General features: G+C 42.9%; 6 protein-coding genes across 14 annotated transcripts; all 6 read left to right on the top strand.

Annotated features, from left to right (window-relative positions):
* Window positions 1–11,964: 11,964 nt before the first annotated feature.
* Window positions 11,965–21,233, top strand: LOC310811464 (uncharacterized protein). 7 transcript variants are annotated; one of them, XR_014554470.1, is made up of 8 exons: window positions 11,965–12,552; window positions 13,014–13,376; window positions 13,571–13,667; window positions 14,068–14,275; window positions 15,073–15,774; window positions 16,094–16,495; window positions 16,737–16,833; window positions 17,155–17,826. XR_014554470.1 is itself a non-coding variant. In XM_083679634.1 (7 exons), exons 4-7 carry the CDS (start codon window positions 15,423–15,425, stop codon window positions 20,932–20,934), a joined length of 1,089 nt encoding a protein of 362 aa, XP_083535760.1. In that variant the 5' UTR covers window positions 11,965–12,552; window positions 13,014–13,376; window positions 13,571–13,667; window positions 14,068–15,422; the 3' UTR covers window positions 20,935–21,233. The 7 variants fall into 6 exon arrangements, 5 of the variants coding, with proteins under 5 accessions (XP_083535760.1, XP_083535759.1, XP_083535761.1 ...); XR_014554471.1 differs by having other exon boundaries at window positions 14,068–15,774; XM_083679634.1 differs by lacking the exons at window positions 16,737–16,833; window positions 17,155–17,826 and adding exons at window positions 20,304–20,400; window positions 20,697–21,233 and having other exon boundaries at window positions 14,068–15,774.
* Window positions 21,234–26,517: 5,284 nt separating this feature from the next.
* rpz (rapunzel) lies at window positions 26,518–34,263 on the top strand. The gene is made up of 3 exons (XM_083679642.1): window positions 26,518–26,588; window positions 29,604–29,706; window positions 33,505–34,263. The coding sequence occupies exon 3, from the start codon at window positions 33,569–33,571 to the stop codon at window positions 34,250–34,252; it is 684 nt and encodes a 227-aa protein (XP_083535768.1). The 5' UTR covers window positions 26,518–26,588; window positions 29,604–29,706; window positions 33,505–33,568; the 3' UTR covers window positions 34,253–34,263.
* Window positions 34,264–37,194: 2,931 nt separating this feature from the next.
* Window positions 37,195–37,872, top strand: rpz2 (rapunzel 2; the record flags this gene model as incomplete). The annotated part of the gene is made up of 1 exon (XM_083678571.1): window positions 37,195–37,872. One exon carries the CDS (start codon window positions 37,195–37,197, stop codon window positions 37,870–37,872), a length of 678 nt encoding a protein of 225 aa, XP_083534697.1.
* A 4,061-nt stretch (window positions 37,873–41,933) lies between these two features.
* On the top strand, window positions 41,934–43,479 carry rpz6 (rapunzel 6; the record flags this gene model as incomplete). The annotated part of the gene is made up of 2 exons (XM_083679641.1): window positions 41,934–42,427; window positions 42,736–43,479. 2 exons carry the CDS (start codon window positions 41,934–41,936, stop codon window positions 43,427–43,429), a joined length of 1,188 nt encoding a protein of 395 aa, XP_083535767.1. The 3' UTR covers window positions 43,430–43,479.
* A 12,476-nt stretch (window positions 43,480–55,955) lies between these two features.
* rpz5 (rapunzel 5) lies at window positions 55,956–59,532 on the top strand. Of its 2 annotated transcripts, none has more exons than XM_083679639.1 (2): window positions 55,956–56,019; window positions 57,715–59,532. In XM_083679639.1, the coding sequence occupies exon 2, from the start codon at window positions 57,782–57,784 to the stop codon at window positions 58,955–58,957; it is 1,176 nt and encodes a 391-aa protein (XP_083535765.1). In that variant the 5' UTR covers window positions 55,956–56,019; window positions 57,715–57,781; the 3' UTR covers window positions 58,958–59,532. The 2 variants fall into 2 exon arrangements, with proteins under 2 accessions (XP_083535765.1, XP_083535766.1); XM_083679640.1 differs by lacking the exon at window positions 55,956–56,019 and adding an exon at window positions 56,234–56,571.
* Window positions 59,533–60,134: 602 nt separating this feature from the next.
* On the top strand, window positions 60,135–64,485 carry rpz4 (rapunzel 4). Of its 2 annotated transcripts, none has more exons than XM_083679638.1 (3): window positions 60,135–60,192; window positions 62,353–62,407; window positions 62,656–64,485. In XM_083679638.1, exon 3 carries the CDS (start codon window positions 62,702–62,704, stop codon window positions 63,878–63,880), a length of 1,179 nt encoding a protein of 392 aa, XP_083535764.1. In that variant the 5' UTR covers window positions 60,135–60,192; window positions 62,353–62,407; window positions 62,656–62,701; the 3' UTR covers window positions 63,881–64,485. The 2 variants fall into 2 exon arrangements, with proteins under 2 accessions (XP_083535764.1, XP_083535763.1); XM_083679637.1 differs by having other exon boundaries at window positions 60,145–60,192; window positions 62,344–62,407.
* Window positions 64,486–71,644: the final 7,159 nt, after the last annotated feature.

Below are 71,644 nucleotides of genomic sequence, written 5' to 3'. Positions count from 1 at the left end.
CTGGCCACTTGCACTCTCCTGCTCTCCTCCCACACGAAAGCAATCTACAGCAGCGTGCACGCACCAAACGACCCCTGGCACCAATGTTGATTGCCTAATTTGCGGCCTAACTGCAGGTGGTGAATTAAGGGAAACAAAAGGCCAATCATGGACTGAGGGAGGCAGAGAGCCCGCCAACTAACTGTATACAATTTGCGGCGCGCCACGCTGTGTGCTCTGTTTTTGGCCACTGTTTGCGTTTAACGTTGTGAAATGTTTTGCAATGCTTTGAAATGTTTTGGTCTTGACCCTTGACCTTTCAAGAGGAGTGCAGTGAAGTGTGCACAAACTCACCTCTCAGTTCAAGTTCACGTCGGATACGATGATTATGCTTACCTTTTCAAAAGGGCTCCTTGTCTTTGGACAGGGAAGGGGGAGGTGTAATTGTCACCTGCAACGCATGCAAAACTGAAAATGAAAGAGATGCAAGCTAAGAGGATCACAAAACACTCTATTGATCTCATTAAAATTCTAAAATTCTAAAGGAGTAAACAGCCTTTACAAAAGGGCTCAACAGTGGGTGTGTGACACTCAACTTCAAGAGCTTGTCATGATACCTTCAAAGCGTAAAAAACATATTTATACACACAATGTAGATGTCATTTTACAAGCTATATTTTAATATTCACAATTAAAATAGTTATGAACAGTCTATATTTGAGCTGTCATAAACTGTCATAAGATTTTGAGACAGTGGAATCATTTATGATGACGAAGCACAGTAGACGTGTAGAGTGGAAAGGTGTTTGTAGGTGAAAATGTGAGTAAGGTTTGTGTTTTTTTTTGTCAGGCAAGTGAACTGTAACTAAAGCGTTATGAACCCAGAGCTTTGAGAGGACACTGCCCTTCACTCCTTCGATGAGCCCCCTAAACTGAAATGCTCAACCTCAAACTGTCAAAATGAGTGATACGCCATCTTGACACCGAATCTCTCTCAAGGTGAGGTCTTCCACGCTGCACTGAAATGTTTAGCATTTATGCTTTCGTAAAGTACCCTCTCTTGTTTGAATGTCGTTTTTCTTTTTTTTTCTTTTTTTTTTGAATTTGTAAACTCACCCGTATCTTCTAGTTCCCTCTCTCCTTCCTCACCCCTCCTCCCCCTTCCTTGCCCCTCACCCCTCCTCCCCCTTCCTTGCCCCTCACCCCTCCTCCCCCTTCCTTGCCCCTTCAACCCTCCTCCCCCTTCCTTGCCCCTCACCCCTCCTCCCTCTTCCTTGCCCCTCACCCCACCTCCCCCTTCCTTGCCCCTCACCCCTCCTCCCCCTCTCTCCCCCTTCCTTGCCCCTCACCCCACCTCCCCCTTCCTTGCCCCGCACCCCTCCTCCCCCTTCCTTGCCCCTCACCCCACCTCCCCCTTCCTTGCCCCGCACCCCTCCTCCCCCTTCCTTGCCCCGCACCCCTCCTCCCCCTCCCCCTCCCTCCCCCTTCCTTGCCCATCACCCCCCACCATCGATTTATTAGCTGCCATCTTTGACCCGGTGAGTGACCCCCACCTTAAACACATTTCAATGGAGCCAACAAATTTATTTGGCAGATAAATCACTGCTTACCAAATGCTTGCGGCGCTGAGAAGGTCAAAGTCGAGGAAGGGATAAAAATGAAATTACAGAGATAGTGAGTTTAGATGAGAGGTGCCAACACCAATGTAGCATGTAATGTGCACCTCCCGGGGCGTGGTGGCTGGCTGGACCCAAATTTGTTCACTTTTAGCTTGTCCTCTGTACGGAATGGGCTGCATAACTTATTCAAAGAGCAGACGGGACAACGGGGTGACAGATGATGCAATGTGACCAAGAGAGGTAAAGTTATTCTTGTTAAAGTCCACAATGTTAAGAACACAAGCAATATCAGCACCCGATAATTATTGTTATGAGCAGTCGCTAAAAACGACAGCACACTAGAGCTCTTCATCCTATAATCTAATCTAATCATTTCGGGAATAATCTTGAGTAATTCCTCATCATCGATAAAGGTTGGTCAGCAGTTGAGGTAAAATGAAACGGCCAATCCCCTCATCTGATTCTACAATGTACAGTGATTTAAGAGGTGGTAGCGAGAGGATGTTAATTTGATTTGTCTGACCAATCAGCCAATAGGGCTGCTTATCCATGACCTCTGAACTCTCAAGTTTTCCAGTTGGCTGGTTGGGGACAGCACCTTCACTTGAACCCTCGGCCTGTATGGTAATGTCATGTTGGGGGGAGGGGGGGGGGGTGCTATCGGAGAGGAGAGAGGCCACACAGCATGAGCTCAAGGCTAGTGCCCTCTATATGCTCACATTGAGTCATTATATCTGTGTGTGTGTGTGTGTGTCTATATATATATATATATATATATATATATATATATATATATATATATGTGTGTGTGTGTGTATATATATGTGTGTGTGCTTTACAAATGTATATGTATGTATGTATGTATTTATGTATGTGTGTGTGTGTCTGTCTATGTGTCTGTCTGTCTGTCTTTCTATCTATCTATCTATACATCCACCTAATCTATCATATGCATACGAGCAGGTTAAGTCACATCTAGTCATATATATATTTATCTTGGATGATTAGAAAGATTGACAGGCATACATCTAAGCTGTTTACACCGATCACATTTGCGATACCAGGTACAGTGGGACGGATTTCCAGGCTGTGCTCCAGAAGCCTTGTGAAAGCATGTGCGGCTTTACATGGGAGCGCTGTGATCAGAGCGGGGCTCAATTAGCTACTGTTGTGGGTGGGAGGTGGTGGGCTGAGTTGGGGCCAAATCCTCTCCTCCAAGCCCAGCTGGGGGATTAAGAGGGTTTCCTGTCCCGTGGCTGACCTCTTCAAAGCCTGCCCAGATGTCCTGAACCCCCCCCGGAACTCTCTCTTGACCTCCCCATCCAAGACAAAGCACTCAGGTGACACCTCTTATCTCAAGGGCTCTCCCTCTCTCTCTGTCTCTGTTTCTGTTTCTGCCCTCTGGTCTTGAGAGGGGGCACTGGGAGTGTCGGTTATCCCTTGACTTGAGTCGTGGTAGGGGTTCTGAATTACTTTAGGATGGAAATTAGTCTCTGGGTCTCAGTTCTCTGCTGCACATTGGCTGCAAGGTGTTTTTGAATGGCCTTGCAAGGTCAAGAGACATCGACAAAGACATCTAGTCTCCGTATGGAGACAATGATAAAGTGGATATATACTAAGGAATACCTCGAGGGTTCTGCTCAAGAATGCGCCAGTGCCCGTGCTTACCGCGCGTGGGTCTTCAGAAGTCAGTGGGGGTCCTTAAGGGGTCTTGGGGGGTAAGCCTTGCTTCAAGGGACACTTGGTAGGATAATGACCACCCAAAGGGAACCCCATTGACGGCTAAGAGGGCATGGAGAGATGAACGGATTAGGATGCTCTAAGGGTCAGGATCTGGGCTCAGCTGGAAAGGCTCTCACATCACCAAGCATATTGGGAGGTTTATGAAATACACAATACGTCATGGGATGTCATACTATTTATCCTTATCTTCCTCGTAGCCCCGATGTAGTATTTATGTATATGCTTCCCGGTAAGCTGAGTTTTACATTGTGGAATGGATAGCGGACGGATTGTTAATACCCTCATATTTTGATCACATATTCAATCCTCTTCCATCTCTCTCACATTTTCTCTATTGTTTTTCGTTTGCTTTAATCCTCCTCCTCTCTTTACCCTCACTGCCACCCTGCCTCTCTATCCTTCCGTTTGCCCCCTTGCTCATTCCCTCCGTCTTTCACTCCCTCCTCCTCCTCCTCCTCCTCCTCCTCCTCCTCCTCCTCTCTCAGCGCAAGGCTGTCAGAGTTTTAGCGACCCAGTGAGCTGTGAAATCGCACAAATTGCTGTTGCTCTACGTCTGGCCCAGCGACAGAGGGAGAGGAGGAGAAAAGGAGTGAGAGAGGAGAGGGGGGGGGGGGAGGACGGAGGGGGGGGGGGGGGAGAAAGAGAGAGATTTTCTGCTCCAACACTTCTGAACCTTTTTTGCCCGGTATTCACACACACGGACACACAAGCACACACACAGCTGCAAGACTGCATATCTACCCTCTGCCCCCTCCCCTCAACTTCACCACCACCTACTCTCAACATACAAGCCCCCCAACCCCCCTATGGTAAGACACCTCCACCACTTTGCTTTAGTATCCGGGTCACTTCCCAGAACAACTCAGTGGAGCAGCCCTCAGGACCGGTAAAATTACCTTAAGCCTGGGAGAGCTATTTCAGCCACTTCTGAAGAACGCCTCCCCTAACACCAAAAAAATGTGACACACAGTAAAAAAGGCAAAAAGTGTGCTGTGACTGTTTGCACTTGTGGTGACTCCATGTTTCCTTTTTGTTACATTTCAGATAGACATACGCTCACTGAGCGCTTATTTAGGAACACTTGTAGAACTTCTCATGGTGGAGGTGGTGTAATTGTGTGGGGAATGTTTTCTTGGCACACTTTGGTCCTGTTAATACCAATCAATCATCGCTTGAATGCCACAGCCTATTTGAGTATTGTTGCTGACCATGTGCATCCCTTCATGGCCACAATTTATCCATCTTCTAATGGCTACTTCCAGCATGATAATGCACCATGTCACAAAGCAAAAGTCATCTCAAACTAGTTTCATGAACATGACAATGAGTTCAGTGTTCTTCAGTGGCCTTCCCAGTCACCAGATCTGAATCCAATAGAACATCTGGGATGTGGTAGAACGGGAGATTCACAGCTTGAAAGTGCACCTGAAAAATCTGCAGGAATTGGTGATGCAATCATGTCATCATGGACCAGAATCTCAAAGGAAAGTTTCCAACATCTTGTGGAATCAATGCCACGAAGAATTGAGGCTGTTTTGAGAGCAAAGGGAGGCCCTACCCAGTATTAGTATAGTGTTCCTAATAAAGTGCTCAGTGAGTGTACATAGATCAGTTTTGGTGATAATGTTTGTACTGAATGTCGCAAAGGTAGCAAGTATACCTATGTTTCATTACTTCTCTCTCTATGATACCAAAATATCCAGTGTTGGTGTTTCATGTTGTTTGATATACATATTGTTCACTGAAGATATTTGCAGCAATTGGTAGGATCAGATGTCCATTCATTGTCCTATCCTGAAGTGTCAAAGGGTCAAAACTGAACAAGGACCAGGGACCTAGTACATAGATAATCAAGCTGCATTTGCTCCAAGAACTTAAAGATTATTATGTCAAAGTGTTTCTATTCAACTCTTCAACACACATAGTTCCGTTATGAACCCTGACCGTCTCAAAGAATAGGAGACTCCTTTCTGTGTAGGTATCGTCCTTTATATTATTTACTGTATACTACCCTCTAGTGGAACAAATATGATACTGCAGGAGTAATGGCCTGGACGTCTGTGATTTGGCAAAAGTTTCAGTCTGACGGCTTTGTAAAGACAAGCGCATGCCCAAGTCCTCAAAGAGAAACAATTACTGGTAGTCCACTTTTGGGCTGGTTGGTTTGCCTGCACGCACTGGAAAACCAGCATTACAGATAACATTGAGGCTGAGGACTAATCCATTCATACCTCATCTTTATCAATTTGAAAAGATCGAAAACATTTAAAAGCAGCGGATTATTCAGTTGAGTTTGGACATACCATACGTGCCTAGATCACTAGCAGTCAGACAGGTTCTCAGGCCAGGGAGATATGGGAATATACAGAAGGGAGATTAGCCCCACGGTAGCTTTCACTGTCAGCCCATCACTCTCAACACCAGTGGTTGTGTAAGAGCTGATGGAGAGACTACACAGAGACAGGGATGTTGTTGTTTCGTAGTCGTTTGAGTAATGTGTATCGTGATTTCCTGCCCATATATACAGTCAAAGAATCCACTGACAGGTCACACAGGGTCAGCATTTGGTATACCGGACCGTTGGGTGACAGTCAGTAAGTGTACCACCACGGTCCACAGGCCATCTGGCTGTACTCAAGAGATTGAGAGTAAATCTGTGAGAGAAGTGAATCCATTAAGTCTAAGTGACGGTGTTGTTACAGATCACGCAGTATTAGCTTTTTTGTTTGCCTGAGAGGGGCTGGCTGGTTTCCTCCCTCCCTAGAATGTCCGAAAGCTCATACTGCTTATATTTCGCATCCTGCAAAACTGTCTAATCTTGCATGCCGAAAACGCCTACTAAATAGGTCGCAGTATGAACGTTTGGACATGGCCCCTGTCTCTGGCCCACACTCCAGCACAGTAGGTGGCGGTAATTCACCATTAACGTTTGAGGTCTATTCAATCTGTGCCACTAACGGTAGCAAGTAACACGCAAGAAGTGCAATACAACTCAACTCCAACCTAGAAGAAGCAAAAACAAACGTGATAGCATCATATTATATCAAGTGTCTTAAATGGCTTACGGGTCTGCTTTTTTAAATGCACACTTACTGTAAGTAGACACCCGTGCAAAACATATTTATCCGTTTTTGGACGCTAAGAATCTGGAATCTAGCTGGCGTTGGCTGGATAGCTACGAGTCTGCTGCTAAACTAGGGTTAAATAGATCACTGATTCCCACTCCTTCTGCATGGTTTGACTCTAATTAATCCATTCGAACATGAATTCCTTTTCCCTAAACCAAGACGACACCCAAGCAATTGAAATTGCGGTCAGAGGTGCTGTCGAAATGGTGATGAACGTGTTTTATAGCGTGAATGGTAGCAAATGGCAGGGATATCATAGGAAACTGATACAGGGGGACAAGGAAAACCAGATTCTCAGACATAAGGCTGAAATGGCTGAAAGAGAAGTCAAAATCCTAAAACGTCGTCTCAGACAGCAATCTGTTGATGGTGACAATTCAATCAGCAGTTGTGCTACACCAAGTGAACACACTATTGCAAGACCTGTGTGCTCTGAAAATGAGTTGTCTAGTATAGAAGCCGATTGGGAAACTGAATTTGCCGGTGAGTAGCAAGCTGAACACACTATACATATGGGCTTTGTTGTATTTGCTTAGGGTGGGGGATATTTCAATGGCAAATTGTATTTGGTGGCAGTGATGGAAATACAGTAGGCATATTCTCTTTCCACCAGCATTGCCTGATTTCTAATGGACACAGTGTCTGGCCCACACCCGAGGCTGCATGTTATTTTATGTCCACACTTGACAGTACTGTTGATGCCCACAAGTGTATGTAAAATAAAAAAAATAAAATAAAAAAAAAACATACCTAATACAATGTCATGGATTTATTTTGTGAGGGTAGTCAACACTTTTACAAGCAGTTGGCACAAACAACCATGGCAGATTTGTTGACGATACCCCTTATCACTAGGTCCCTCTTCGAGGGTCGTCCCCCTAAACGAGGACGTGGCAGACACTTCATCAGCAGCAGACAGCCAAGAAAGCCCAAGCAGTGAAGGCACTGATCACCAGAACCCTAACCTCCACTCCCTAGAGATGCCAGGGCTCCCAGGGAGGAGCAGAGGCCAGTCCTCATCACCTTGTCCATTCACCACCACAGAGATAAAAGAGGAACCGTCTGACATGGTCTACATCGAATGGGAGATGTGTGAGAAGCGCTTCGGGGAGGAGCAGGAGGGCCTAGACCCGATGGAAGACAATGGGAAAGAGTACAGAGCCCACCAGGGGGATGGCTCTGTATCGCAGCCCAGTGAGGGGTCTCTTGCTGTGGGGAACTCACCTCAGAAGCAGCAAGAGGAGAGGCCAACCCTCGCCAAGCGTCAGAAAAGTAGGCCGTGCTTTGTCCTTGTTAATCAGTTTAGGATAGTGTGATTATTCTTAGGATCCTTCAACATCGTTAGATCCTTACTGTATGGTTACTTCCTTATTTTACCAACATTCATGGCCGACTAATTAGAGCTCTCTAAAAGAGCTCTCACCTCCCTCAGACGAAGGCACTCTTGCAAGTTGTCGATTTCCGTCGTAACCCTTTTTTTTTAAGACAATGTTTGGTCTCTTTCTTCTATCTCACTTAATTTCTCTTTTATAAAAATGCATTAGATTGGGAATTCCATACATACTAGTTGGGAATTCAACATATTATTTTCTCATTGTTATCTCTGTCTTCTTATCTCTGTCTATCTACTAGATCTCTGTCTAGTATTTGTATTTAGTTTGCTGATATTTTTTGTGAGGTCACGTTCATATTTATTTACACTGTAACTTCAGGTAGCATATATTTCTCAAAGGGATATCTGGAATCTTCACATCAGAGCACATAACCCTTTATTGTTCAGCCACAAAAGAAAATGAATGGGGGGCATATAAAAAGCATCCGATCTGATCGATAATTTCCCCTTTCCTTTTACGTTTTATTAGAGATGAAGAGGGACACAAGTGTCAAAAAATCTCTTGGATCATTCATCAGGACCGTGTTGCCACACCTCTCAGACAGTGACCAGAAATCGACTCTTGACACCCTTGAAAGTCTTGGTATCGAGACTTTTGAAGACTTTCATTACGTGAAAGAAACTGACCTCATGGTGACCTTGAAACCAATTGAAGCAAGGAGACTCATCAGAAGGTTTCCAGCCATGAGTAAGTATTTAATTTAGTTATTTAAATAGATTTCTGTCTACAGGTACAGTAGGCCATTTGGAGTAATTATTCCAGTAAAATATAATTAAATCTGAAATAAGTTGGCACTTAACTTGACAATGGAACTTTTAATAGTAGATTTAGAATGAGTAGATTGGGCTAAACTGCATATGATATGATAAGAAAAATAACATGCCAAAAATATCTTATCATTATTTGTCTTTGTTTTTTATTTATTTATTTATTTTTTACCAAAGGTGAACATATACATTCAAGCGCTTCCTCCAGCCCAAGCACATTCAGAAGTTCAAATGTATATTCTGGCCTAAAAACAAACTTGCCTTCGACTGTAGCCAATAACTGGCACTTCAGCTTCCCCGTACCCTGGAACAAGATGCCCACCGAACTTATGAGAGCACTTGAGAAGAAGGAGAGGCCATCCCCCAGGTTAAGAAGAGAGATGGTACGAGTAATTGCAAGTGAGATCCAGACAGTTTGCACAAATCCGTCAAAGAAGCATCTGAGTGAAATAGCCAGAAAGATTGTCGCGCGACATCCAAATTCCTTTGAGGACGTAATGGAGAACCAAGTTGTTGGCAGTGGATTCGACTCTCTGACAAAGCAGCTTCAATCCAGAGTAGACAATGTCAGACGTGGTCATGTTCCTTTTCTTAAAAGAACAAACCAACAGTTTGGCGACGCTGCTGTTCCCGCCAAAAGAACGGTACGTGAGGACTCATATTATGGATGCATCAATTGGAGTCCGGAACAGCTGCCGCTGAATGAAACCATTCAAGGTCAAATGGAGCAGAAAGAGGAAATGAAGACATTTCACAGCGAAGGGTCCCTGGACCTGGGTGTCATCACAAGCAAGATGACGGCCACATACTACACACAACGGCAAGACGTCATTGCTGGTATGCACACACATGAACTGCTTCAAGAGTGGCCATTCTTGTTTCAACTGAGTGGATTGAAAGTGCATTTCAAACAGCTGACTGGGGTGGACTTGGACGAGGCATTTGAGGACGAAGTAACAAGTAGGTCCAAAAAAATCATCCAGTACCTTCGAACCATCAGCAATGGAAAGAGGGAGACTATGCAGACTACTCTGCACGACATTGATAAAGCCAAGGAAGAGCTGAGATCCGGAAGTCCGAGCATGCCCGGTATGCTGTTACTCCTGCTTTCTCACTTTAATGAAAATGACCACATCATCTTTGTCCAAGTGGACGATCCCTGCCTGCCAGGAGAGTTTGGCACAGCCACCCTTCCCGCTACGCCCTGCATTGTATTCTTTGGTGAGAATTGTAGATGTAATTTGATGTGAGCATGGAGTTTCAACTGATCTATATACCATGTACAGAGAGAGACACACACAGACAGAGACACGATTGATTGATCATTGGGCGTTTCCGGTATATTTGGACTTATCCAAGTTTGTTAAGTTAGCAGAACAGAGAAGAAGCACGGAACACAGAGGAGAGGAATTGCTATGTTACTCAACTGACCTCTTGTTTTGTCTTCTCTGTCGTAGGCACTAGTCTCTTAACCGCATCTCACTTCATGGTCAGTGTCGACCAAACCATCGTGAACGGCAACCTCAACAGGTTCATTGATGCTCTCATCCTGATGTTCACAGCATACTACATTTTGAACATCAGCTACCCTGCGGAGCTGGGCTCAACCTTGGAATTTCTGCAACGGTATACTTTTCCGTGCTGATCTGTATGTTTTTTTTTAACAAACCCAAAGGGGAAGTAATGTGAATTATATTTTGTATCGTTGCTATGTTTTCCACAGTGTATATATAGCTGATCACTTTTAAAAATGGCAGTTAGTAATAGAAGCTTCTAGAAGTTCCATCAAAGTCATTCATTTCGCATTGACGTTATCTTAGATAATCGTGGGCTTCTCCTCTGCAACTCCTTTTTGGTGACCTACGATGTGACCACAGATAATGTTACTACCTGTTTGTTTTTTATGCTTTACAGGTGCATCTTCAAAATAAATCCAGTCCGAGGAACCAAAGTGGAGAAGAGGGAAAATAAACGACAGAATGCCGTGAATCCTAAAGTCCTCTCCCTCATTTCTAATATTGCAAGCAACATAAAGGAGTGGCCCAGAGGTGAAGTGGCAAAGTAAGGGGTAGTTAGAGTGGCTGGCCAGTAACCGGAAGGTTGCTGGTTCGATCCCCGGTGCTGATGGGCGGGAGTGAGGTGAAGGAGAGGGAGGGAGGGGGGTGGGTGTCTGGTGGAAATAAGAGTATTGTTACATGCCCAATGATGTTGGGTAGTCAAAGCCGCAATCCAGAGTTGGAGAATCGGCTGTCCTGCCATTTTTCTTCAATTAAGCCGTTCTGTGGAATGTTTCTGAAAACAGTATGACGACAGCAGGACATCCTTTAAAGGAATGATCAGATGTGCGTTCAAACCGTTAAATCTCTGTGCACACGCTGGGAAAGTTAGGATTTAACACACCTGCTTTATACCTGGGAATTGCCTGTTGTTCTCTGTAGTTCCTCTGTAGGCTAATGGATCACCTGTGTTTTCTGATTGCAAGTGCACCTGGCTTTTTTTAATGCTGCTTTCATTTGCCCATTTTAAGACTTCGTTTTTAGACAAAATATGCCCCAAAAAATATGTTGTTGCACCATCCCACGAACCCCCCGCCATCCCCCAAAAGGGCACAATGCACAGGACTATGGAGGGTGCATGTGTTGCAGAGGAGAGGGTGGGGGATCTTGTTTTTGATCTGGTTTGTGCACAGGTTTATTTGGATGGAGTGCAGTAGTTGTGTGGGGAGATTTGTTATATTTGGGCGGGGAGGAGACAGAAGTGTTTCCTTTGTGCGTTTAAAGTGTTAATGAAGTGTTTTTTCAATAGAACTTGTAACATTCTAGAACTTGAGGTGTCATCGCTGCACAGGTGTCATAGCAACTAAGCTTTAAAAGTATCATTCCTGTTGGAATTCCTGTATTGGAACGACACCTGAAGATGAAGTTCATTGTCGTTGAAGAAATTGTACACACATGATACATTTCTGAAAACAAAACAAACAAGTAGGATATCTTGAAGCAGATTTTTATCCAGAGATAGCATGCGGCGGTGTGTGTATTTGTGTGCAACCCGAAGGGGAAGGAGTCGGGTTTCAGCTGCAGCTCGCAAAATGAGTTTTAACCATGTTTTGAAGCTATCGTGTGTTTGTTTACAATTACATTAACAAACACGGGAGTCAAACAATATTTTGGGTTCTGATGGAGTAATATAGTTGAACTAAACTCGTGAACCATGATAAATTATATTGTGCATAAAAATAAAAAAATAAAATAAATGCTGTATCAATCCCAGATTCCCCTTTAAGACTTCCGGTCTTGTTTTTGCGACGGAATGACATGAAGAACGTCGTAGCAGCAGCTCAGCCACGCTTTTCAGATGCTTTTCTACCAAGTTTTCTGTTCAGGTTTAATGATAGTTTCTTGTCTCGCTGTCGGAGACGGTCTATTTATATAGATCATTGGTTGGAATACACCAGCTTACGTTTGTGTCGGCTGTAGTCTCGTCTCTTGCCGTGTTGTGCTGTAGCCAGACTACATCCTAGCTACAACTATGAGTTGTATGCAGAGCAGAGCTGTGTACTACTCCGTGTTACAGAACGAAGAAGACGTTTATGCGATCGAAAATGTAGTCAGAGGAGCGATTGATACTATAATGAAAGCCATTTACAATGTCAACCGTGCCAAAATGCAGGAATATCAGAAGAAGGTGGCCGAGAAGGACAAAGAAAACGAAACGCTTCAACGGAGGTTGGAAAAAGCTGAACGAAAATTGATTGCGCTGCGTCGTCTCCTGAACTCATCTGAGGGGTCTGGCAATGAATGCTTTGATGTCAACTCACTAATTTGCAATACACTCACACCAGAAATTGGAAGAAAATTAGAGAAACCTATTCACAATCCAAATGAGATGACAAGCGGAGCAGAGTGGAACATGGAGTCCCTGAGTAAGTAATCTCATGGCCATTGAAGAGGCTCTAAATAGTTTAGTTCTAAAGTCACATTCCGTAGACAGGTAACCTGTTTACATTGTTGTCCTGCGAGGACATAAATGCAACTAGAATGCAATATTGAAAAAACGTTTTTTTTTAGCTGCTGATAGCCATTATTATAATCAAAAGCCAAATAAAATCTAAAACAATGCCATTGCTACAGACATTTATACATGATATGGTTTTCTGATTGTATAAGCTAGGAGGTTGTCCACTAGTTCAAAGGTCGAATGAATACCAACTCATTGTTGTTATTATAGTGCCTTATAATATGTAAAATATGCAAATAGCATGCTTAGTGAGCAATACTATCTAGCCAGCGCTACAGAGCTGCCACTTTGTCTCCAAGGCTGCCTTGGGTCATTGTTTTGAATTCAACACTTACGTTTGCCAAAATGTCTTTATTTCCATCATAGGACTCGGTGCAAGGACACCTTCCCAGGTGCCTCTGTCGTGTCAGGACACAGTTGCCTCTGAAGTCGCCACCCCTGACCTCCAGAACATTACCCTGCACCCCTCAGAGGCTCCATGGCTGTCAGAGAGGACCAGAAGCCAGTCTCCATCACTCAGCCCAGTGACCATCTTAGATATAAAACAGGAGCCTCCTGACATGGAGTCTTCCAAGTGGGAGACATATGAAGAAAGCCTTGGGGAGGAGCAGCAGGGCCTAGGCCCGATTGAAGACTATGAAGGCGGAACTTCCACTGCTGCTTGTAGCCGGAGTTTGGATTATGACGACTCAATCCAGCATATGGAGAGGTCAACCATATTTCTGAAAAGTATGCTCCTTTGTCGTGCCTTTTCATTATTTTTTTCTCCAGAGAATGTGAAGTTGTCTTTTACAATAAGGATTTGAGTAAAAATGTACCGCTATTATTAGCTGTTTAAGTGCTGTCCAAGGTGAAGCTCAGTAAAGAATGGTAAGAGGATAATGCTGACGAGAGTACTGTGCTATTGTCCATTGTGACATCAGGGAAGCTGACATGCAGAGAGAAACTGGAAAGCTTCAGAGGGGCACTCTGTGTCGACCCTGAGAGGCAGCGGCCCAACCAGGAGAAGGAACTAAACAAGTAGGTAACAATGTGAGCTTTTACCTTCACCAAGGTTGTCCAATGTCCACCATTGAAAGTGTATCCCCATTGAATTCGTTGCTGTTGTCTCCCGGAGAAATTCACTTTAGACATTTTAACGACACAATGAGTACAACACAATGTGTTTGCAGCGTCAGTGGTTGTGTGTAGACCTGAGTTTGTATATTCTGTCTTAATTCGCACTCGGATAAAAGGGTCTGCACAATAGGAAGCGTCCTGTATTGCTGTTAGTGCTATGAAGACAATACTTCACCATTTTTGACAATAAATGTTTCAATCCAAGGTAGATCACTGTCAGGTAACAAATTAAACTATGCACAGGTGTTTATGTTTATGGTAATTTGTCTATTTACTGCAAACTAAATGTCTCCTTTGTCAGGTATCAAAAAGTACGGATATCTGAGTTACCTGACGAGATTCAAAAACGGAGGAGGGCCGCCTGGAGAGAAGCAACCAGACGCTTCCGAGCTCGCAAAAAGGCCTTTCCCCCGACGAACCCCGCACATCGGAGGAATGAAGTACTCCAATCTGTCACACCTGAGGACATTCAGCGTGCCGTCTGGACAGATGCAACCCAACACAGCCGAGTATGCGAAATGTCCTTTCTCCAGAGTGACATCTGCCATCTCCCTCAGAGCATACAGAGACAGCCAGGGGGACCAGGGAATGCTGCAGAGGGCCACAGTCAGATGATGGGGGACAGCTAGCTCCGGTCCAGGGCGTCCGTTCCACTTTCTAGCGCTGTGCTCGGTATCATACAAAATGATCTTGTCTGTCTGTCAATTCTTTAGTGACTGGCACCGGCTTCAATATACTAATCCAAAGTAGTCATGTTGCTGATAACCTGTTCTTAGTTCGTGTCTAATTGTTAGGGTCTAATTTCTCTGAAATAAAAGAGAATCCGAGGTTGTCAGCACTCTAGCAACAGAACTACTTTGGTGAGTAACAAAAGTACATTGAAACCAGTCACTAAAGAATACACTGCCACTGGTGAGAGAGCCATGAGCCAAGGGTGTTTTGTATTGAAGGAAATGGCGCATAAGCAGCAAACCCCAGCAAACGCCCTGGACCAGAGCTTGGGCACAGTCTAGTTCAGCTCTTCATTCATTCATCATTCTTCATCTTCATTGAAAAAATAGGAGATGTTTCATTTGAGGGGGTGATTTCTATGTTTATTGGATTAGACGTCTCTCTAGCTTGGAATTTGTTTTCATGGTAAGAGATTACCATATTCAGTCAGGTGTTAGTAGCCACACTGAGGGAGCTTTTATTTCTACTTGATCAATTTCAATGAGTAACCGCTTGACTGTGACTGCACCAATACAATTGACAAATAAAGTCGCCCCCCCTCCTAACCCTTTTTTTCTTTTCATGGGGTCACAAGCTCATGTTCCGCGCCCGTACAGATGGTGGCGCTAATGCGGCTTCATTAAATGTCAATCGCAACAGAAGAAGAAGGGGCACGAAAACCAGGCAAGAGGAAGAAGCGAAGCGGCGTTTTGATATTTTGTTATAATAGTGCTTTCTGAAATGTTTTAACCCGTCTTCTCGTGTTTAATTAAAGTGCTCGTGCATCTGAATGACTCTCTCATCCACTGTGATTTTCTTGATTGACGGAACGGTTTTGAAAGACTGTCAGACAGTGCTGCAAACTTCCACATATTGTCCCAGACGCTCGCCAGTGCATACAGCTGTCTAATAACTTACCCGTGGCCTTCGTCAAGGCAGAGAGCAATGTACGCGTCACTGCGGCATGAAGACGCCCGTGCAATCGAAAATGCAGTTAGAGGAGCGATTAATACTGTTATGCAAGTTATTTACAGCGTCAACAATGCCAGAATACAGCAATATCAAAGGACGGTGGCCGAGAAGGACAAAGAAAACAAAAGTCTTAAACACAAGGTGAAGAAGGCTGAAGGAGAGTTGATAGTATTGCGTCGGCTCAGAGGCTGTGAACAATATAGAAACGATTGCGATAATGTCAACTCAAGCACCTGTAATCCGCTCTCACCAGAGATGGAAGAGCAATCTATTGGCAATCAAAACGATGTGGCAAGTGAGGCAGAATGGAACATTGACTTCCCTAGTAAGTATTTTAGTTCCAAATGCTATTTTGGTCATTTCCTTGAATGCGCTCTCTGGACGCGCACAAATGGATATCCTGTTGATATACTGCTGTCCTTTCAAGACACAATCTTAACAATATACGAGCATGAGTTTTTAGAACAGTTGATGTTCCCTATATCCTGTCCTGACAATACTCAGTCAGTGTTGTATGAGGCTATGTTCATACCTATTGAGATCAGCTACTGAGTAGTTGTCAGTGACTGAATCCCTTACAAGACAGCTAGAGGACTTTTGAGATGAGCCCCAGCTTTTGCCGCTGTCTTCATTTTTCATCACAGGTTTTGGCGCACGGACACCTCGACGGGGTACTTCGCAGAGTCAGGAGACGGCCACTTCTGCAGCTGACAACCCAATGGGCCTTGAACACCGGAGCCCAACCCTGCAACCCCCAGAGGCTCCAGAGAGGACCAGAGGCCAGTCCCCGTCACCCAGTCCAGCCATCATCTCAGAGATAAAAGAGGAGCCTCTTGACATGGAGTCGGTCTACATCAAATGGGAGATGTGTGAGGAGAACCTGGGAGAGGAGGAGGAGGAGGAGGAGGAGCAGCAGCACCACCTTGGTCCTATAGAAGACTCGGGGGACGACTACGAAGGTGGTGCTTCTACCACTGCTTGTAACCAGCGTTTGGGCTACAGTGCCCTGACCCAGCATGGGGAGAAGTCACCCAACCATCTAAAAAGTATGTTCCTTTATTTTGCTTTTACTTTACTAGGTCTCTTTTTCTTCCAGCTAGTGCTGATGTGAGGAGCTGATTGTCGTTGCTCTGGGCCAGACGGATTTTCGTCAAAGGCACTGCAATTATGCTCTCCGCCCTGGTGCTTTTTTGTTAATTGGGAAGCTGAATTGATTGCTTGGAGGGTGATGCCAATGACAATACTTTATTCCCCCCCCCCCCCCCCCCCCCATTGTTGTGACATCAGATAAGCTGTCAAGCAGAGAGAAACAGAGAAGGTACAGAGCGAGAATCCGTGCAGACCCTGAGAAGCAACTGGCTTACAAGGAAAAGGAACGATGCAAGTAGGTTACAGTAAGACCTTTTACCTTCACCAAGGTTGTCCACTGTCAATATTACAGCCTTACTACTTATTCTATTTTATCGTAGATGAACATTTTTCAAACAAAGACATTTAACAACATAGAGTATGCAGCATTTAGTAACATTTTGATGGGCTGTGTGTAGACCTGAGTTTGTACAATGTGTGTTCATTTCCATATACCATATTTGATGATGAAGGTGTTTCTTTTGTCAGGTAATAATAATACCCTTTGTGTGCACAGGTATTTATGTTCATGTTCAATTTGTTTATTTACTGCAAACTCAATTGTCTTCTCTGCCAGGTATAATAAGAAGAAAGTACTGATCTCTGAGCTACCTGAGGAGAACCAGGAACAGAGGAGGGCTGTCTGGAGAGAAGCAGCCAGACGCTACCGAGCTCGCAAAAGGTCACTTCGCCAGACTGACCTGACACAGCCCTGCGTCCTCCCCCAGAACACAGGGACACCCAGGGGGACTAGGGGAGCCTGCAGAGGCCGGCCTGACACAGCCCTGCGTCCTCCCCCAGAACACAGGGACACCCAGGGGGACTAGGGGAGCCTGCAGAGGCCGGCCTGACACAGCCCTGCGTCCTCCCCCAGAACACAGGGACACCCAGGGGGACTAGGGGAGCCTGCAGAGGCCGGCCTGACACAGCCCTGCGTCCTCCCCCAGAACACAGGGACACCCAGGGGGACTAGGGGAGCCTGCAGAGGCCGGCCTGACACAGCCCTGCGTCCTCCCCCAGAACACAGGGACACCCAGGGGGACTAGGGGAGCCTGCAGAGGCCGGCCTGACACAGCCCTGCGTCCTCCCCCAGAACACAGGGACACCCAGGGGGACTAGGGGAGCCTGCAGAGGCCGGCCTAGTGGACCGAGTAGTTGAGCTGCTTGTTATGGAAAAGGATTGAAGGCCTTTATCTTTTCTTTTCTTTTTGTGGTTTGTTTCCTCGTTTGTATGTTGATAAAGCATTCTGTTGGCAAATCATTTGCATGTTTCCTTGGTTGGGGGATGTCGGTGTCCTGGCGTGTTTTTACTTGATGCATTGTGTTGAGTAACCGCTTGACGGCGCTGTGACTGCGACAGCGCGTTTTACAGATAAAACACATGTTGACTCGAGGAAGATTGGAAATTGGAGAGATGCAACTTTTACAGTTTTAGCTACCGTTATATACATAGTTAAGCATTTGCGGTGCTTTCTTCAATGTTCTGATGTATCAACACGTTTTATGAAAGTGTCCGTAATTGTGAGTATAGCATCTGTGGTAGGAGCATATTGCCATAATTGCAAGCTGGCTGTGGTGCTGTTCTGCCGGGGAATCTGACCGCTGTACGTTCATTCCAGAGGAGCTGCTTCTGCGGACCTGGCCAGCTGCGGCGCGGTAAAAAGAAAAATGAATTGTCTCCAGAGCGGTTCAATGTACGCCTTATTACAAAATGAAGATGCTCTTGCTATCGAAAATGCCGTCAGAGGGGCGATTAATACTGTAATTAAAGTTATTTACAGCGTCTACAGCGCTCAAATACAGCAATATCAAAGGACGGTGGCCGAGAAGAACGAAGAAAACAAAACGCTTAAACGCAAGGTGAAGAAGGCTGAAGGAGAGCTGACAGTTTTGCGTCGGCTCAGAGGCTGTGAACGATCTACAAACGAATGTGATGATGTCAACTCAAGCGCTTGTAATTCACTCTCACCAGAGATTGAAAGAAACTGTGATCAATCTGTTTGCAATGAAAATTATGTGGCAACTGATGGAATGGAATTCCCTAGTGAGTATCATTCAATATTAAATATGAACAGTTCATTGTTTGAAGCTACTCTCTATCAGGAAATGTACAGATTGACATAATCTGAACGGTATATGAGCGTGTATGCAAGGTTTTGGATCAGCTTCTGTTCCCTATCCTCTAGAACAGAGATGCCCACCTCTCCTGGAAAGCTAGCGCCCTGCAGGTTTTCACTTCAATCTAACAGTTGCACATCTGATTCAGCTAAACATTTACATCTATGGCATTTAGCAGATGCCTTTGTCCAAAGCGATACATACAAGTAAGTGAATCATCTATCCATCAGTCATCATAAGATAAAGTAATCAATGCTCGAACCAGGGGCCTTGGCAGTCACAATGCTAGGAGAAGGAAATGTTACCTTTTCTTTTTTTAACAGGAGAGAAACTTGTAGAGGGGATGAAGAGGTCTTTAGGAGGTTGTGTTCCAAAATGCGTTATTGCACCCTATCTACACCATATAAACTCTAGATAAAGTGCAAGCATGCATTTTGGAACAGCCCTAGTCTTGAGTAGGAAGAAGGAAGGTGGCTCTCCAGGAGGAGGGTTGGGCACACCTGCTCTAAGACTATGCCTCTCCTTGTAGTTGATTCTTCACGTGGTAGGTCTTGTTGCAAATTGTATTAGGCTGTGTGTCCTGTAGGTAATCTTTGTCATGTTTCAATTCCTATTATTAAATGCCAGTGATGAAGTGCCTTAAAAGACCCCTTGAGATCAGCCTCCAATATCTTATTCAATCGATCATGATTGATTGATGATATCTTATTGGGGATCATAGGTCTTGGCGCACGGACACCTCCCCGGGTTTCTTCACAGTGTCAAAACGCAGTCACCTCTGCAGCTGACAACCCAGCGGGCCCTCATCACTGGAGCCGCGCCTTGCACTCATACCCAGAGAGGATCAGAGGCCAGTCCCCATCACCCAGTCCAGAGAGGACCAGAGGCCAGTCCCCGTCACCCAGTCCAGCCATCAGCTCAGCGATAAAAGAGGAGCCTCCTGACATGGAGTCGGTCTACATCAAATGGGAGATGTGCGAGGAGAACCTTGGCGAGGAGGAGGAGGAGGAGCAGCAGGACCCAAGGTCGATGCATGTCCTGGGAAAACAGTATGAAGCCCACCAGGACGGTGAGGCTCCCACCAGGTGCAGAGGCAGAACTTCCACTCCTCCTTGTAGCCAGAGTTGTGGCTATAGTAACTCAGTCGAGCATGGGGAGAGAGTGACCGGGCCTCTGAAAGGTATGTTACTGAAAGGTATCTTACATGTCCATTTATGGCATTTAGCAGACGCCTTTATCCAAAGCGACTTACAACAAATACATTTGTTTAAGTAAGTGAATCATCTATCCATCAGTCATCGTAAGATAAAGTTATCAATGCTCAGACCAGAGCCATAGGCAGTCACAATGCTAGAAGAAGGATATATATATATATATTATATTATTATTATTATTATTATTATTATTATTCTTTTTTTTTTTTAAATATAAATGTATTGCTTTTCTCAAGAGCATGCTGTGGTGAAGTGATTAGGAAGCTGATGTTAACTACATACAATCTGAATCAAATCTGAAACTATCATGCAGTTCATTATGAAACAGGTTAAATATGGGTTTTTAAAAGATAATGCTGTTGAAATGTGCTGCGGTCCCTTTTTGTGACCTCAGGGAAGCTGACAAGCAAAGAAAGAAGTCAGAAGTTCAGAGAGAGACGCCGCGCTGATCCTGAGAGGCAACGGGCCTACGAGGAGAGCGAACGCTGCAGGTAGGTAACAGACAGTGACTGAATCTCAAACCTCTATTCCTTGATTCCTCCCTCCTCGCCTCCTTCTCAAAACACATTAGAGGAGAAGGTCTTAGGTAAGACTTTTGAGATTTGGCCAGTATGACCTCTAACCTTCCCCAGGATACGAATAGACCCTTTGGATGGATGTCTCTTAAATTGTCCTTTCATGCAAACCGTGTTTTAATCAGTAATGAATTAATGAGAGTTGTATGAGTGACCTTAAGTGATTGCGAAGATCCGATGTAGAATCTGCATTCACTCCCGCTCATTTTCAGATATCAGAAGAGGAGGGTACTGATATGTGACATACCTGAAGAGATTCAGAGATCGAAAAGGGCCGCCTGGAGGGAAGCATCCAGACGCTGCAGAGCCCGCAAACTGTCCCTTCCACAGACTGACCCCACACAGCCCTGCCACCTCCTCCAGAACACAGACACACCTGGGGGCACTAGGGGAGGCCGCAGAGGCAGGCTGCCACTGGGTGGAGGTAGAGGAAAGTCCTCTAGACACTAGACCAACTATGGATAGGCCTATTTGTGTATGATGATGATGATGTTGTTGATGTTTATTTTGTCTGTTGCTGTGACTGCTGTTGTGCAACAAATTGCCTCTCTGAGAACATAAAATGTTTCTGAATCTGAATCTTTACCCCTGTATGATACAGTTGAAGATACTGTCTTCAACGAGACTTGTGGTTGTTCCTGTGTTGTACATGAAGCTGATAAAGAAGTTGATAAAGACAGAATTTCCATGAACGTTTGATGGTCACATAATCAAGCCACTTTTTGACATTTTCCACTGGCAAACTGTACACAAAGGTAACCTGGGATGGTAACCAAACAAAGGTAACCTGGGATGGTAACCAAACAAAGGTAACCTGGGATGGTAACCAAACAAAGGTAAGGTTAGAGTTGCTCTAAACAGAGACGGTAACAATGCATTTGCACAACAATTACAGAAACACTTTCAGTTTAATGTTTGGAATCAAACGGACATCTTCTGCAGTTGACGTGCATAGTGGATATGGTTAATCAATTTCATCATAGTGGATATGGTTCATCAAACGGACATCTTCTGCAGTTGACATGCATAATGGATATGGTTCATCACTTTAATTTCTTTCTTTCATTCATTCATTCATTCATTCATTCATTCATTCAGTTCATGTCATTCCATGGCTTCCGGAGCCGACCAGTACTGTGGTGGATGTGGGTCACCGGGCCAGCAAAGCACAGCTCATCTCGGCTCAGTAGTGTGAGTAGGGTATTGGACCTTTAGGAGTCATGTCTGCTGTCTGTTCGGGATCTTCACGGTTGTTCACAGTTTGAACTTACCTCTTAACGTTGGTTCTTAGAGAGTTCCATCATGGTGTCTAGTTTGTCATTGATGGTGTTTGATGTGTTCAGAAATGTTGAAGTTATCCTGTCCACAACAGCTTTACAATACCTGGTCCTACGTCAGTGGAGGCGGTGGAGGTAGAAATCGGAGGACGGGCTCATTGTGATGCATGGAACGGAATGAGGAATGGTATCAGACACGTGTGCATTCCAACAGTACATTACAGTACAGTAAACGTATTTGATACCATTTCTTATTCCGTTCCATGCATTACAGTGAGCCCATCCTCCTATTTCTACCTCCACCAGCCTTGGACTTGGATTGCAATTCAATTGCTGATTTGTTTGACTTTGAAATAAAGTACAGAGGTGTGTTGTCACTTCTGGGTCCACACAAATGTTCCACATACATTTTCTCTGGCTGTATTTTTTTCAAGTAAGTATTATGAATTCAGTGATCAACGAATGCTTACAGGAATTTTCCGTATTGTTATTCTAGCCAGTAATGTGCAAAGAACGCATTTCGAACAAGATCTTTTCTAACTTTATCATCTTAAAAGTCAAGTCACTCTTCCAGAAGTCACAGTGATGTGTAAAAACAGAACAGTACAGGTGAGTGCGTGTACCTGGATGGCAAACAGCATATTCCTTGTACCTACTGTATCTGTCAGTGACGTCACACTCTTATTGGTATTGGTATTGATATAGCACCGGTAAGCAAAGGGAAAAAGGTCAGTAAAGAATGTTCATAATCACATCACTGTAACCCTTTAAAACGTTGACTAGTATAACTATTATGTGTGCATACTGTGATGATCAAAGTTATGACAGTAATGTTAATTACTCTGACCTTGTGGTGTAAAAACCTCAATAGTGGAGGCTAGTCACGAGGTGATACTCCATACTTCAGGTCATGTGGTAGCCTGTGTGTTCAGCCTGAGGCTTTGTGCATCAGCTCTACAGCAACATGACCATTTTGAATAGTGTGTTGATTGTCGCTGCTGTAGGTAAGGGTTGGGCATGACCTCAGAACGTAAGTGAACTCGAACACTGCACCTACGTGACAACCTACCAACCCCTGCAACCCCTGCACCCCCACCCCCCCCCCCCCACCCGGACATTGCACTATTACTGTGCCACTGCTCTTACTCAATACCACTGCTCTTCTGTACATATCTGTCTATACTGTTCATAATCTGTCTATACTGTTCATAATGCACATATCCCTATATTTTCTTTAATACTACTGTTAATACACTGCACATATCTGTACATACCTGTTTATACTGTTCATACGGCATTCCATATTTATATTTATTCTGCTATCTACCTTATGTTACTGTAATACATATATACTGCTAGACTGCATTACCTATACAGCTCATATGCTGCTACACTGTTCATACTGTAACCTATTTATTCTGCTTATAATGCTACTGCTTACTCATATACTGCTACACTGCACTACTTATACTATACTGCACTACTTACTGCTCATATATTGCACTACCTGTATATACTGTTCATTGCACTTTCTGCTATTTTGCACTTCTGGTTAGACGCTAACTGCATTTCGTTGTCTCTGTACTTGTACTCTGCACAATGACAATAACATTGAATCTAATCTAATCTAAAGTTGGAGATAGTGTCCCTGTAGCCACCTCTGGACCCCAATAACCACAACAGAAGGTTAACATAGAGTACAATAGTAGAAATGTGTTATCCTACATATTGGTAAAGCTATATTGGATGAGATGTATCCACGATAGGTCAAGCAATTGTATCAGGTCAACGTCAGATGATTTTTGTTTCCGCATCATTCGTAAGACAACTGATCAACTGTGGGTTTCAAAAAGGGTGATAAGAACTCACACATGAAGCATTAATGCACACAAACACCTTTATTTGAAATGTAAACATTTACACATTGTAATATCTCTGTAAGCAGGCTGTGGTGTGTGCACACACATCAGCCTCTGTAATTAAAACAGTAGGCCTATGGTTTCTGTCCTCATGATTAGGCAATACTGTGTTTAATTGTCTTGAGGATGAAGTGCTAGTGATTGTTGCTGACTGGTATTTTCCCCATGGCACTGAAAACTGCTCTTGTGAAACCTAAACTGAATCCTTCAGTCGAATATTGCAAGCAGACTACAGTCTTCCAAATGTGCATCTTTCATTCCATTGCCCAAAAATTCCATTCCAGTTTAGATCATATGATCAGATCATATGAATCATATGGGTTAGGGTTAGGGTTATAAATAAATAAATCCATAATATAGTCAGAAGAATCATACCCTGGAAGTATATATCAGACGTCACGATTATATGAATGCTGTTCTCGTGATGTCACTTCAGCCCTCGTGCAGTGCATCGCAGAGAAGGGTGTTTTACGCACGCAAATTGCGGAACATTGCACTGAATCATCGGTGCGCAATATAATGTTTTCAATTATTGTTAGTGTATTTTATACATAACACACAGGTATTACGTTATTTAGAATAATAAATGACCTATTTTTGCAAAGGCTGTTTTTGAAGAAATACTTTAACGCCTGCAACATTTTTAATGCATCATAATTATGCCAATGTTCCATTATGGGTCGCATACAATGCCACACCATCATTGAATCCATCATTCGAATCCAAATTAATAGAATCTAATAATGTGTTTTAGGCCTACTTATCAAAGAAAATATTTAGATGCCATATCCTTAGTAAGTAATAAGCCTTGAAATGTTTTTTCCCAACATAGGCAATATAGGTCTGTTCAATTGGACAATCTACTTTCCAATGCGTGTGTGGCCTACATTTAAAATGTTTAACAGGCTATTGGAATAGTTCTTTTGCCTATTTGCCTATATCATTCCCTCACACATCCCGCTGGTAGCCTAGCTGTAGGCTGTCAAGGGCCTGTTCACTGTCAACAAACACCCAGCAACTAGGCGTCTTTTGCAGCAGCAAGGTTATGCGTATATGTAAATATTTGCGCATTCAAACAGCACGCCAACTCACAACTTACATATTATCTTAAATATTTGCTGAAATTATATTATTTAACAATAATTCATTTAGTCTTGTCTTTTATGTTGAAATTCAAAGTCGAAATGTGATCTTACTTGACAGATGCTGCGGCTCTCGTGAACAAAAGGGAGCAGGGACAGGCGCGCGCCAGCAGCTGACATCTCCCCCGTCGCGTGCAATACCCATTCTGACAGCGCTTTGGTAAGCATGGACAACGATAAGTGTTCATTTGACTGCATGTTAATATTCTGGAAATAAGACTAATACATTATACTTTCAGCCCATACAGCTGTCTGCAGTCGACATTACATCTAGAGCAGGTGTTTGAGGCATATGCTATCCTTTGGAGGTTCTTGAAGGTTTGTAATTGAGGATTTTTAAACCACGTCTTCCTTTACGCCTTTTGGACATGGAGGGTTGAATGGCTGTTATCGCCTCGGGGATCTGTCGACTGGATTTGGGGTCTTGCCTGAGAACATTTAAGCCTCAAGTCTGGACACGCTGGAAGCATGCACTATCGTTTTTTCACAATTTCTTCAAATAGGCGACAGAGTAAAAAGTGTCCCATTTCGCCGTTTCTGTGTTCGTTCTTTAAAACACTGGACCTCTTAAAGCATTTGCTTACATGTTTATTAGTATAGGCTCTACTAACAGATGCTATTAAGCTGAGCCTACTGTATAGGCTAGAACCAAAATGTGCCTTGTTTGATTTTCAAACTTAGATTTCCTTTCCTTTAAATATCATTTTCTTACTTTACCCTATAATTATTATGAACTGTATCTTGAATAACATTCAGTTGTAACTCAGTTCATTCTCTTGTGTAGATGTGCATTTCACATGAGTTTAAAGTATTAGGCTAATGTTGGATATTGTGGACTAGAGACATGGTCAGTGTTATCCTTTCAGGTTTAGATACTACAGTATGCTATTGACACTGTATGACATTTTAATTCTAAGAAATATTACACAAATAATATTATATTTTGAACAATAATTGGCTTACCTTATGCCCTGTAATCTTTGCTCTCAATCAAAGACAATCGCAGTTCGATATACAGAGTATGTACTCAAAAACAGACATTTCTCATCCACCACCCTGAAACTGGAAATTTGTTTAGTAAAATCTAACAAAAATATTCTTATAAATTACCCTATATCATGTCAGAAGCTCCTCTGCTTTCTCCTTGTGCTACTGGAAAGCTCTCTGTCCTATTGGATACATTTATGCCCATTTGGAGAGGGGCACTTGGAGACGTAGCCCTCTTTTTGCCTAGTTGCGCCATATTTGCAAGGAAATATTTTCCTCAAAGTTGCATTGGTCTATTCTAATAAAAAAGGGTCTCTGTCTGTCCAAAATGCCCCCAGATATAATTTTGGGCCACCCCAACAGGCTCCAAGGCTTGGTAAATGCACCAAACACTGTGGAAACTCTGTACTTGTTCAGCTGCTCTCTGAGTGACAATTGCTTCTCAGTATAGGCTGTAAGACTGTTGGATGGACCAAAATATCTCAGAATCTTTGGGGGAGGACAGAGTGTGTTGGGTAGGGGGCTTCACTCTAAAGGGCCATTGATATGCCATTTGAAAGGGACATGTTGGAACTTGTGTGACTATGTGCTCAAATGGGCCCCTTTTGGGCATCTGGGGCCCTCTGTGTTGTACAGTAATGGAATAGTCCAATGTGAGCACCCCTGCACATTCAACTTACATGGAAGTGCCCTTTTTGCAGTGATTGCTGGGAAGAAGAAGGAGGCTATCGTGGTTGGGACTTTGGAGAGGGAGTTAGAGAGATAGGCATTCTGTAAAGGTAAGAAAAGCTATGTTCCCCTATGGCCAGGGTGCCAAAGGATGGATGTTGGGTATATGGAGACACTATACTCAACATTTAGCCAGGAAAATCTAAGTTTTCAGGTGCTAGGTGGTGTCTGTACAGTGTTAGAGAGAAGGGAGGGACAGGGCTTTATGCTGTCCATAAACAAGGAAATATGGAGGGACGGCTAGGGGGAGCCATAGCTGGGAGGGGAAGAGAACTTGCTTGCTCTGTGCTGTTGAAGAGAGGATGTGTACTTGATTTAGTACTCACATACACAGTAGAACTCCGGAAGAGACTGTATTGTTATGTTTTTGTCTTGAAGGGTCAGTTGTTGTTTAATGTGTACTGGTCTCAGGGCTGTGTTCCAAAGGACAGTGGCCACACTGCATAGTGGGCTGTGCTCTGTAAAGAGAGAGAGGAAACTGCCATGGTGCAACAATAGGAGACAGAAAACTATTAAAATAAGAAGTAAACATGCAAATGATTAAACTTTGTTAAGATGTTAATGTGAGATTACATGGGGAATTTGATTAGCTTCCCCTGCCTTGAGCATAGGGAAAACTGTCAAGATGGCCGCTCCATTGTAGGGAGAGTGGTGAGAGAAACTGCCCACTTCCTGATTGAAACACTGCCGCAGCTGATTTGTTTACACTCGTGAGTTGGCAATAAAAGTTGTTTCGAAACAAATAATCTGCTTTAAGTTTCAATAAAGTACATTTTTGTGTGTATAATTGTAGTACAGGAGGCCTCAGGACATGGGCCTAGTGCAACTGATTCAGATGTGGGTGCTGCGGTGTCCCTGGCCTCTCAGGGCAGTGGTGACCGGTTAACCGACAGACAGGGGAGACGTTAGTGGAAGGGAAGTGTAGGCTGACTCCCCTGTTATGGACATGTTGGGTAAACAGAGAGCACTTCACATTCACACTAGCCCTCTGCATCTCCTGTGCTTTTCCAATCAGACACATGGTTAATTATGGGATGGATAGAACCGAGAACTCCGGGTTATGAAGTGTATTAAGTGTTTGAGGATGTGTCAAAGACAGGCCTCATGTACACAAAGGGTTAATTTACAGTTGCAGCTTGCTTCCATGGTTTACAGTGGATGGTGGACAAAGCCATAACATTAAAGTGGTTCTAAATGGTGCTATATTTTCTTAATTTACATAAAGCTTTTAATTGTATGATTTAAAATTGGTTCTCTAAGCGAAAGAAAGCGGTTAACCCTTTCATTACCTACCTTGAGCGGCCAAATTGAGGAGTTGTGGCGATGATTGAAGAATTCTCTCTCAGGTGCAGTGTAAATCTGTAAAGGCAAGAACACAATAAAAGAGAAAATGTGTTATACATCATCATACTAATATTAATTTATCTGGTAATTAACTAAATGAATCACAAAATCCATGTACATACGCATTGAAGAACTCCTAAATTGCAGTGCGTTGCAATAAAATTGTGTATTAAGGGAATAATGGGACAGAAAGCCACTAAATAGTGACACAATTGTAATGGAAGTAATTACAGCCTCTCAAAAACGGGACTGAATTAAATGTCTGTGACGTATCGTATCTCTCCATGCACCATGTTTCAAGTGCAGTCTGTTTCTCAGTGAAAGATGATCCCATATGGCTGTGAATAACAGCATCTAAACTCTACAACTAATATCAACCTGAAGGTAAAGGGTTAAACCATGCTCTTGAATGACACTGCTGCTCAGTCCATAATGTTGGTGCTGAAATCTGACAGGTTGGAGGGTTTTCAACAGAATTTGTATATTTACTGCCCCCTTTGGTAGACTTGGGGATAAAAAGAGAGAGTAACGTCAGAACAGACCGACCCTGGGTCTGTGCCGTGCCTAAACCCTGTGTCGACCTGTGGGTCAACCTCTGTCTGCAGTGTTGGGTATTAAGTGGCTGTTGCAATCCCGGAGCCGTGGCGCATGTGTTTGTACAGGCTGCGGTTGAAGACATGTCTTTGCAGCAATGTGCACTCAGTGTGGCGTGAGACACAAAGGCTCTCACTGTGACTCTGGCTGCTCACCATTGCAGCTACCGCTCTCAATCTGTCATCTGTCAAATGCAGCTCTTCAGCTTCGACTGAAACCCATGTTATAATAGTCTACAGTACATTAAACCTCTGCATGTGGTAAAAACACCCGGGTCTATAATTAATGAATTAGAATAATGTTTTTACAATGTAAACTATTTGATCGTGAGCATAAATGCCACTGTAAAGGCTGAGGTGCTGCTTTGGCTGCTTAAACCCTCACTACTCAGCCTTTGCTCTCATTCAACTCATGCAGGTCAGATTAGACCACAGAATTCCTCCATTTTAGCTTGAAATGATTGAACATCTTGGACAGTATGTGTCTCTCATGTAGTCGAGTAATGTAAAAGGAAAAAAAAGCCTTTTTTCTCCCCTGCTCACTGAATTCTGAACAAGTCTGGCGTCGTCTCTGCCCCTGTGTGACTCAGTGTCCCCCCCGTGTGGCCGCTAGCGTCCTTTGCACGCATGCTGCTAGATTTAACCGGGCTTCCCCTCGAAGGGCATGCCTTTCTCCTTAGCGCTGCTAGCACCGCTACCGCTACCGCGGTGGAGCTATCGGTTCTCCCCATAGAGTCACATTTAAATCCGCCTGGTGCTGAAGTGCTGAAAGGAGATAGCTGTTAACTCCTTCACTGCTGAATGCAACAGACAGTTATTACAGCTATTAACTACTTCCTGGTTCAGTGTAGCAGGCAATGTGATCTTCTTCAGATAGGGTTTCTATTTACATGTCTTTTTATGCAATTCTCAATCTTAGCCACAAAGAGGAAAGCGTTGTCTTTTGCTTTAGTTGGCCTTGACAACCCTAAATGCCCTCAGAGTCAAAAAAGCACTTTGCTTTTGATGTTTATTCAGGTTAAGTTTGGAAATGCACTTTATCTGGATATTGAATGTCATGATAAGTCAAGAATACCCTTTCTCCCACGTTTATGATTGTACTTTTTCTTCCTGTTCTTTTGTTTTCAGGTGTCACATTGATAAGAGCCGGACGTTACAGCCTAGAAGCTTGTCCACATTGACAACCCAGAACAAGATCCCTGAGTGCATTCCAGGAGACCACACAGAGCAAGTAATTACTACAATTCCACCCACTTCAATCAACAATAGATTTAAACACCTCTCACTATCAATAGCTTTTTCATAGGGACTTCAAGAAACAAATGTAACACCTGGGTGGCACAGTCACTCCTTTGATCAAATCACTTATAGTACCCACATCTATAAAGAATGGTATGTAACGCATTTATATGTACCGTAAAACCGAGTAGAAATTCATTCATAAGAGTTGGTCCGACTCATCGCTCAGTGTGAGTAAGAAGATAACGCACTCCCACTGCCTACTCTGAGCTGTGAGGGGTTTTTATTATTCAAAACGACTCCTATGAGTAAGTATTATTTAGGCTAGATGCTACCCTTCTGTGCCCCCTCTTAGAAACAGCTGTGGGACTTTTGTCAACAGCTGTCTCAAAACAGCAGACATGACCACCCTCACACTGCATCCTAATATACTCCATCACTAATACACCCTCACACTGCATCCTAATATACTCCACCACTAATACACCCTCACACTGCATCCTAATATACTCCATCACTAATACACCCTCACACTGCATCCTAATATACTCCATCACTAATACACCCTCACACTGCATCCTAATATACTCCACCACTAATACACCCTCACACTGCATCCTAATATACTCCATCACTAATACACCCTCACACTGCATCCTAATATACTCCACCACTAATACACCCTCACACTGCATTCTAATACACTCCATCACATGACCACCCTCACACTGCATCCTAATACACTCCATCACATGACCACCCTCACACTCCATCACTAATACACCCTCACACTGCATTCTAATATACTCCATCACATGACCACCCTCACACTGCATCACTAATACACCCTCACACTCCATCACTAATACACCCTCACACTGCATTCTAATATACTCCATCACATGACCACCCTCACACTCCATCACTAATACACCCTCACACTGCATTCTAATATACTCCATCACATGACCACCCTCACACTGCATCACTAATACACCCTCACACTGCATCCTAATACACCCTCACACTGCATCACTAATACACCCTCACACTGCATCACTAATACACCCTCACACTGCATCACTAATACACCCTCACACTGCATCACTAATACACCCTCACACTGCATCCTAATATACTCCATCACATGACCACCCTCACACTGCATCACATGACTACCCTCACACTGCATCACTAATATACCCTCACACTGCATCCTAATACACTCCATCACATGACCACCCTCACACTGCATCCTAATATACTCCATCACGTGTGTCAACGCGCTGTGACCTAGAGAGCCTGTCCCGGTAAGATCCGTCAGATGGTCCAGCGAGACAACAACACAGTGGATGGAACTCTGCCGCGCACAGCTCTAATAGAGACATAGAGACAATAGAGCAAGGGTCTCAAACTCAACTTACCTGGGGGCCGCGGGAGGTAGAGTCTGGGTGAGGCTGGGACGCATCAAACCAAATCTCTCTGGATACCATTGAGCTAACTCTGGTGTCCATGTTACTCCCCCTGTCTTAATTCTGAACATCAAGTGCATTGTCCATCTCATGCTATTTGCTATCCATGTAATTCTTTTCCCTTTCCTATTCCAACACTCTGCTGTCTTTATTAGGTCACTGATTACTCTTGTTGAGTCCACCCACTTCCTAAGTCCTCTGTACCAGTCCTCTGTACCAGTCCTCTGTACCAGTCCTCCGTGCCAGTCCTCCGTACCAGTCCTCTGTACCAGTCCTCTGTACCAGTCCTCTGTACCAGTCCTCTGCACCAGTCCTCTGTACCAGTCCTCTGTACCAGTCCTCTGCACCAGTCCTCTGTACCAGTCCTCTGTACCAGTCCTCTGTACCAGTCCTCTGCACCAGTCCTCTGTACCAGTCCTCTGTACCAGTCCTCTGTACCAGTCCTCTGCACTGGGTATATATTGGATATATTTTCCTTCCACTTGGTGTCACTCCGGAATCACGTTTCAACCAAGTGACTAACGTCGCTAATTCGCGTTGGCTAACTGGTCAACAAACACCACCGGAAGCTGTCACGAGCCTGAGCTATGGTAGCCCATAAGTGATAAAAAAAATAAAAAAAAAACGCCCAGGGCAACGACTCGGCAAAAAGGTGCGTGTGAGAAAAACGCGCGGGCCGCACTAACACTAAACTTTGACGTCAAGTAGGGGGCCACAAAATATCGTCCCGCGGGCCGTGAGTTTGAGACCCCTGCTATAGACTGTCTGTTAACTCGCTTGACAGCCTAGAAGCGCGCAGATCCTTTTGATGGTCACGGCTGACTAGGATTAGTTAACCTTCACCCTCCTAAATACCACTGTAAAATCACAAATGTCAGTCATGCCAACCAAACGGAGCATTAATAAAAGAATAAAATCAGATCATAAAAAACGGTGTTGCATCGCTTCTTCAGAGAAAACATACCTGCATGCCACTGTGTAAAACAACGCCTTTTTTATTCATTAACAAATTGGAGGGACCGACAATGGATTGCTTTGTGAACTGATAGAGCTAGGGTTAGGCAATGGGTCTGAGAGCCAATCGAAAGTCGATTGAAGAGCCGCATTTTTCTCCGAAGCTAATCAGTATTGTTTATCCCTGAGTCACCTCCATGTCCTGCCCACATATGTCACAGACATCTGAACAGGGCCTCCAGCAGGGAATACAGGCTACAAGTGCAGAGACGACAGCACCACACCTGTTTTGTGAAATCGTCCAATTGAGGCCCGCGGGCCGCGAGTTTGAGACCCCTGCTATAGAGTGTCTGTTAACTCGCTTGACAGCCTAGAAGCGCGCAGATCCTTTTGATGGTCACGGCTGACTAGGATTAGTGAACCTTCACCCTCCTAAATACCACTGTGCAAACATACCTGCATGCCACTGTGTAAAACAATGCCTGATAGGGTTAGGGTTAGGGTTAGGCAATGAGTCTGAGAGCCAATCGAAAGTCGATTGAAGAGCCGCATTTTCCTCCGAAGCTAATCAGTATTGTTTATCCCTGATATTGAGTCACCCCCATATCCTGCCCATATCCTGCCCTGGCACAGACATCTGAACAGCACCACAAGGAGGGAAACAGCCACAACTTGATGTGATTCTGTTTTGTGTAACGACATATGATTGATTACAGTGGTTTTAGAACATACTGTATACTGCCGGGGGTTACCCTGGGACCAGACATGGGGAGGGTGGTGGAGTAGAAATCGGAGAACGGGCTCATTGTAATGCATGGAATGGAATGAGGAATGGTATCAAACACATTCCGTTCCATGCATTATAATGAGCCCATCCTCCGATTTCTGCCTCTACTGGACCAGACTGATAATTTGCTTTGTTTGGCTCTAGGTGGTTTGTCTGGCTCTAGGTGGTTTGTTTGGCTCTAGGTGGTTTGTTTGGCTCTTCGGTGAATCGACCGGTCGACTGTCGTCGTCACCGAGATTTAGCAAATATTTAGGAAAGACACATTCTACAGAAAGTTCCAAAAACTGCACCATCATATGATGCATGTTTGATCAGGACAGGGCATTTAAATTCTTCTTCTGATGCTGCAATATTTATATTATAGAATTATAGATCACTTTGTGTCACAAAGGTCTGTTGAATATATCAAGTGGCTGAGCCCCTCCTTTAGGCTATAGTTGAGTATTATCAATGTACATTTTGCATGTGAGTATTGTCAATTAGGCCTGTCATCAACTCCAGGCACGATACAGTAAATATTATGTTCTTCAAAGAACTCAGAATACATTGTCTAATATATACCCTGTCTTCCTCTTAGGCTGCTACTATATCAGGAGCCATCTAACTCCAGTTAGCTACCCCTCCCTAACCCCCTGGTTGTCATGATGTCAGAGGAGATCGTTGAGGACCGGGCCAAGCTGAAGCAGGGTCTTGTGAAGGTGCTGGAGTGTGTGGCCACCATCTCCTCAGCGGCGGCCGTGGTCAACCCCATCTTCGGCGTGGCCGGCTCGCTCATCAGGGTGGTGCTGCACCAGGTGGACGACGAGGACATCCGCACGCTGAAGCGCGAGTTCGGTTCGGTCAACCGCGGCCTGGACCAGCTGTCCCAGCAGAACCGCAGCACCCTGACGCAGATCAAGAAGGAGACCCTGGACAGCCAGTACAGCCGCGTGGAGGAAAACCTGCGCAACCAGTTCCGCAAGTTCATGGAAATGGTCGAGGCGCGGCCCGGGCAGTGTGAGCGCAAGAAGGACGACTTCGAAGAGAGCTACGCCAATGACCTGGGAGACCAGAACCTGCACACTCTCTACGAGGGCGTGGTGGGCAAGCCCAAGCTCTTCAGCCAGCCCATCCTGGAGGTGTACCTGAGGCACTCCCAGGGGGACCGCCGCACCATGGAGAGCCTCTGCACCCGCCTCACCTACCTCTTCTGCATCGGCCTCATATCGCTCATGGGCTACGCCGCCGTCATCGGGGACGACGAGGAGGGGCTGAGCGAGGAGTGGACCGAGAAGATGGAGCACGTGCAGGAAAGGATGCAGGAGGCGCTCAGGAAGTGCAAGTGAGGAGGAGGAGGAGGAGGAGGAGGAGGAGGAGGAGGGTGAGGAGGAGGCAGTGTGAAAAAGAGACTCATCCTCTATGTCTTGAAACTCTTTCCACATTCCCTCTGTGACCTCACACCCCCCGATGCAGCTGTAGTTATGTTGAATGTAACGCAGGCCAGCCAAGTGCAGTAACAAGACTAAAGCAGAACGTTTTGCGCTTGTGAACACCCTCACGTAACAACGTATCACACTAACCACTGCACACACTACGCAAGCATACACACATAGGACACAAATATAAAAGGTCAAAAAGTATACATTTGCTTAAAATGCTTCCTCTCATTTCTGTTCACCTGTTCTACCATTTGAGAAACTTTTTTTAAATTCTTACATTATGGTTTATGTTTCTGTACTGTAGAAATGATTTACTTTCTGGAAAAAATTATTTTCACTTGATGTTAATCTATTCCAAATGTTTCCTAGTTTTAAATGTAATCAGTCAATGGTTTAAGAAGGTTAAAAAGACACTAAAAATGAAGGATGTGATCTATACAATGGATTATGTTTTTTTTTATATGATGATTTGCCATAGTAGTTTATATATAGTTTATATGTTTATATTTGCATCACAATTGCAAACAGGGACATACAGGAATAAGGAAGGCTAAGCACCAAGTAACATTTACAGTACACTTTTACATCTGCATCCCCTTGCACTTTTGTATGTGAACAACAGTGCCTCTTCTCAAACTGTGCCCCAAATTTTGTATTCTTCTCGTCTGAGACGCGTTAAAAGATGTTTCGGTCTGTTATTCTTTGCACTCTGCTTCCTGTGATATTGTACTATGAAGCACTGCAGTTTATTTCAGTCAATCCTTAGCAACCAGCCCCAGTACTCAGAACCCCAGCACTTATTGATGCCGTATACTCACTGATCAAGGAGTCGTGTCCATGCCAATAATGCATAACCCTATATTCAACTGGCTGGCTTTAGATTCTGTCATACTGGTCCCTATTTCTCATATTGTTACAGCTGAGATGCTGTTTAGTCATAATTCTGCATTGTGTCAATTAATAGATGGAAATATTTACCTCTATATTGGGCTTTATGAAACCGTATGTTCCTCACCGACATGTATACCTTATTTTTGTTATGCTGTTTGTTCGTTGTTGCCTGATTGTACTATGCAGCACTATAAATAAAGATTTATGAGGTAATTATTGCGTTGGTTCTTCTTATGTTTTATCTCCATCTATTTCAAAGTGATGATCAGTGATCAATGATGGTTATGATCGAGTAGCATACTGTAGCTAATTTGGACAGTGACTGTAATATGACTTCAAACCTCTAGGTGTCACAATAAACTTCAATGGGAGCAACACAGTGTCGTCACATGCAGTCCCCATCGCACAAACTTGTCAATCACATTTGTACTCGAGCATAAGTAATTTACATTTACATTGCACTATTTGTGTCTCCATCACAAGTTAGTACTAAATAGAACAATGGTAATAAAGCTAATTATCTGTAGTGCACAGACCTTCAAAGGTGATGAGAACAGCAGATCATCTCTTCAGCACCGAATTGATAGGGGAGCCGTGGGAACATTTGAGAAAGCTTGAGAAAAAACTTCACTGCAGCTGTTGGGGCTGATCAGGCGTGAAGGACAAGCTAAGCCACTACGTCCAGGTACAGAAACGCGTTGTTATGGTAGGAATGAGAGGGATGGGTTTCTTAATCATCAACCCAGGGGTAAAGACAGTAAGGTGTGTCCAATGCTCCTCAGGAGACTTGAGCTAATGTGTGGGTAAAAATGTAACCATACAGTCTGACTCCATCATACAAGCGCATGAGTTATATTGAAATACTGAATTTAGGATGAATGACCATCCTCACACTGCATCCTAATATACTCCATCACGTGTGACAACATGCATCACTTTTATATGATGAGAAAAACACGCGGGCCGTACTAACGCTAAACTTTGATGTCAAGTAGGGGGCCACAAAATATCGTCCCGCGGGCCGCGAGTTTGAGACCCCTGATATACACTGGCTGTTAACTCGCTTGACAGCCTAGAAGCGTGCAGATCCTTTTGATGGTCACGGCTGACTAGGATTAGTTAACCTTCACCCTCCTAAATACCACTGTAAAATCACAAATGTCAGTCATGCCAACCAAACAGAGCATTAATAAAAGAATAAAATCAGATCATAAAAAATCACTTCTTGCATCACTTCTTCAGAGAAAACACACCTGCATGCCACTGTGTAAACCAACATCTTTTTTTATCCATTATCAAATTGGAGGGACCGACAATGGGTTGGTTTGTGAACTGATAGGGCTGAGTCACGCCCACATATGGCACAGACATCTGAACAGGGTCTCCAGCAGGGAATAAAAGCCACAGGGGCAGAGACGACGGAACCACAAGGAGGGAAACAGCCACAACTTGACTCAGGTAAAAACCGATTCCTTCCTATGTCTATTAATGCCGAGCGTAGATATTCTTAATACTGTTCTAATTTTGGTTTAACTCTGTAGGCATTGAATGTATCACAAATTAAAAGTAAATGTGACGTTATACAACGTAAACAGATTGATATTCAGAATACTTATATTTACTTTCACATAGTATTTATTATATTTACGCGGCTTATGCTTATATTAGATTAGATTTTAGATTTTCTTTGGATGAAACCATTCCAAAACAGATACCTTGTATGAAACCAAGTTCTATATATATATATATTTAAAAAAAAATGTTCTTACTTTTTTCTTTTCCTATTACTTGTACAGTGCCGTTGCCTTTAAGAATGGCGCTTTTAAATCGATAATTATTCTTATTACTTTTACATTGCTACCACTTCCTGGTGTGCTATTGTACATGCAAGGCTAAAAGACTGTCTCCTCTCTCCAGGACCACAGTGAGATCAAACTGTAAGAGCAGTAGCAGCAGCCATGGTAGACAAGGAGCAGGTGAAACATGCAGTGGTCACTGTCCTCAGCGGCATTGAGAAAGTATCATCCTTCGCCGCCACCATAAACCCACTCTTCCACATCGTCACCTCCCTGGTGAAGGTGGCAAAAATGGGCATAGTCACCGAAGACGCGCACAGTCTGGATGAAGACTTCCGTGCCGTCCAGGACAAGTTGAAGAGCATCTCAGAGGCCAACCAGATGATACTCAAGCAGATCCCTATGGATGAGGTCAATGAGACCTACGGCCCGCACGAGGAGATCATAAAGCACCAGTACGCCGCCTTCATCACCATGGTGGAGAAGATTAAGAAAGACCCTGAACGTAGTGAGCGCTACGTGGGCGACTTCAAGAGTGTCTATGAGAAAGACAAGGAAGACCATAGTCTGGACGTGTTCTACATGGGCATCACAGGAAATCCACTTCTCGGGAAGCAATTGCTGGAGGTTTATCTCAACCACTGCGGCAAAAACCGAGCCGTCATGGAGGCAAAGTGCTCCCGACTCGCCCACCTCATTCGCATCGGCCTGGTGACGCTGATGGCACACAAGGTTATCACAGAGGATGATTTGGATGAAGTTAAGGAGAAATGGGAGACCCAGGGGAAAGCTATCCAGGCCAAGATGGACGAGGTGTTGGGCCAGTGTGATGGGAACTGATCCTGATGCACCACCATTGGTCAGGATCAAAGAAAGCAATGAAAAAAGGAAAAACAGTGATTTATATTCGGTTAGTGGGTAAAAGCATTCTCTGAATAAATATGAGTTATAGAGGGAGGTATTTTATGGCAGGGTAGCATAGCACTTGAAAAAATAAGACATCACTGTAAAGTATGTCCTTGGGTTAAATGTATGGAAACTTGTCTGTCGTTGCTTTTTTCCACTTAATAAATCATTTTCACATAATTTGTCTCCTTGTTTATTATCTATGGTCTTCATTTGAATACATGTGCTTTCAGACAATCTTAATGAAATGAAATATGTCAACTTGCTAACTAGTGAGAGTATTCTCCTCTCGTTCTTGACTTTTCCTTCAAAAAGTCCAGAGAGAAAATGTTTTCAGAAGAACATATGTATGAACATATGTAACAACATATGATTGATTACAGTGGTTTTAGAACATACTGTATACTGCCGGGGGTTACCCTGGGACCAGACATGGGGAGGGTGGTGGAGTAGAAATCGGAGAACGGGCTCATTGTAATGCATGGAATGGAATGAGGAATGGTATCAAACACATTCCGTTCCATGCATTATAATGAGCCCATCCTCCGATTTCTGCCTCTACTGGACCAGACTGATAATTTGCTTTGTTTGGCTCTTCGGTGAATCGACCGGTCGACTGTCATTGTCACCAAGATTGAGCAAATATTTAGGAAAAACACATTCTACAGAAAGTTCCAAAAACTGCACCATCATATGATGCATGTTTGATCAGGACAGGGCATTTAAATTCTTCTTCTGATGCTGCAATATTTATATTATAGAATTATAGATCACTTTGTGTCACAAAGGTCTGTTGAATATATCAAGTGGCTGAGCCCCTCCTTCAGGCTATGGTTGAGTATTACCATTCTACATTTTGCATGTGAGTATTGTCAATTAGGCCCCTCATCAATATTCAAATATTTGAATGTTCAGTATCCTTTCTTCCCACCTTCAGTGACGTAATGACTAAGCTGCATTTGATGGAATAAGAAAAAGCAAGGCTCCCATCTTACAGTTTTCTTTAACAATCCAAACCTTTAAGATCTGTAATTAGGATGAAATGGCATGATGTACAGTACTATGAAGGACTGGAATATTTCAAATAAGCCCAAGAGGTCAATAGGAGGTCAGTTATCGGTGCTAAGAAAGATCACAGAGGTAAAGATGCCATCCCTGGGTGTGTCCACCAGGGGGCATAGTCTCCCTGTTTTCGAGAGGCATCGCATCCCACGTCCAGACCGGTGAGACAATAGTATATGAATAGACATGAAAAAACTACTCTATAAAACAGCTCTAGCTCTAGCAACTCTCCTTTACAGAAGTGGTTCTGTCAGATGATGATAATGATGACGACGATGATGATGATGATGATGATGATGCATGCTACATTGGGAAGTTCATTTTACACAGAACTTACTGAAAAACGAAAGACTTTCAGATGAGATAAAGTTATGAATTAGGGCCTATTGTCCTGCTGTTTTGGTAACTTGAAATGCGGTCAAGAAGTAAAAATCGAGACAGCAACATACAAAGCTAAGCCTTGGTATGCCCGTGCGTCAGCCAGACAAACTGGTTTGATTACCCCCCCGAGTCGGTGGACCAAAACTGGAATTTGTGGTCTGAAGGCTCGAAATATTTCTGAGTAACAAAAGGTTTAAGTACGTGTCTTACCTGTATAACGTCATCGTATGACCGACGCTCTCTATCCATAAGGTGGTAGTCACACTACGCGTCATCGACACGGGTAGGTCTACATTGATGGAGCTCATCTTCGAAGAATGATGAGCTCAACTGTTTCAGACGACATTGAAAAACAGGACATTCTCAGTGGATTCTATGACCTTCTGAAATTCTACACAATGAAGCCTAACACACACACACACACACACACACACACACACACACACACACACACACACACACACACATAGAGGGGGAGGGGAGAGAGAGAGAGAGAGAGAGAGAGAGAGAGAGAGAGAGAGAGATAGGTATGAAGAATTAATTGTTTTCGACTCAGCTCAGCTGATGGATAATATGGATTAAAAATAACATTATCATTGTCAGTAAAAAACCTGCAATTAAATAATCACGTAGGCCGATCTAAAACGACTTACAAGACATTATCATCATTGAATATTCGTGTCTTATATTTACATGTCAAGTGGCACAGTATTATTTTCAGCAGGGTAAAATGCATCGGATCATTTTCTCATTTTCTCATTCAATTTTAGATAGTATGAAAATGTACACGCATGTGCATGTTGGTTAAGCAGAGAGATACTTTTTATCAGTCGGATTACCTTTGATGCAGGACGTAGCCGTATATGAATTCCAAATTGGGATAGAAGCCCACTTTTCCTTTCTCTCTGTGGAGCACATAAGAGCTTTCCTTAATGGTCGCGAGATGCGCTCGAAGCCTGTCCATATAGATCAAACCCATATGCGCTTAAAACATGTAAGGCATTTACATTGAAACCTTTTCTTCGCTGATTTCAGAGGATTTTTGGAATGTACAAAAAGCGGACGCTCCGAAACAATAGGCAACATTTTGGCGAGCTGTTTCCTTCGCGCAAAGTGCGCAATATTCTCATCCATGATCTTCAGCCAAATGTCTCCTTTACCTGAGAGTTTTACAAAAACATAATCACAATTTATCTTTTCTCTCACCAAAAGGTACTGACAAAATCCTCCTCAAACACTGAGAGAATGTGAAATATTCTACGACATACAGTGCGCTCTCTCTCTCTCTCTCTCTCTCTCTCTCTCTCTCTCTCTCTCTCTCTCTCTCTCTCTCTCTCTCTCTCTCTCTCTCTCTCTCCTTTTCCACAGACTAAAACTGCAGATATGAAATGCGTATCGCCTCTCCCTCCGTGAACCATCTTCTTGGACATCTCTTCAGCATCGAATTGGTAGGGGAGCCGTGGGAACATTTGAGAAAGCTTGAGAAAAAAACTTCACTGCAGCTGTTGGGGCTGATCAGGCGTGAAGGACAAGCTAAGCCACTAAATCCAGGTACAGAAACGCGTTGTTATGGTAGGAATGAGAGGGATGGGTTTCTTAATCATCAACCCAGGGGTAAAGACAGTAAGGTGTGTCCAGTGCTCCTCAGGAGACTTGAGCTAATATGTGCGTAAAAATGTAACCATTACAGTCCGACTCCGTCATACATGCGCATGAGTTACGTTGAAATACTGAATTATTTGAGACCATTTTCATGTATTTGACTGAAACTAAACTTAAGTCTGGGTATAGCCTATATAATTTAGGAGTACATTTATATGTAAAATTATCTGTAAAAATCCATTATACAGTACTTGTTCAAGACGATCGAACAAATACTTCAATTATGTTCAAATTAAATATGTTGCTATTTGGTTTATTCGTAAATTGGACACATTTGGAAATGACGCAGTGTCTGTATCCTCCACTGGTTGTGGTAGACATTGACGCAAACGTTGTCTGACCAGTAAGGACGCAATAATTTATGGCAGGTTGCAGACAAGGATGAAAGGGGACTTTTAAATATGGCTTGAGCTTGGTGTGTTCTGGGATTTAATGAGGCATAAACAGACCAAGGGCATACAATAATCATATGTTCACACTATTGCTGCCATTTCAGTTATTTTATGATGAATGTACCATTCCTCATGATGAATTGATCAATTATCTGATTCACATTCAGATAATTGATACATAATTAACTCCCTGTATGGAAGATTGACCTTGACAATATCAAACATTTTGTAATATACTGCTTGTGGAAGCATCACCATCTGTTTTGTTAAAACTCTGAGGGAAAATAGGTGTTTTCATTGTGATTGAATTTACTGTCTGTACACTCAGTACATAATTGATCAATCATGAAATTGTTGATTCCTGAAATGAGTATTGGCCTGTAATGATTATGTGGATCTTATACACAAATGTCCAGTGTGTACCAAGAAACACACTGCTTTCATGATATGCACCCCGTCGTTTTTCATATCTCTTCTGTATCCACTCTCCCTCAGACCATGCCCAATCCTCTGGAGAAGGTAGTGGCCCAGAAGAAGGAGGCCATCAATGCTGTGATGGAGATGTTTGAGAGGGGGGCTGAGGTCTTGGCCAGTGCCGTGGGGGAGCTCTTCCCCCTCTGTGAGGCCGCTGCCCCTGTCTTGCGCCTAGCCCTGGACAACGTCCAGAGTAAAGAGGTCTTCTACGTCAAGGAGCAGTTCCTCACTGTGAGGAACAAGCTGGATGTGCTGTCCACCCAACTGGAGGACATTGACTGTGAGATCAAGAAGGGCCGTCTGGACTCTCAATACTTTTCAGTGGAGGAGAACATCAGGAACCAGTTCCGAAAATACATGGACATCCTGGAAGCCAAGCCCCAGTTTCACGAGGTCAAGACCAGGTTGTTTTTGGAGCACTTTGCCAAGACCGGAGGGGAGAAGAACCTGTATGTGCTTTACGATGCTCTGATGGGGACAAACAGCTTTGGGGAGTCCATCTTGGAGGTGGTGGAGAGGTAATGTGTTATTGTGCAGGCAAAGGGCTCTATTTTAACAGCGTAAAAAACAGTCTTATCACAAAGGCGGGCGCTGGCGGGGGTGCTGGCGGTGGTATCATCGCACCTGATGGCACTTGACCTGCTCATTGTCATGAACACGCATTTTGCACCGGCTGAAAATAGAGCCCTATGTGTTCACTTGTTTATTGAACATATTTGTTTAAAAACACCTTTAGTGTATCCCTGCACTGCAGTTGGTTAGTTATCGTGATGCAGGAAAGGTGAAACTAAAGTGTTGCAATGAGACTATTCCCAATTTGTTGCAGGTACGAGGCGAGGAGCAGGCGTCTGCTGGAGGACTTTTGTGTGAGGATGAAGGAGCTCTTCTGTCTGGGCCTGATAGCCCTGCTGGGCCACTGTGCCCTCACGCAGGGCCCAGACGATGAACAGGACAAAATCCAGCACTGGAGTCGCAAGATGGAGGAGGTGGAGTCCAAGATGAAATACATCATCGAGGCATGCGTAGCAGCCTTCCCCGAACAAGCCTGCCTCGACGTCGAACGTCTTCTTCAAGAAAAAGAGGAAGGGAATCTTCGAGACACAGCAAAGGAATTACAGGAATTCCTGACTAAGAAGTACGATTGGGTAAGCTGGTCGGTCCGGGCGATCAACCACTCAGGGAGCAACTACCGGAACTGGCGCGCCGGGGAGCACTTCCAGCACATGACTGGCCAGAACTGGTTTGAGGTACTCCAGGTAAACAATACCAACGTGGTTGTGTCGTACAGCACCAGCCCCCGGCCCGTGCCCAGTGACTGTATCCGCAAGCTGATGGAGGGACTGGGGAAGAGGGTCGATGCCAAGGCGGTGGTGGAGGTCCTGGAGAAACAGCTAGCGGGATTTGTAGTGCATGCCGTCAGTCGCCACAAAGAGAGCCAAGCTGCCTGGAGCTTCCCTGACGACTGCCATTACTGGGAGAAGAACAAGAATGCGGGCGCACTGTGTGTGCACTCAGAGTGATGCACTTGTAGGTGCGATACATTGGATTGTTTAGGGAACAGTGGTATGAGTCTGGGGGGATATTCATTAGGCTGCACCACCATCTTGATCAGACTAAAATTTGATTGGATGCGTGGTTCTGAACCACAGTATCACAAAATGCAGTAGGACCCGGTCATATTTTATCTTTGCCTTGTATTTTCACCTGGTACCTTGGGAAATATGTAGCTTTGTGAATATAACCCTAACCCTAACCCTAACCCTAACCCTAACCCCTCAATAAGCCACCTGTTGAAACTGAATATCGTTTGCACTTTGTTTAGCCGGCAAGCTTAGGACGCAGTTAGAATGACAGCATAGCCATGCTGTATGAATGTTTCACACATCTGGCAGCTGTTACATTAAGCTTGTACAGTATTATCTGCATATGCATTTCGTATATATGATACAGTATTAAGTCACTTCTGAGCATATCTTATGACTACATTTTACTCGCTCATAATGAATAATAATTCAATAGCCACACGAAGCGTATTATCCTACTGCCAAAAAATGGCGGTTCTTATGAGAAGCAACCTTACTTCTCACAGTTCCGGAGAGATAATTTTGCTGAGATTGCAAGTGCTGAGCTGCGCTCTCATTTTGTCTCCCTGAGACACAGGCTGGCCTCCATAATGAAAGGGAGCATGCAGGCTGCACTGTCAACCGTGAAAACAAGCAGTATTTGGCAGTCAGAAGACTATTGTGCCTTGTGTTTTCGACGCACTCAAACCCTTGCTTCTGAACCCATATCAGGCATGCTTCAGTAAGGAAAATAAGGTTATCTAAGATATGCCTATTTTGTGCACAGTCTTTATTTATTCTAGTTATTATACATCTATAATATATATATAGTTATTTCTCCAGTTGCTATAGCATGGATGTGAAGTGATGTTTAACCACCCACGACCTCTAATTCATACTAACTCAAACATAATAAATATACAATAATTTATCTCCATGTGTCTTTATACTTTATACTTTATGACAATTAACAATGATACATTACAACCATACATGTTATCATATGTGTTAATGAGTGTAATCTAATAACCGTCTCTCCTGTCGTGCGTAAACATGATTTGCGAACCACTGTTGGCGTCTATTACCGTTAAAGCAAGCTAGTGCACCCACATTTACCCGGGGCCCGGACTAATTTAATTGATATTCGCACATAAGTCAGCGTTTCCTGACCACAGCTTTATTTTGATAGTCTATGAATAACCCTTGGCTGCGCTAATATCCAAAAGACGAGCTCCAAAGTGCTTGGCTCAGCACGATAGCATCACTCATTAGGCCTGTCGGAGGTGGAGAGCGGTGGGGATGACCATCATTTCTTGGCTGAGTGGAGAAGCTATATGGTTCTGTCATGGCTTTAGCCTCTGTGCTACGCTATCTTAAATCAAGCCTGTCAAAATTCATCGAGCGCTGTCTCTAATATATAGTACAGTAGGAAATGGCCTTTGTTGGTTGAATCGTCTTCTTGTCTTCACTGCACCTTTTGTGTGGGATGTGCAGGGAGTTTCTGCAGCGTCTAGGTGCACTTGGGGAAAGTAAGGGTTATTTGTCAGGCCCCTGTGTTTTTCCTCACCACCTGTCCTGAAAAACTGAGTTCCACAAAATGATATTTAAACGATAGGATTTGATGAATATGCAACTATAGATGCCCCACTAATTAAATATAACAATATATTAGAGATAACACACTATAGAGATATAACATTATATTAGAGATATCACACAATAGATATATAACATTATATTAGAGATATACAAATGATCTCTCTTATTTACAATCTTAACAGCTGTTTAGACTATTGGGGCTTTTAAACCCGGTCTGAATGTTTATCGGCTGGCCTGCCCTTCCTCCTAGACTTTGATTGCTGTTTTTATGATATTGTCATAGATATTTGTTTTGCTTTAGTTTTTCAATTTTTTTTTCAATTTTATATTTTATTTCATGCACTTTGAGATGTGTTTTATAAATGTAATAAATTCTGATTATTATCATAATCATAATCATAATAATAAATACAACCAGATTTTACAATATAATATCTGAATGGCTAGTACTGTATATCCAACACGACACAATGTTAAACACAGACAGAATGAATGAATGACTGGGAGTGTCTAACATTCACCATTAATGAACTCCTCTCCTCAAACACACCACAAAGCCTGTCCCACAGTCCACCAGACGGACGCACCACAAGACAGCAAACAATGCTACAAAGTCGGAATTCCAGAACCAACATTGACTGGAGAATGAAAAGAACAGGTGGCCCTTGGACATCATTGAGCCAATCAGAGAGCTGCCATCACCTTAGGCTACACATCGACATCTACGTACCTAAAATCCAACTTGATCACAACAGTTTTGATGTCTCTATACAGTATGATGTAGTTTGGAAATCTATGATAATTTCGTGCAACATGGATGGGAAGCCATAATGTCACTATCTACTGTACTACTACTACTACTAATGATCTGATAAAGCTATTAGTATTATGATGATGATGATGATGATGATGATGATGATGATGATTACTATAGCCTGTTTATAATGTTGCCTGTTTATCAACTTGTTCGACAGTTCAGCTCCTGTTTGCACTTTGATGTAAACAGCACAGTGTAAGCCAATGGACACTTGTATTCATTAGTGGTTCTGTGGGCTTTGCCTTGGTAATATCTATTGATCCTTGAAGCTCTTCTCCTACGTAAAAGGCTTTCCCTGCGGTAGTACGTCAATCCCAACTGTCACTATGGAACCACTAAAACGTCTGTCTGCCAACCTGAGAGCATCTATTCTGTGGAGAAGGAAGAGCCAGTATAACCTTGTGTTGTGGTAAAGGAGATTACAAGTTATTTTTCATCCTTCATGGTCATTGTTTTGTGGAGACATGGAGCCAGAGCTACTCTGCAGACAGAGGGCGCTATGATCAAACAGATCAGCAGACATTCGATTGCTTTTGTCAAGACTCCCACAAAATTACAGATTTGACATGGTGAATCTCGTCATGTCACTTCCAGCTGTTTGAAGGTATTTAGGGCTTCAAAAAACGGCATATGAGGGCATATTTACTTTGCATTGTACATCGGCTCACTACGCTGCTATTTGATTGGCTGAATATGGTGAAATACATGAAAAATAGCCACAGATCTTAATTTTCTATACTGATTCCTTTGACACATTAATGGTTATCACAATCACTTTAATTACGATTTAGTCCAATAAGGACCACATGCAGTTGATGAACACGTGTTGGCACCTCTGAATGTCAGAGTATTGATCCCCTTTCTGCCACTAAATGCCAGATACGTACAGATGACACAGAGGAGAAGTGATAGAACGTACACCATGAAAGACAGGTAGCAAGATTCACCAAGATGTCGGCTCAAAATCGCTGCTGAGCATTGACCCAAGCAACCCTAGCTGAGCATTAACTCTAACCCTAACCCTAACCAACCACTAAAGCAACATGTTTGCTCGACATAACGGTTTTAAACCATTTAGTCAGTAACAGATCCTATCTAGTAGATCTGTGGCCTGTAAGGAGACATGTTCTTCTCCTTCATACCAAATCTCCCCGTATCCAGGAAGAGATAGCGGCTAATGTCAATATTTCATAAACAAATGATAGATCTGATGGAGGCCAGCATCAGGGCGGCCCTGGAGGGGGGCGATCAATGGCAGGATGGCTCTGGCCGGCCGTCTCTGCCAATCCCAGCCCAGGATAATGCTATTACCCATCAGTCCGAGTGGACCATCGACCAGCCCGCTGCTCTTTAAATGGGCTAATCTGATAAAAAGCATTAAAACATTTGTTCAGTGACACACAGCGGCAGGTCCAGCCCAGCACTCAGAATCGACTCTTTAAAAGGCCTCTCCTGGCTGGAGGATCTGCCTGTAGAGTTTAGGGCTTTCGTCTGGTGAGCATTCAGAAGGCATTACTATGTGGGACTTTGTGGAATACTACATGGAACGTCTGGAAAACATATCTAGGGTGAAGACCCAGCACTTTTCCCAGCACTTCCTGCTGTCTCCTCTGGTGCTATCAGTGCCTTCCCCTCAAGGCCTCTTGCTGGGTGTTTTTGCTCCCTCCCCCATGGAACAATCCTCCCCCATGGAACAATCCTCCCCCAGCCAGACTCCCCTCTCTCCTCATCACAGCAAGTCATAGAACACGTCAGCACACAAGTATTTCTGCAGATTCATTCATCTGTTTCTCTTTCTCTCTCTCTACTTCCCTCTCTCCATTTGTTTTCCTCTCTCTCTCTCTCTCTCTCTCTCTCTCCCTCTCTCTCTCTCTCTTTCTCTCCCTCTCTCTCTCTCCCTCTCTCTCTCTCTCCCTCTCTCTCTCTCCCTCTCCCTCTCCCTCTCTCTCTTTCTCTCTCTCCCTCCCTCTCTCAATTAAATTCAAAGATGCGATACATTCAAATTGATTTTTTAAATTATTTTTTTAAACACAAAAACACACTGCGTCATTTAGCTCCCACCCATTCCCACACTCTCTCTCTCTCTTTCTCTCTCTCTCTTTCTCAACCTCCCCTCTCTCTGATAGATAAAAGCCAGAACCCGTCTTTCCTCCCCCTCCCCGTACTGCATGATAGCACTACTGTCGGAGGCAGCTCTGTGAGGAGGGGGCTATGAATTGTGATGGGGGGAGGAGCTAAGGTTATTTTCCCAGGAGACTGTAAGGAGTGTGAGAGAAATCGTGAGAAAGAGGAAATGGAGGAAGGGAAATCGGTGGTCCTCTGTGGCTCAGTTGGTAGAGCATGGTGTTAACAACGCCAAGGTTGTGGGTTTGATTCCCGCTGGGACCATTGATACTGAAAAAATGTATGCACTCACTGCAATGTAAGTTGCTTTGGATAAAAGCGTCAGTTAAATGGCATATGTTAAATCAGGGAAGCCCCACACCATCGAGCTATGATCATCGATCATCCTAATGGAGCCTCTATCTAATGTTGTCTTATTGACTTTACTAATTGTTCCACCTTGTGTGCTTGAACCCTCCTCACAACAAAGGCCTGGATTCATATATAAGATGTATAAATAGAGATCAATATAATGAACATGGTATGTGTAAACAATTAGATTTGGCTCCTTCCTGGGGTGGGGATGAAACCAGCGAAACCAGTGTACTACTAGTAGTAGTGTAGTAGTAGTGTACTACTAGTAGTAGTGTAGTAGCAGTGTACTACTAGTAGTAGTGTAGTAGTAGTGTACTACTAGTAGTAGTGTAGTAGTAGTGTACTACTAGTAGTAGTGTAGTAGTAGTGTACTACTAGTAGTAGTGTAGTAGTAGTGTACTACTAGTAGTAGTGTAGTAGTAGTGTACTACTAGTAGTAGTGTAGTAGTAGTGTACTACTAGTAGTAGTGTAGTAGTAGTGTACTACTAGTAGTAGTGTAGTAGCAGTGTACTACTAGTAGTAGTGTAGTAGTAGTGTACTACTAGTAGTGTAGTAGTAGTAGTGTACTACTAGTAGTAGTGTAGTAGTAGTGTACTACTAGTAGTGTAGTAGTAGTAGTGTACTACTAGTAGTAGTGTAGTAGTAGTGTACTACTAGTAGTAGTGTAGTAGTAGTGTACTACTAGTAGTAGTGTAGTAGTAGTGTACTACTAGTAGTAGTGTAGTAGTAGTGTAATACTGTCAGCTCTTCAAGCAGTCTGAGAGGTTCTTTTAGCAGAACTATAAATAGTCCCCCTCTTACTTGTCCACAAAACCATTAGCGAATTAAAGTTGTAATCGGCATATTGATCTCAGCTCTGGCCCCGCTTTGTAAAACATGTGCTCTCTCTCTCTCTCTCTCTCTCTCTCTCTCTCTCTCTCTCTCTCCCTCTCTCTTTCTCTCTCTCTCTCTCTCTCTCTCTCTGTCTCCCTCTCTCTCTCTCTCTCTCTCTCTCTCTCTCCCTCTCTCTTTCTCTCTCTCTCTCTCTCTGTCTCCCTCTCTCTCTCTCTCTCTCTCTCTCTCTCTCTCCCTCTCTCTCTCCCTCTCTCTCGTCTCATCTCAACATACCCTCCACTCATTCCTACAGTCACACAGTGGTACTACACACTATAAAAGTTCAGCATTAAAATGTTCTTCAATGAATTACTTACCTTGTCTGTTGCTACCAGAACCAATGCATGCAACTTATATGCTGAAAAAATGTCCCGAACATAAATGGATGTTCTGGTTTGTCACCACAAGTACACTTATAACTATTAGTAGGTTTTAGTGGACACTTTTGCCTACTGTCGTTTCTCTATTTCGCAGTGTGGCAGTTCAGTCTTTCAATGAATGGCTTTAGTTGTTTGGCTGGCATTGAGTGGGTCTGTGTGTGGGAGACTGGGGTCCACTGCAAGGGGCCATAGCCAATGCTGCTGGAGCAACGAGGCATGTCAACTTATCATGTGACCGCTCAGCTGGCCACCTATCCCACACTAATACTGATGAGGCAAAATTCTTGTGTTGCTGCCTCATTGGGACGTCCTCCGCTCAATCAAGAAAAACAGACTTAAGAATACGGCTTGTGATGTATTCTGACCCACGTTTACGTCTGCAGCAAATGCAAGAGCCACTTTGCTGAAACTTACAGTCGGAGGCCATTCTTGAAATTAGGGGTAAAACCAGATTCAGTCGGTTCAGTCGGCAGTCGGAGTAATTTAATTTCCAATTTGCAGCCTGAAGTCTGAAGGTGGTCCGCTCCGTTTTTGTAAGGGCAAGGATGGACTACGGGGTGAATTTGTATGCAGTCAATAACCTGCCCTCTCCCTGCCTCTAAACCTCTATCTGTTTCCTCTGATCTTGGCTGGGTTCGTATCGATCTGTAGGAGTGACGGATGGGTTTGCGTCGTTGCTGTGGTGAAGAAGACAGACCAGCGTCCCTCACCGACAAAGCAACTGTGTGCATGCAAATCAGTGGTGCATGACTCAGATAGGTCAAAGTTCAGTTACTGGATTAGCCTACTGCACATAGCAACAAGATTACGTTTACATTTACACTCATGGCATTTAGCAGACGCCTTTATCCAAAGCGACTGAATCATCTATCCATCGGTCATCATAAGATAAAGTAATCAATGCTCGGACTAGGGGCCATAGGCAGGAGATGCAATTGATCTGACATGTTATTTGCTAAATAAGTGGATTATAATCAAATAGTTGATTGCCATAGTGACATTGCTTATCCTGTATCCATTTTAAATAAGAAAGATGATTGCAGACCAAAGTCTAAGAAAGTTATCTGTGTGATACAGTTAGTGTTACTCTTATACTGCACAAAACATGTGGCACCATTTGCATTTAGATTAGATTAGATTAGATTCAACTTTATTGTCATTATGCAGAGTACAAGTAGAAAGAAAAAAAGCGCAGTATATAAGCAGTATAGGTAGTGCAGTATAGTATAAGTAGTGCAGTGTAGCAGTGTATGTATTAGCAGTAACATTATAAGCAGAATAAATAGAATGCAGTATGAACAGTGTAAGCAGCATATGAGCTGTGTAGGCAGTGCAGTATAAGCAGTATATATGTATTAACAGTAACATTAAAGCAAAGTAGATAAACAAAATAAATATGGAATGCAGTATGAAGTTAGTGACAGATCTACCCAATTTGTTGTGAATAACCTACTCTACTTTTTTGTCTTGCCCCACTATAAAATGTACTTACAGCCTTGCCCTTATATGGTGTAGTAGTGCAACACTGTTGCTCAATCTTGAAGGACAGTGCAGTGAATTATGCAGTTAAAAAGGAGTGGTCATTCATTTTATGTCACTATCATTTCATTTCCTGTGAGACCTCCCTCCCTCCCTCCCTCCACCAGAGGAAGTCGTTTCATCCTGTTCCATCTCCCTTGGCTGCCTCAAATCAGCCAAGTAGTGTTGAATCTCCAGAATCCCATTCCTCTGTCATCGTGTGTCATGTTCGGGTTGACCTGGAAACATCTGTAGAGAAGAAGAGAGCACTGGCATGCCACCAAAGGTGGAGCTTGGATTGCAGACGCCACTGAAACCAGAAACCAAACTTTAAAGGGCAATCCAAAAGTATTTTTTTCGCCAGAGCAAGTTGTCATTATGTGTAAAATTCCCTTGAATAATAATTGAATGCTACATCTGGCACCCCAGGCAGTGTTCCAATCTCAGACTGATATTAAAACATTCTGGAAGGAAAATGAGTGTGCATAAGACATGATCCTGTGATTGTGATTTGCCTCCATAACACTATAATAATAACAACAACATATGCCATTTAGCTGACACTTTTATCCAAAGTGACTTACATTGCAGTGAGTGCATACATTTTTTAGTATATATGACCCCAGCAGGAATCAAACCCACAACCTTAGCATTGTTAACGCCGTGCTCTACCAACTGAGCCACAGAGGACCACACTGAGCCACAGAGGACCACACTGAGCCACAGAGGACCACACTGAGCCACAGAGGACCACAGAGGACCACACTGAGCCACAGAGGACCACAGAGGACCACACTGAGCCACAGAGGACCACACTGAGCCACAGAGGACCACACTAACAACAGTGGCCTCTCTGTGCGCTTTTTATACCATTCCACATGTTGTTACATAATGATATTACAGTTTGGGTTGACACTCCCATATCTTGATGATGCAGGTAAATGATGAGTATACACCTACTGGCTGAGACTCAACTGTTTGTCTGGTGTAAAAGAGCCTCTGGCGGTACCCATGTTTCATAGAGAAACAGTTCAGTTTCTGAACTCCATTCCAAAGAACTGTCACTCTCCAACCCACATTTGTTTTCCCATGGGAGTTGCTCAGATCCGTGATGACGGGTGCTAAGTCTTCTCTTTAACAGTAACAACTTTCTATTTGAGTACCAATCCCTCATTCCGAGTGACTCAATGTTATATGGAATAAAATGTTTCCTTTTGAATTAACATGCAAACAGTTACAGTCCAGTATGACTATGTGCAGTGTCATTTGTTTGCCAAAGACCAATTTTCAGCTTAGCCTTTTAGTTAACATCTACGTTCAAGAAGCCATTAGTAGGACACAAGGCAGGCTGGTGGAGGTAGAAATTGGAGGACGGGCTCATTGTAATGCATGGAATGGAACACCTGTGTTTGATACCATTCCTCATTCCATTCCATGCATTACAGTGAGCCTGTTGTCTGATTTCTACCTCCACCACCCTCCACTGGTAGGACAATGATCTGCAGCACAAGTTAGTCTATTGTGTCCACACCTTTCTGTCATCTCTTCCAGTTGGTTAGGAACCACCCATTTCAGGGCTATGCCAATGGAATGCCTTAGAATACATTTTCTACTTCAGACACTTCCCCCACTGCAGCAAAGTGGTATGTTCTGGCACAATTAAGACACTGGGGGGTTTTCCAGTGAACTAAAGTGACATCTTGTGGCTAGAAGGAAACACTATCGCCGGAGGCCAAGGTCAAGAAGATCGATAGCATAGCAAGTGTCGTCGATAGCATAGCTCAACACTGAAGAGATAAACCTCCGAAAGGACAATACAACCTTTTTGATAACATCTTTCCAGATGCTGAATTATCAGACGTGGACTATATTGGTTAACAGAAAACTAAAATCCCCAACATTTGCAAGTAGGCTATATGCAAATCAGATATATTCATCTGTGTGGTGCTGTATATTATATCAGGGATTAGGGCACCATACTGTAGCTACACAAATCTTGTGGAGCATTTAATTCCATGGACTAAACCCAATTACAAACTAGAAAAATGAGCTACAGAAGAAACTTTGTGGGCTTGAAAAGTCTTATTTTGGTAGTGGAAAAGGTTTAAAGATGTTTCGATAGATACACAGATTTGCTGGGTACTTGAAAGAAAGTGAGATAGTCTTATTATGGTAGCAGATAAAGTTAGTAATGCTTTAGTTGGTTGTTTGGATGGTGGAATGTTAAATAGGTAGATAATATATATGCCATTTAACTGACACTTTTATCCAAAGCGACTTACATTGCAGTATATATGGTCCCAGCAGGAATCAAACCCACAACCTAAGCATTGTTAGCACCATGCTCTACCAACTGAGCCACAGAGACAGGTAGATAGATAGGATGAGCCAGGGGTAATTCAGTGGAGTGGGTAGAGAGTTGGTTGGTTGAGTGGTTGAGAATGGTAGAGTTGTGTTGCTTAACCGGATGAGAGTTTTTGGAGTTACAAAAAGCTTAACAGTTTAAAAGGTTTAATAGGTATCAGAAAGCTTTTATCAGGGTTGATGAAGATGTTCTGGGTAGTTGAAAGAAAGTGAGATAGGTTGGTTAAGTTGGTTGATTGGATGGATGAATGGATAGATGAGATAGGTCAGTTATAGAAAGATCAAAACATTTAAGAGGTTAATCGGTATGAGTTGTACTGAGTGACTGGTGAAAGGAATAACTGATGATGCTAGGTATTTGAAGGTTAGATAGGTTAGATAGTATGTTAGAAGGTCATAGAAGCAAGCCCACCTAATAGTAGTAATAATAATAATAATAATAATAATAATAATACGTATGTCAAAGAAGAATAGTTGGACTTGCAAGCCCACCTAATTAAGACCAAATGTCCCCTCAATATGAATACATAAAATGGTGAGGAAAAATAATGTTCATTTCATCCATTTACAGACATCAAGGTTGTTGAACAGGAATGTTTAGTTGTTGTGGCTAAGTAAAGCCAGACAAAACAAAAAACCTGAAAGAAAACGCTGACCTGTCTGGCACACTTTGCACACCTGGTTATCATTATCTTAACGACCTTACTGATTGTTCCACCTGGTGTGGTTGAACCCTCCTCACTACAAAGGCCTTGTTTTTCTCCTCAAAGTGAATATTTTCCATCGATGCCACTTCAGACTCTCAGTTCTAGTTCTCAGCTGTCTTTACTTCTGGAACAAAGCAAGCTGTATGCCAATGAGTGACGGATGAATGACTACCCATTTTCATATAGAGGTTAAGAAAACATCAAGCAATGTGATGTGGCACATCTAGCATAGCCACTGTGGACGGGAAGTAGGCCATTGCAACTGAGCTACATGTTGATCTTGTTCAGTGTTACCCGTCTCAGTCGGTACCACCCATTACGCCACATACTGTTGCGAAGACAAGTCCCTGCGAAGCGTATTCGCCCCTTTCTGAGGGCAACGAAGTAGCATAGTGCGAGATCTGACAGCGGAACGATACAGGACTCCAAAAAACACTGGGAGGTACCAGTCGGCCTCGCCAGCTCCTCCTCGGACCGGCTGACCTTCATCAATTTGTTACAGACGTCCCCTCCTCCTCCTCTCCCTCTATCTCCTCCTCTGTGCGCTCTACTCAATAGCAGGACTGATTAGTCATATCAGTCTGTGTTTGTCACAGTCGTTCGGTTGAGCTGAAGCACAAAGGCAGTGAGTGAGCACTGGCAGATATGGTGCGGGTGCAGAGACACAGAGGTCCTTTCACTGCTCTGCTCAGCACTGTGACGGACTGACTCCTCAAGCACTGCAGCTCTAGAAAATATTTCACCCCTGGTTCCTCCAATGCTCTATAATTATATGTTGTTGAGGTTAGACACTTCCAAATGTCACACGTTTTACGTTGGATGTACAGGAGTATTATATACTGTGATCAATACAACAAACTAAGTTGTCAATTGCCGAAAAAGACAGGAAATACAATTGAAGACCATACAGTACCTCAAAATATTACAGGGCTTTTCCAGCACACTCAGTTTTGACTGCTGCTACTGTAGCTTTGTTGGGCTACTGTACTTCAAACAACATCGGTTACACTCAGCACTGGGCATGTTGTTTAGGATTCACACCTTCTCTCAAACAGCCTAATATTTACTCTTCAGAGAGTTATAGTGGACTGCTTTCAGAAGAATGGACAAATACAATATGGACAGGACACAGTTTGTAATAAAATTCTTCTTTCACTCTCTCTGTTGGTTCGTCGGGTCGTGGCCCCTTTTGTCAGACAAAGTGATGTAATAGCTGCTATTTCTGTGGTACACAAAATAATCTTGAGTTGTAGCTTTAAGGAAGTGCGATTGTTTATCGGTAACAAATCTTGCTAACTTTAAAGAGCACAGGGGCCATATTGGAGAGTGAATTATCTTTTCAAGCATGCACCCTGTTAAAAGGAGCAAGAAACAGTGGCCATAGCAACCTGAATGGAGACACAACAAGGAGGGTTTTGTGTGTGTGTGGCAAAGGGTCGCTTGGATTTCCCTTTAACCTCTCTCTCTCTCTCTCTCTCTCTCTCTCTCTCCCCCCCTCTCTCTCTCTCACACACAAACACACACACACACACACACATTTCCCCCTAGACCCTGTGTGGGAATGTGAGTGTGGTGTCCTTGCATGGGGGGGGAGTGTTTACAGGATGTTTCTGTCTCAGTGCCGGCCCTCATCCCTCCGAGTGGGTTCCAGTGGAATGCTCGGAGGGGATGGAGGAGTTCCAAAGGGGGAGTGACAAGAGAGAGATGGAGTCTATATATACATCCCAACCATAGGAGGCTGGTGCTCAAAGGCACAGCTGGACTGCTGGATAACTGGACTAGTCCTCACTGTATACTTTATACAACTAAAGGTGAGGGTTTTTTTTTCTTTTGAGTTGTTTGAACAGTCTTTAATAGCATCAAGTTCTGTTTACTCAGATGTTTGTTTATCCAGTGGCAAACTGATCTTGTTTGAGAACTAGAGTAGAGGGCTTTTGAGACATTTGAGAGAGTGAGAAACTGGTTCTGTGAAGAGGAGATAAGATCCTTATCTCCTCTTCACATGCTGAGCACTATAAAGACAAACAGGTGAAGTTCAAGTGCAATTTGAGATGTTGGGATGGCATTGTTAACGGATGTGGTCTTGTTCTGTTGTCTCATGTCTGAAGGATGTGGTCTTCATAAGTGCTCTTTAAGCTATTTTCTTTCTCAGTGGAATGGAAAGAAATGGTTTCTATTCAGCACTCATACAGTGTGTTGAACGGATGTAGGAGAAGCTGGGTGATATTTGTCTACCTCTGGTTGGGTAACAGACCTAAGACGTTTTGGGGCTTGTATTTTCCCCCTCATAATTGCACTGTTGGCACACCTTTCTCAGAAGTGAAGATTTGAAATATCTGAGCCTAAACCTGGACAATTTCTCAGTAAGTATTTTCTCCTCCACTAATTGTGTGCGTTAAGATTGTCTGAAGTTCAGTTTCATGATGAGTCACAAATGAATTCTATAATAGAATCCTGAATTCCAATTCTACAGTGTGTTTGTATTATCTGTTGTTTTCTTACAGCTGTCAATCAATGTATTCTTGAAGTATAGCAAAAAATGTAAAAACTGGTGATAGTTTACTGAATAGGGTCTAATTAGTGCAGTGATCGTCCTTGGGAAAGCATGTAAAATGACACCATTGATCATGACACTGCAGCAATTACTGGTAAGCCCACTGGGTGTTCATACTGTAGGAATCTGCATTCTGTTGTTTTATACAGAAAACCAGTGTTAATTTTGAAAGCCCAATATGGTTTCAATTTGGTTTAAAAATATGATTTAAAGTGTGGCGAGAGCAGTGTGTTTTTCATTCTAGAACAAGTGCAGTGGTGAGGGTTTTCTTTTTTCAGATCTGGGTGTGCCTTCTTTCTGTAGTAGATATGAGCTCAGGGGAATGAGATACATATGTGAGCTCATCTCTCTTGTGTATTTTACATTGAAATTCATGTATGTTCACAAAAACGAAATAGTGAACGACAGCAGCTGACCATTTCCCAGGTATTAAACATCTGTGTTTGCTTTGAGGCTTGGCTATTGTTAGGGTTGTAAATTACACCCTAAAAGGCCAGCACTGCAATGTTGCGCAACCGTCCATGTTATTGTGTGAGAGTACACATACCGCTTTTGATGTTTGCTTTGAATCGCCATAAACGTTTAGTATGTTTATTTTTCATGCATGGTTTGAAGTGAGTCAATGCTACCAAAGCCATGATCGAGTCCTGTCCTTAAACCGAGACTCCCAAGGGTGTGGCATGAATCTAGACTCCTGCATGTCCCAACAAGTCTTGCATTTCGTTTTAATTTTGAGTTTAGATTGTTCTACTTGACAAAGACTGTGTCGTTGTTTAATGCTGTCCATTGGTGGGTCTTGATGATGATCAAGTCATATCAATGCTGACATACAATTCCTTCTACAAGTAAACCTCATCCCTCACTACTTTACCAACGTTGATGCTTTAAAACTTTGTACATTTCTCACCTCAACAAACTTTACAGAGGTTTTATGTTTCTGCCTCTCTTTCAGGTATCGGCATATTCTGAGGCTCTCTGAAGACCAAGTTGAAACTCATCCATCTACGTCCACTTCAACAATGGCAGATTGGATCGTAAATAACAGGGGCAAGATTGAGAGAGGTGTGGAGATCATAGGGCAAGCCTCAGAGGTCTTAGCAGTCACTGTTGGCCAGATCCACCCCATCCTGGAAGCTGTATTTGTAGCCTGTGGTGAGCTCCTCAGCAACCCAGAGGGGAAAGAGGCCCGTTACCTCACAGAGCAGTTCGGTTTGGTCAACCAAAAACTAGAGGGAATCCAGAACGATATGGACAAAATCGCCCTGGAGCTGCAAAGGACCTCCATGAACAAGCAGAACTTTGACCGTGAGGCCCAGATAATCAGCCAGTACGAGAAGTTCCAAGACTTTGTCAACGCCAAGCCGTCCTACAAAGAGAAGAAGATGGAGAAGTTCCTCATCTTTTTTGGGAACACAGACGGGGACTTGAACGTAGACAGCCTCTACAATGCTGTTACCGGGGAGAATATCTCAGGCGACTGCATGCTGGAGACGGTGGTTGCGACAGAGCAGAGGGGCAGACGGGCAGTTGAGAACTTCTGTGCCAGCCTCAAGAAGCTGTTTGTGGTGGGCATCATTGCTGTCATAGGCCATGCCGCTCTCAAAGAAGGGGTACTGGGGGATGAGATGGTGAAGAAGTGGCAGGGAAGAATGGAAGACGTGGAGAAACGCATGAAAGCTGCAGTGGATGAGTGCACTGAGAACTTTGCAGATCAAGCCAAGCAAGACTTGGAACGGAAGTTTCAGGAGGAACCTGGCACTGTTGACACTGACTTCACCAAATCTATTTTAGATTCTCTTGCTAAGAAGTATGATTGGGTGAAATGGTCCATCAGGCTCTTCAATGATAAGGAGCACTTTTTCTTGTTCAACTGGCTTGCTGGAAAGAAATACCATGGCAGAGGGGGAGGAGATAACTACTTTGACATGATGACCAAGAACAAGATCAAAGTGGTGATCTCTTTCAGTGTTGAGCCTAAGCCAATAAATAAAGGTCAGATCCAAGAGGAGATTGAGAGGCAAAAACTGAAGGGAAATATGATGGAGGTGGCTTTGTCCTTCAGCAAGAGCTTCCCCAACTGCCTGGTTCATGCTATCAGCCCCTATAAGGAAGCGGTGGAGACCAACAACTTCCATGAGGATTCGTACTACTATTGCAAACACAAAAAGGCATATCTGTGCATTCATTCAGAGTAGCCTTTTATTAAACAGTACCACGGAGGAGAAAAAAACTCATGTTTATACCTGAGTTCCAGAGTGTTTTTTATTTTTATTAGGAATCTCTCATGTAGCTGATTCTACTGGGAGCTTGTTATTGTGGGGACATTTAATCTATGCTCTTGTTATGGCTCTGGACTAGAAACTATTTCTGTGTCATCTCGTGGATTTATTGTGCTCTGAATGTCAGCTTTTTCATGTGTGGATAGATTGCACAGCTGTACATCATGCCACAACAGTGGCATACAGCAGTAGTGTTAGAACTTGCTTCTCCCTCCCATCAGACGAATATGTAAATATTGTTATTATTGTACCAACGTCTGAATTCCAGTATTTCGCAAAGCAACATACCAGCCAACAGCACAATCATCTCTGTCATATTCTTCAGACAATATTTTCTTCTTCAAAGCACTGAGGTAATAATCAATTGTAATGGCTCCTTTCCAAAAGTCCATTGAACTATGCAGTATCAATAGAAAGGGTTAAGGGTTATTCTACTTTTTTCATTATATGTGTATGCTGTCTTTATTCATAATAAATCACAATACAAAGGATTTTGTCATCATTGGTCATTTTTACACAAATGGTAGAATATCTGGAAGATAATTATAGCTTTTGCTGCTATCATCCACTAACTACTACTTGTACTATACTGCACTACCTGTATATACTGTTCACACTGCACTTTTCTGCTTTTTGCACTTCTGGTTAGACGCTAACTGCATTTCGTTGTCTCTGTACTTGTACTCTGCACAATGACAATAAAGTTGAATCTAATCTAATCTAATCTAATCTAACTATTTATTGATGCTGAGGAAAAATTATGTGAGGTAACATACATACGTGGATAGAATACCTTGACACTGGTTGAGGACACAATTGCCTGTAAATAACGTTATGTCTGTTATATTCTTACAATAAGCAACTCATGCAATAGAGGCAAATGTTAGCAAATGTTATTTACTGTTTTCAGGAGAAATACCTCTTTGTCCAAAAAGATTGTCAATTGAGTTATTTATCAAACGGGTGTAGATCTCTTGTTTCCATGTTGTCCAGGGATATGGCCTATTTTGTAAAACTGATCCAACCACCACCAAGTGTAGCTCTCTAGAATGGGTGTGTCTCCTTTCAGATGTAATCTGAGAACCATATGACCAATAGGAAGGGAAAAACAGACTGGAACTGTTCTTCCTCAAAATAAAGCGCATCGCAAGGTGAGTTATTAGGTCAAATTTGAAAGAAAATAGATAACGAACGACCCTTACTGATACATATTGTAAATAATGGAAGCTTCTTATTTTAGAGTTCAAAAGTTGTTGCGCAGTTGTTCACACTAGTTACATAGATTGTGTCATTATCGTCTGGTAATTCGCTCTGGGCCATGGTTTTATTCAGACTCACTCCGTCGACATCGGTATACATTTTGGAATGTCGTTTATAAATGTGAATAACGTAATGTATGATACATAATTTGCGCAAACACAATGTGGACACAAAGTAAACTGTGAAGGGCGTTGGTGCATTAACAGACTTTTTTCAGGAAGTGCATGTAACTCGACGACATTGTTATCTCTCATGCAGGCCTACAGATGGCAACTTAGTTGACACATTGTAAGAAGATATTACGTTTACCCGCAAAGTATGTTTACTGTAGGGAGTTAAACAAGATGCTGAAATGAAGCAATTAGAGCCTCGTTGAACAAGCTAATCGATACATTTCCCATTAAGAGGCCATAAACGGCTCTTAACAGTAATATGATTTTACATCTCAGCTTGCACCAGAAATCTATGTCGAATTTGTTAAATAGCGTCTTAACATGGTTAAGGCTTATGTCAGGATGTTTTGGCCACCTCCTTAAACTTGAAGCCATCACACTTACATAATACTTGAGATGTTTTGACCCAACCCCAACCACAACCCCAACCCCACCCACCAGCCTCCCATGGTGTTAATGTCTATGTAGAGGTACTTCACAGACACTCAGACCAGAGTTAGGGCTTAAGTGAATGATCTGAAAGTGCTCATTTTTAGCACGCGTGTGTGCATTGACAAATCTGATGAGAGAGATCCTCCTCTATCCTAATGCATGCCATCTCGCTTCCAATTATTGAACATGGCTGCTATTGCAAATGCAGATCGTCGCCAGTCATTTCTATGGTAAATCCCAGTGATAGATTATTATCATATTATATAGTATTATATAATCTTGTCTAGATTCATTAGGGCTGCTTCATATTTTTTTTATAACACAATATTGGCTTGCTTTATTTTCCAGTCCCGATAGTCTCTGTTTAGATGGCCTTAGACACCCTGTGTACGCTTTGACAGCTGGAGTAGGTGATGTGTCAGTGTGAGAAATGAAGGCTATCTCCCTGATCTTCTGCAGTGCCAAACCCTTAGGGTCCGATCTCAGCAGAAAGGAAGGGGAGCTGACATAATAGTTTCCATTGTCAGTGTTGCCGTGGTTACTTGCTGAGTTGCGGTGGAAAATGCACCCCTGCCCAGCAGTTTTAACCTCCTGCTGTTAATCACTCCCCACGCCTTCAGTGGCATTGACTGGACTTGCTGAGAAAGAGACAACGGTGCTGGTTTAAGGGCCAAAGGAGAATGGATTGAACATAACGATGCTTTAGTATCAGATATCGATAACTTCTTAGCTCATAAGAGCTCATTCCTCTGATCTGGAAGTATTTTCACTCCCAGGTGTTAGATTTGGTGCTTTTAAATTATATCAGAATGATGAGCCTGGTACCACTGATTGTGATGAAAGTACACTATCAGTCAATACAGTGACATGATTAATTGGAGCAGAGGTGTTTGAACATTATATTTTGGGTTAGGGTTCAAACACTACATGTTCTACAACTTCCTCTGTAGTATACAGTCTTAAATCTAAAATGGCCTCCAGGCTTTGTGAAACCAGTCATAACTTGTGCTACACCACGTCACGTTATTCCGATGGCATCTATGAGATTTCTTCAAATGGGCACCTGTTACTTATATGTGGCAGTTGTAACTAATACCACCTTTCAATTGTTTGAAGTCACTGTAATGTGTTTTTGTAACTTTTTGCTTTGCTCTGTATACTGTATTTCGAATCTGACTTTGTTGATTTTTGTTTTTCTTTTGTGATATTACAAACTTGTGATAATTTCTCATGTGATATTACAAACAATTCTCAAAATCCTCTCAAACGTTGCCTTAAAATACACCTTAGAAATCTCCATAGAACTCTACCCCTACTTGTCTTCCCTCACATTTTTGCCTCATTGCTCACTGGGTGTGTCCAGCTGTAATCCCAGCAGGCTTTGCTTGTGTGCTGAAATTCACACTGCTCTCTCTCTCTTTCTTTATCTGCTCTCAGTGACGCCAGCAGAGCTGAGGGATTGAGGACAGGCCGAAGTCCAACAATACCGGAACAGCACTATGTAAGTTCCTAAAACATTACTGACATTAGGAAGGCGGTAATTTAACTGTACGGGCCTAACTTTGTCATTGGATAGGTAGGCCTTTGGTATGGCTGTTGATCATTTTCTCCAATGTAGCTTTTACTTTTAACTCAGGACCCTAACCCTAACCCTTAAAGTGATATGGGATTGGTTATGTGATTTTAAATATTCAATAACACTGAAGTTCTAACATTATCTTGACCATCTCCATATTTTCTCTTTTTTAGATTTTGCACTTTTCTTTGCACTGAATCTGAACAACATCTGAAAAAAATGGCAGGCCAGCTACAGAAGCTTGTAGCAGAGAAGAAGAACGTAGTCGAGACCGTGATGGACGTGTTTGAACAGGGAGCGGAGGTGGTGGCCGGCATCGCGGGTGACCTCTTCCCTGTTTTCGCCATTGCTGCACCAATCTTGAAGTTGGCCCTGGACAACGTGGAGAGCAAAGAGGCGACATTCATGAAGGAGCAGTTCCAGAAGGTCAGAGAACGTCTGGAGGTGATCTCAGAGGAGATCCAGCGCATCAATGAGGAGATTAAGAAGAGTGGAGCGGACGCCACCTACTTCTTGGTGGAGGAGAACCTCACCAACCAGTTCCGCAAGTACATGGACATCCTCAATGCCAAGCCCAAGTTTCGCGAGGTCAAGAAGAAGCTGTTCTTGGAGCATTTCGCCAAAACCGGTGGCGAAAAGAACCTGCATACCCTCTATAGTGCCGTGACGGGAGACAACTTTGGTGGAGAGTCGGTGCTGGAGATCACCCTCAACTATGAGGAGAAAAGTCGACGAGCAGTGGAGGACTTTTGTGCGAGGCTGAAGAAGCTCTTCTGCATTGGCCTCATCGCTCTGATGGGTTACACTGCTCTGAAGGGCTGTGATGATGAAGAGGAGCTCCTCCGAGACTGGGGTGAGAAGATGAAGGATGTACAGGGCAAGATGAACATTGTCATCGAGGAATGCATCACTAGCTTCCCCAAGCAGGCTGAACTGGATTCCCGACGTTTGGTAAGGGACCACTCTGAACAGACCAATCAGCAGCTGGCGAACACCATTATTGAGAAGCTGAAGAAAAAGTATGACTGGGTGAGCTGGTCTGTCCGCATATTCAGTTCCCCTACTGGCCTGTTTGCTAAGAACAAGAAGGACTTCCAGTGCCCCACAGGGAAGAGTCGCTTTCAGGTGCCAGCAACGGATGAGAAGCTGAACGTCATGGTGTCCTACAGTGCCTCTCCGGAACCTCTGGACAAGGCCCACATCCAGCAACTGATCCAGGGTCAGAAGAAACCCACCATGGTGGGTGTGGCTGAGCTTCTGTTTGAGCAGCTGCCTGGTCCATGTGTGGTCCACGCGATCAAGACCTGCAAAGACTTGGCCTGGGCCTGGAGCTTCACTGAAGAGCTACACTACTGGGAAGAACACAAGAGCTTTTATGTTTGTGTTCATTATGCTTGAGGTTCTCCAGCAGTTCTTAGCTTAAATTCCCAAGGTTACATTCAGTCTAATGCGTTCTTTGCACAGATGCTGACGTTGACAATACTTTTCTCTCTTTATATGTTTGTATGTTCCTCAGCTGTAAAAGTGAGAAGTGCCACAGACAGTGTTAACTGTCATTCCATTTTTAACAATGTGTATAAAATGTATTTCCCCAATCTGAAGCAGTTCATCTAATTGTATTTTTTACAGAAATACTGACCATTCACCCAAAGACACTACCCTAAACTTGTGGTTGGCATGACTCATGTCTTCTTGAATTTAAATGTTCCATCACCTCAACTGATCATCAATAAAGCTTTGAGGCATAATATTCTATTGACAACACGTATGAATTGTCATCAAGTGCATATGATAACCTACTATGCTTTCATGCAGTTTTGATAGTCCTTCATTATTCCAACACGTGTTTTCCTCATCCATTCGTGGCAAATAAACATGCACATTGCAGTGTAATCACTTGTTATAACATGCACATTACAGTGTACTCTGTTGTTATAACATGCACATTACAGTGTAATCTCTTGTTATAACATGCACATTACAGTGTACGCATACTCTTCATACTCAAAGTACTAACATTTGGCAAGACTTGACACGTCTTGCCTATCCTCTTTGTTGTTCTTTAATTTGTATTGATGGTTGTGACGGTGATCGAAGTGCATGTTTACTTATGAATAAGATACACACAGTATGCTCTTGTTGTGCAACATAAACTGTGGTATCAATGTTTGTCTCAAACCAGAGTCCAGAGTCCCACCACTTGAGGATTTGAAATTCAAAGAAGTAATATTGCACAGTTAAGCACATTCCATTAATCTGGCACATATTTCTGCATCTCTGTTTCTTAAGTATGTGATTGTACAACAACTTGTATCAGTAGGTTTGTCTTCTTTTAAACATTTTGATAGGAGGTGGTGGTGTGATGTCTATGGCTTACATGTTACACACTGGTACACTGTCAATAACCCAAGCCAATTTACAGGTGATCAAAAGAACACACAGAATTTGTCATGAGAATGTCAGCTGTGACCTTGGATACATGATATTTTATATGTTATGCCACTATTGGTGTCTATACTGTTTAATGTTCATGAGTTTGGTTTCGTTATACTTCCTCATATAGCCTTTTACCTGTATGGTTTTACTGCAGACTGCTCATGATTTACTGCAGACTGCAAATGAATAATTGTTTTCACAATTCTTCCCGATATCTTTGATGAACACAGTGACTTGATTAAAGCACTCAAAAGCTGACTAATATTTCTACAGAGCACTATCTTGTCACATGTATGTCTCGGTGTCTTGATAATGTAAATGCAAAATGACAATCAAATTGCTATTCTCTGAAGTCAAATTGTTATTCTCTGAAGTATTTTTGTATTGCTCACTTTAATAATAACACATGCATAACATCATCTCTTTAATAATGTGGCTTACATTTATTTTTCAAACATGGTCTAAATAAATCATTAAAATCTGTTGTGTCAATTTACCCGGTTGGTTGTTTGTCTTGCTTCTATACAATTACAAATACAGTTGATTCTGTATTTTAATACATTTTTGCAGGACATTCAGAATATCAGCACACGTGCCAGATTTCTACCTCTGAGGTAAGGAGTGACAGAGGTTCCGTTGACGGTGTTTATTATTTCACTAATGTTTACAAGTAATCAATTGATTCATACATAACGTTTCAGACTGGAGAAACTTGCTTGGTCATCAATTACTAAATAGCAATGCTGTGTTTTCACAACTCTATATCATAATCAAGTCTAAATTCAAATAAACAAGTATGACTTAGGGTTAGGGTTAGGGTTAAAACTTCTTGAATATAATTTATTTTCATTTGCAACCTCGTTAAGCAATCTTATGAAGTGACACACAGCAGGCTTAAGGGAGCGACAGAAGTAGCGGCTAATGGTTGGGTGGTTTGAAAACACCCACCCTGCTCTGTCATTTTGTGGCTGCGGCTTTTCTATCTTCAGCACAGAACTTTCACATCCCCTCCTAGGAAATAGCTGGATCAAAAATACTCACCCACGAACAAGTAAAAGAAGAAACACTCTGGTAGAGAGCTGACGTTACATTTTTTAAATCCTGTTTTATACACCAGAACTTGGGTCTGCTTGTTGCATACAGTGGTTCAAGAGCAGGTCAAAGTAGACATCAAATAACTAGATTGTAATTACTTTTTTATTATGAGTTAGTTCTAATCCATGATTAAAGAGATGCTACAGGATTTGTGTCACTTATTCTGATTTAATTTATAAGATTTAATTTACTTCCTGGAATAGTGTTTTGACACAAAATGCTGTTTATGTGAGACTTCTGCATTTCAATGGTGTACTGACAAGAAATTACTAAATTGTGATTATTTTTTTTTTGTCACATTCTGCTTTAATTATCTTTTTAGAATGAGATATCTTGTACTTAGCTTAATCATTTTGGAAATATGGAATGTTATAGTCACTTATTTCCTGAATTTCCCCTAGGGATAAATAAAGTTTCTATCTATCTATCTAAAGGATAAGTTCTGATTTTTTAAACCCAATCTCTGTGTTTGATGAAAATGGCATGTGGTAAAAGGGTACAGCCATTTTTTGTGACCAGGCACCAAGCCTCATGCAGTCAGACATTAGCTAAGCATTTGAATAATATGCATCAGTGTGGGAATATGCAAATTATAAAGCAGGTCATAATAAGCACTATATGTTTTTCATGTACTGGCACTTTACTGCATCTTTGGTAACAGTGGAGTGACTCCTGTAATGGTGGTGGGAGGCTGTAGTAACACATCTGCAGGATTTCTTCTGAGCAAGAAATCAAACCTCCCTGTGAACCCAGATGAAAGTCCATTGACAGAAACAGGATGAGTTATAGTTTGGATCAGAAATTATGATAGGCGAAATTACGGTATGTGCCATCAAACTCAGAAACAGAGCAAATGGCCCTTATGCCGGAGATAGTGGAGTACCTCAAGGTTCTGTCAAAGGACCATCTCTTTTTCCTCAAGATCCCATTCTCCCATCTCTTCTAACTTGTTAGACAAAATTGTTTAAACATTTCTTCACTCAGACTTGACTCAGTGCTCAGTCTTACTATTATAATTGTGTTAATTAATTAATTGATTAATTGAGTTTATCTCAATCTCTTAATCGTATTCTAAGTGGCAAATAGAACATTGTTGTTTAAACACTTGAAGTCTCCTTTCAAACACACTATTAATTTTAGGATTAAGAGAGATGTCAAAGATTACTCTTCTTGTTTTGCTAATATTTAGTCCTGAAGACAGACCAGAGGGGAACTCTTTTAAAAAAACAAAAAATAGAATGAATTGTGATAATTTGCGCACTACAATTCAGTTGGATTGTTATATCCCTATCCATATTGTAAAATTATATAATTTTAATTGCTTTCAAACAATCATAAGAGAATTGTGATGCATTTGCATGTAAATATCAGATTGTTTGGTCTAAATTCTTTAACCCAACACCAAGTTTCCTCCACATGCATGGAATGGCTCCTAGTTCTGACTGGACTCTGTCTACACTCGGGAGGGGGCTGACAAAGCAAGTCTAGTGAATAGGCTGAGAGAGGTTTTTAATCAGACCAAAATTACTCTACCATGAATATGATTTGACCACACAGTCCTTCATTGAGCCCAGCCCATCAGGTGACCTCAGGAACGCAGAAAAACATCACGTGGCACGGAAAAGATGTGCCCGCCATGCAGGGATGCATTGTACTGCCATTTACCACCTCAACATAGCCCTGTATCCCACCTAATTCTGTCTCAATGGAAATAACTTCATTTTGTCCTCGCAAGAAAGTTGCTGTAAATGTTTATCAGATGGTGGGCTCCAGCAATTCACTGGCAGCATCACATGGGCCTCGCAGTGTCACTGGATAGAGCAACTAGGATTTTAGTTTTTTCTGAGATGTATCATGTGCTTAGGAGACTGAATACAGCAACGTTTAGACCATGTGCAGAGAACATATTGAGTTTTCCCCATGAGGAACCTAACACAGTCCATTCATGTGAATCCAGATAACTCAGATTGAGAGAGACTTCAAAGACAACTCAGTGCAAGTTAACAAGTTTACTATAGCTATCAAGCCCCTCCTCCTGCATCGGTGAACATCACAACATGTTTACTAAATCTTAGTCACTACTCTCCAATTCTTTATTCACAGACTAATCTCTTTTACAGTGCTGCTCATTTCATATTTTGTAAAAGCTTCAAAGTGTTGGGTTTTCTGGAGGGATATTCAGACAGATTTTCAGCCTGATTTTCATTGGCTAATATGAAAACCAACTGAATTGACTCAACTTAAAATTCTGCTTTAATGTTACTTTAAAGGTTTTTGAGGAAAAGAGGAGCATACATTCACTGAGCACTTTATTAGGAACACGATATTAATACTGGGTAGGGCCTCCCTTTGCTCTCAAAGGAGCCTCAATTCGTCGTGGCATTGATTCCACAAGATGTTGGAAACATTCCTTTGAGATTCTGGTCCATAATGGCATGATTGCATCACGCAATTCCTGCAGATTTTTCAGGTGCACTTTCATGCTGTGAATCTCTCATTCTACCACATCCCAAAGGTATTCTATTGGATTCAGATCCGGTGACTGGGAAGGCCACTGAAGAACATTGAACTCATTGTCATGTTCATGAAACCAGTTTGAGATGACTTTTGCTCTGTGACATGGTGCATTATCATGCTGGAAGTAGCCATTAGAAGATGGGTAAGTTGTGGACATGAAGGGATGCACATGGTCAGCAACAATACTCAAATAGGCTGTGGCATTCAAACAATGATTGATTGGTATTAACGGGCCCAAAGTGTGCCAAGAAAACATTCCCCACACCATTACACCACCTCCACCATGAGAAGGTGTACAGGTGTTCCTAATAAAGTGTTCAGTGAATGTATATCCAAAGGAAACAGCTCAAAGTAAGATCTTGTTTTGCAGTCATGGCTCTCTTGATGGACACCATACCTTTTTGTTCACGCTTCATGTCTGATCGAAAAACATGGACAATATAGAGGGTCATTAACTCTTTGGAGTTTATATGACTTTGTCTTCCCTAGACAGTGAAAGAAAACTCTACGAAAACTGTAAACTCCTTGACCTGTAATCTCTAAGCTGAATACTATTTCTTCTATCCACAGTCAAGTCCTCATACTTGCCCATGTTATTGCTGTTGCCAGATTTGCTCCCACCTTGCATACTATTATGCCAAAATTACAAGTCCCTACAAGCTTATCCAGGACTGCCATCAGACTACGCGTAAAAGACATTCCTCACAATGGAATATTATAGCTTGTATCAAAGCAAGCACTGGTGTTGTGAACGAAAGATACCCTAGGGCTTCTTTCAGTGGCTTTAATTATCAGTGGGCTTTCAAATGCAGTGCAAACATATGCACTGAATGTTGGTACTCTTTTGTTTAACAAACACACATTGACTTCTGCGGGAGACCGTTACAACAACAAGTTACTTTTTCTCCTTCTTCCCTTTTTTTGGGAAGCATTGTCGTCGGGGGGGGGAGGCGGTTTGTGAGGATCTTGGAGTCCATGCCAACACATGTTGACACTGTAGTTTCATCAGAACTGGTCCTTCATGAATTTAATCCATCCACATAATTGTCTCTGAGGAAAAGATTTTGTAAAAAAGCTTTGTGACACACTTACACTGTGGTTATGACTGTCTTTGTAAAAGCATTGTTTTGGGATTTTCCACCTGTTACAGACAAACTGGATTCATTTTGAGTAAGTAAGTAAATTGCCCCAGGTTGTGCAACTCATGGCAGGTGTGCTGTTTCTGGCAGGGGTTTTTATTGACTAAAGAGGTGTCTAGGCCTTGATGTGTGTGGTTTTGTAGGCAGGATGATATTTACTAAGAGAACCATATCAGCAATTCTTATAAACGACCTTGAGTTTTATAGTCAACTGTCACTTTTACAGTTAGCTGGAACCTTCTACAGTAAGAGAACCTTTGCTTATAAGCAATTATTATTTAATTATTAACGACCTTGAGTTTTATAGTCAACTGTCACTTTTACAGTAAGCTGGTGTATGCACTCTGGTTGGTTGCACCAGCTTATTGTAAAACAAAAAAAGTGGCTAACTCAAGGTGGTTAATAATTCAATAAAACTTGTTGGCATGGACCCCCAGATCTTGGTTGTATCCTGGCCATATCTGTGAATCATAATTACTGATAGCCATATCTGTGAATCATAATTACTGATAGCCATATCTGTGAATCATAATACTATTGCAGCTGGCAAGAACAATGTACTATTGTTATGCTGTTGACTCAGATAGCATGAAGTAGTTGGTTCGAGAACCTGCATATTTACATTAATTGTCCTTGAAAAGGAACAGTGACAGCCACTAATCCTACATAATGTACTCATGTTGATTATAACAGGTTGTAACATTCTGGTCATGCTTTGTTGAAAAATACACAGTAAAGTGTGGACATTTTTTTTTTAAACAGTATTGACCTCAATTTATCAGCCAATTCCAGATCCTAAATTTGATTTGGTCCCCTGAAATTTGAAACCTACCGCTTTCAATGACATCTGTGCATCCGTTTGGTTCACTCAGTTGGTTAGTCTTCTGATATAATTTAATTGTCTGCATGTCTGTGCTTGCTACAGTATATGAACAGATCAGGGAAGGCTCTGGTGGAGGCAGAAATCAGAGGACTGGCTCATTGCAATGCATGGAATTGAATGAGGAATTATATCACACATTTGATGTCCTCCGATTTCTACCTCCACCAGCCTCCACTGGAACAGGTGATATTATAGTTATAATAGTTATATAGTTATTTTTCTCTCTCTCTCTCTCTCTCTCTCTCTCTGTCTCCCTCCACTCCATCCTCCTTCTCCTTCTCCTCCCCCCAGCTCCTCCAGCCCTGCTCAGCTACCAGACCAGAGGTAGTCTGCGCTGACCAGCTGTGTGGAGTACTCCACTACCTCTTTAACCTCAGCCTCAGTCTGTAAAAGGTCCCATCAATGTGGAAAACATCTTGGCTGGTACCGGTACCAAAGAAAAGGAACCCCAGTGTTCTGAATGACTATAGACCAGTGGCCTTGACATCCCACATTACAAAGACCATGGACAGACTGGTGCTAGCACACATGAGGCCCTTGGTGAAGACATCCTTTGACCCCCTGCAGTTTGCCTACCAGGCAGACATTGTTGTGGATGATGCCATCATCTACCTGCTACACAGAGCTCACTCCCATTTAGATAAGGCTGGCAGCACTCTGAGGGTCATGTTCTTTGACTTTTCCAGTGCATTTAACACCATACAGCCCTTACTACTTGCAGATAAGCTGCTGAGGATGCAGGTGGACTCCCCCACTGTTTCCTGGATTACGAACTACTTGACCAACAGGCCACAGTTTGTACAGCTGCAGACAGGGTGGTGAGCAGCACTGGCGCCCCCCAGGGGACAGTTCTGGCTCCCTTCCTTTTTACCCTCGGACTTCAGGCACAACACAGATACTTGAGAGAGAGAGAGAGAGAGAGAGAGAGAGAGAGAGAGAGAGAGAGAGAGAGAGAGAGAGAGAGAGAGAGAGAGAGAGAGAGAGAGAGAGAGAGAGAGAGAGGAATAAAATGTAAATGCTTGGTATGGTGTAGAAATGAGAAGGAATCAGTTAACAGTTTAAAGTTTATGCTTGAACCAGTCTAGCCTACTG

The sequence above is a fragment of the Argentina silus genome, assembly GCF_951799395.1.
Source record: "Argentina silus genome assembly, chromosome: 10".
In the NCBI taxonomy this organism is placed as follows: domain Eukaryota; kingdom Metazoa; phylum Chordata; class Actinopteri; order Argentiniformes; family Argentinidae; genus Argentina; species Argentina silus.
This window is presented reverse-complemented; position numbering and strand designations above follow the sequence as displayed.

Coding starts and splice junctions, on each gene's coding strand:
- LOC310811464 (XM_083679632.1), top strand. CDS start 18,246: ATGAATTGTCTCCAGAGCGGTTCAATGTACGCCTTATTACAAAATGAA. Junction 19,876..20,303: donor AGTGACCGGGCCTCTGAAAG/GTATGTTACTGA, acceptor TTGTGACCTCAG/GGAAGCTGACAAGCAAAGAA. Junction 20,401..20,696: donor GAGGAGAGCGAACGCTGCAG/GTAGGTAACAGA, acceptor GCTCATTTTCAG/ATATCAGAAGAGGAGGGTAC.
- rpz (XM_083679642.1), top strand. CDS start 33,569: ATGATGTCAGAGGAGATCGTTGAGGACCGGGCCAAGCTGAAGCAGGGT.
- rpz5 (XM_083679639.1), top strand. CDS start 57,782: ATGGCAGATTGGATCGTAAATAACAGGGGCAAGATTGAGAGAGGTGTG.
- rpz4 (XM_083679638.1), top strand. CDS start 62,702: ATGGCAGGCCAGCTACAGAAGCTTGTAGCAGAGAAGAAGAACGTAGTC.